Source organism: Bos mutus, unplaced genomic scaffold (assembly GCF_027580195.1).
Source record: "Bos mutus isolate GX-2022 unplaced genomic scaffold, NWIPB_WYAK_1.1 CTG230, whole genome shotgun sequence".
Classification (NCBI taxonomy): Eukaryota; Metazoa; Chordata; class Mammalia; order Artiodactyla; family Bovidae; genus Bos; species Bos mutus.
In genome coordinates, this window is record NW_027219740.1 from 131,190 (window position 1) to 203,278 (window position 72,089).

At 43.8% G+C, this 72,089-nt stretch overlaps 2 protein-coding genes across 2 annotated transcripts; both read right to left on the minus strand.

Moving 5' to 3' along the window:
- Positions 1-215: 215 nt before the first annotated feature.
- Positions 216-19,107, minus strand: SERPINB7 (serpin family B member 7). Its single transcript, XM_005904087.2, is given in 8 exon segments — positions 216-614; positions 1,763-1,909; positions 4,710-4,852; positions 8,033-8,150; positions 12,865-12,981; positions 13,561-13,611; positions 18,941-19,080; positions 19,083-19,107. Coding segments are annotated over 8 exon segments (1,140 nt in total).
- Positions 19,108-41,556: 22,449 nt separating this feature from the next.
- SERPINB11 (serpin family B member 11) lies at positions 41,557-53,534 on the minus strand. Its single transcript, XM_014480919.2, is given in 7 exon segments — positions 41,557-42,062; positions 46,278-46,433; positions 47,074-47,216; positions 48,511-48,628; positions 50,313-50,441; positions 52,014-52,034; positions 53,367-53,534. Coding segments are annotated over 7 exon segments (1,137 nt in total). The 3' UTR covers positions 41,557-41,660.
- Positions 53,535-72,089: the final 18,555 nt, after the last annotated feature.

Sequence of the window (72,089 nt, forward strand, 5' to 3'; positions counted from 1 at the left end):
TAGAAAGAGGCGGGCCTGATGGTGGTAGAAATGCTAAGAGCAAGATCAGGACAATCAACCAGGTCAAGTCAAATCACCCAAATCTTCTGCTGATCAATGTTAGAAGGAAGTAAACTGAAAGGAGTCATCACATGCTTCCAATTAAACTTAAATCTATTTCCTTGCGGTGGTTCCTTGGTGTGTTGTTTCTATTCTAATAAAAACCAGTTGTAGTTTCAAGGGCAAGAGACTTTGCCACTGAACAAGATGCTGTCACCCTTCTTGATTATAAACAGGAATGGATGATCAGCTCGGAACACACTGGGCTCGGGCAGCTGCTTTTCCACAATGTTGCTTCCTGTGGCGGCGGTGGCCTCTGTGCCCTCCTCGGTGACCTCTATGTAAGACTTGTGCATCAGCTTTGATACATACAGACGGCCTCCTGCAGCTATACCAGAGAGATCAGCTCTGGATTCATCAAAGATATCTGTCAGCCCTAGGGCTTCTAAATAGTGCTTGATTTCATAATTCTTCTCTATCTTGAACTGAGGTAGAAACACTTCGACATACTGAGCCTTCATTTTTCTTGGATTGGTCCAGTCCATTAGATTCTGAAAAGTCAGTTTGTTTTCAATCTGTAGAAATAGTTAAAAGGCAATTTAGAACCATATGGTTAAGAAACAGATGAAACAATAGCCTCAGAGGTATATGGTTTTCCATAACAATTCTCTCCTGGATATTTGCTTGTAAGTATGTGGAAGGGTGCCAGGGGAGTCTGGAAATGGGAAATGATTAAAACAAATGGTTCAAGTACTCTTGAATGAATCATATGTTTAATTTGCTCTGCTATGACAAGGTGTGGTTTATTTATATTGACATTTCAGGGCACTTCTGTTCTCTGCCCACATATTAACATATATAGACAAAGTGGAACAGTGAGCAAGTGAAGGAATTTGGGAATCAGAGATCATCAGAGGGAGAAAGGAACTCAGCAGTCATTTGAATCAGTGTTTCCTGACCATTTCTGCCTCATGAAAGACATGGAAAATAACATTTGCGCAACTTGTAGAAGTAAACCAATGGGACCCCAGGTAGCCAACAGCAAGGAGACCAGAGCTGTAGCCTCGGGGCTGGTGTGATCAGCATCCCCCAGTGCGGCACCCACACTGGAAGATTTGGATACAAATGACCCTGCTACTGCACACGTGTGACAACTGCAACTCAAGACAATGTAGGGAGATGTGCCCAAGATGCACAGCCTGGACCCTCAGTGACATAGTGCACGCGTGTGTGTGTGCCCTGTCGTGTCCGACTTTGCAAACCCATGGACTGTACCCCACCAGGCTCCTCTGTCCATGAAATTCTCCAGGCAAGAACACTGGAGTGGGTAGCCATTTCCTTCTCCAGGGGACCTTCCGGACCCAGAGATCGAACCCATGTCTCCTGCTTGACAGGTGGATTCTTTACCACTGAGCCAGCTGGGAAGCCCCTAGTGACAGAGTGAGGGACCACATATATCTTTCCAACACGCTGCCCCAAAGTGACTCACAAATTGAACTCACCAACTCCTTAACACTGAGAATTGATCATAGATTATTCCAGATTTATAATGGGAAAAGTTTTCTTATGAGCATTATTTACAAATCTTGGACTAGTAAATGAACAAATGGGTGAGTGACTAATTCTGACAACCTGAAATCTTGAAGCTGATGGATGAGAACACAATCAAGGGTCCTAGACATCTTCCTATTCCCCAGCAATGAGATCAACAGTGGTAACTTACCTGGGACAGGTCATTATCCGGCAGCATTATGTACATGCTTATACCACCATGATATCTGAGCTCAAGAACCTGCATGGATGGATCTTTAATGACAGACAAATTGAACTTCCGTTCTTGATGCATCATGGCCACTGCTTTCCCAGGACACTGAAAGTCAAGTCATTAAAAAAAACAGTTAAAGCCCTCCTTATTTCATGTATGGACCAAATGCAGTGGAACAGTGCTTCAGGCTTTTCTTTCCAGTGGGTTTTCCCCAGCTTGCTGCCAGTGGCGGTCCTACCGGCCCACATCTCGAGTGAAACCAGACTCTGAGAGTAACTACCTGAGTTTTAAACTCACCAACTGTGTGACCTTGGGAAAGTTACTTCACTGCTCTATGTCTCTACACCTCATCTCTGTAATGGAGGTAAACACAGCCTCTATTGCATAGGATTGTTGTCGAGATTGTGTGCCTTACTGTAGCTAACACTTGGAGCATTGCCTTGCATTTAGTGTTTTATCTGAAAATGTCTATATCATGTCATGAATAATTATTCAATAGCATTATAATTTCAAGTGATTGCTATAGATTTTTTTCTTATCTGAAGTATTATCCAGGCAAGTGTTATAAAAATTACAGTTTAATAATAGGGTGTTGTAAAGCTTTTTTTTTTAATTCCTGTGAAATATTTGACAAATTAACTTGAGGGAAACACAGTATCTCTTATCTTTAGGATATCACTTCTAGATTTAGAAACATAATAGAGATATAATAAACTCTTTTCCTAAAAGATATTGTGATCCTGCAAGTTTTTCAGTATTTCTATAAAATCTCCCTTTATGAAAGAATATCCTACAGAGGAGGACAGATAAATTTTACGCTTCAATTATGGGCTCTTCTTCCTCCAGAAAGGTTGTCCTTTTTGACAAAGAATCCAAACCCCAGAAAGAGCACCCACGATGCAGTAAAGGAAGAAGGCGCCTTCCTAGTGAGACAGGCTGGTGCCTTCTCACTGAGTCTGGAGCCGTGGGGGCTGAGCGGCCAAGTCTCATTTCCAAGCTAGGGCAGGGAAGATTCCCACAGCGGAGTTATGCTGGAGAAAGATGGAAACCAGACTTCTTAACAAAAGGGTGATTTCACCAATTTTGGATGGAACCAAAGCTGTCAAGTGATATAGATTCTACAGCGTATTATATTATAAGCTATATATTAGAGCTCTATTATAAGGGATATAGTCACGAAGATTATTTTAAACGATGTTATTATACTTTATGTTAATACTTACAGATATTTTATTTGCACATACTCATATTTATTTAAATAAGCCATTATTTAGGAGCAAAATACAAACAAACAAAACCCCACAGACATTGCAGGAAAGAGTCATGCTTCATTTTCATTCATGGAAATGAGTTAACAAATGCAGTCTACCAGAGGAGTTGAAGGAAAGAATGGGGAATAAAAGCTCATTTCCAAATACCATTAACACTGTCAGCCCCAGTGATTAAAATTCTGTGTGTGTGCACTCGGTCACATCCAACTCTTTGCAACCCCATCCACCAGGCTCCTCTGTCCATGGAATTTTCCAGGCAAGAATACTGGTGTGGATTGCCATGCTCTCCTCCAGGGGATCTTCCCTACCCAGGTATCAAACCTGAGTCTCCTGCATCTCCTGCATTGGCAGGTGGATTCTTTACCACTAGCCCCACCTGGGAAGCCCCATTACAATTCTGGGACTGTCTAATATGCTTCATTTTGCAATTACACAGCTAACATCTCTATCAGACAGAGTTATGGTTTATTAGGAGTTAATAGGTTTCAGTTTTTTCACTTAGGATTTTCAAAATACTTCTATGCCCCTCTCTGTGTTCTCATAGAGGCACCTACATTATAGACTTGCTCCCGAGTTGGGCTCTCCTTAGGACCCTGCAGTTAGGGACACACAGCAGGGCTGGCCGCCCTCCATGCGGGTGCTAAAGGCCACCAAACTCCAAGTCCTTCTGGAGTCTGATCTACTCTGTGCTCAAGTTTCTTCTCCTTCCACCCAAAGCGCTCCTCTCCCCACAGACACGGCCTGCTAGACAACCTCTTACTGCGCATCTCCTCACTTATCAGTCATCTTTGATTTCCAGGAGCTCTCAGCACTCCTGTGTCTAAAACTTCTGATGTGGAAAGATGCAGAAAGAACGTTTCAATAGCATTTTCCACTTAAAAATAAAACTATGTTTAAACGTTAAATCTGAATTTCTATGCTTCAACATGAAAAACTGAGGATTGAAAGGAATTTGTTGTTGTTGTTCAGTCACAAAGTCGTGTCTGACTCTTTGTACATCATGAAATGCCACACTCCAGGCTTCCCTGTCCCTCTTTATCTCCAGAGTTTGCTCAGATTTATGTCCATTGAGTTGGTGATGATATCTAACCATCTCATCCTCTGTAATCCTCTTCTCCTGCCCTCAATCTTTCCCAGCATCAGGGTCTTTTCCAATGAGTCAGCTCTTCGCATCAGGTGACCAAAGTATTGAAAGCAATGTTCTAGGTGAACTAATGGAATCACTTGGTTTTACTTGTGAGAAAGACTATGGTTTTAAGGTTCATGTGCTAAGACAAGGCAATTCCTATGAAGCAAGGTAAGAACCCTAACGTGGCATGTCTGACTACAAAGTCTTTGATGTTTCTACTATACTAAGATTACTGTGTGAAAGTGAAAGTATTAGTCTCTCAGTCATGTCTGACTCTTTGTGACTCCATGGACTGTAGCCCGCCAGGCTCCTCTGTCTGTGGGATTGTCCAGGCAAGAATACTGGAGTGGGTTGCTGTGCCCTTCTCCAGGGGATCTTCCCAACCCAGGGATTGAACCTAGGTCTCCTACATGCAGGTGGTTTCTTTACTGTCTGAGTCACTAGGGAAGCCCTGTAAAGGCATATTATTGGCAAAAATCTTCCTAAATTAAACAGAATTCCATACCTTGGGAGACCTGAAATGGCAACTTTGGGTCTGGTTCTTGGTGAAGGCTGACTCCCACTTGCCTTTGAAGTACACGGCATTCACCAGCACCATCACAGCAGATGAGCTTATGGTACCTTCATGAAAGACATCCCTGATTTTGCCTTTTGAAAAATTGAGGGAAAAAATGTAAATTTTAAAAAGCTAAAGACAAGATGAATATTTTTCTTATCACATAATTAAAATGATCATGATATTAGTAATAATCTGTGATCAATTACTTTGTCCAGCACTTTCCATGTGCAATGCTTTATGTGCAATATTTGGTTTAATTCTCACAAAATCCCTGTAGGAAAGGCACTATTATTATTTCTGTTGCCTGTTGAGAAATCTAGGGCATAGAAAAGTAATTTGTACAAAGTCACATAAAACAGGATTCTGACCCAAGAAGACAATGCTCAGAGACCTTCCCTACTCGTAGACACCAAACTGCCTTCATTTATTTGAGGCCATAGCATTCCAAGTATAGTTTAAGGCCATTTCATTGAATGGGCTAATTTCTACATTCCATGTTCATGAAATTTTTGCTAAATGCCTTGCACTATTCTAGATACTGAACAGGATCCTATGGGGTCTTCCCTGGGCAGACCTTCCCCCATAACCTCTTCTTTAGCTCCTCTCTGAAGTGCCTGCTGCTACTGCTGCTGCTAAGTCGTTTCAGTCGTGTCTGACTCTGTGCGACCCCATAAATGGCAGCCCACCAGGCTCCCCCATCCCTGGGATTCTCCAGGCAAGAACACTGGAGTGAGTTGCCATTTCCTTCTCCAATGCATGAAAGTGAAAAGTGAAAGTGAAGTCGCTCAGTCGTGTCCGACTCTTAGCGACCCCATGGACTGCAGCCCACCAGGCTCCTCCATCCATGGGATTTTCCAGGCAAGAGTACTGGAGTGGGGTGCCACTGCCTTCTCCTGAAGTGCCTGGATAATAGTATTTGATACACATTTGCTGGTGGCACTAGTGGTAAAGAATTTGCCTGCCAATATAAGAGAAGCAGGAGACTCAGGAATATAATGGGTTTCCCCGGTGGCTCAGATGGTGAAGACTCTGCCAGCAATGCAGGAGAGCCAGGTTCAGTCTCTGGGTTGGGAAGATCCCCTGGAGGAGGAAATGGCAACCCACTCCAGTATTCTTGCCTGGAGAATTCCATGGATAGAGGATCCTGGTGGACTACCATCCATGGGATCATAAAGAGTCAGACACAACTGAAGGGACTTAGCATGCCCACATTTCCTGAGTTGTCTTGCGGATGTAAAAACCTCCCTGGAGGATGTTAAGTGCCTAACACAGGAGCCCATAGCCTCAGGCCTCTTGGAGCCTAAGGCCTGAGAATATGAACCTCTGCGACACCACCCTGGTGCCTCAGCAACAGCCAGAAAATTCTTCATGAGCTGATCACCACTCTGCAACTCCCCGCCTCCCCTGGCTTTTAAAAATGCTTTGCTGAAACTCTTCCAGGAGCTCGGGGCTTTGGGGTCCACCGCATAGACCACTGGCTGATCCTGCAGTGAACCTTCTCTGCTCCAAACTGATGGTTCAGTTTGTTTGGCTTCGCTGTGTGTTGACCCTGTGAACCTATATTAACAAGTCCAGTGCAGTGGGGGCACCACCTTAATGCAGTTGCAGCATCCTGGGGTCACAGCCCTGTGCTCAGCGTGGGGTGGGAACACAGTGTCTATGGCCAGGCCACCTGCTTGAGCTGAGGGCAAGGTGAGGGCCAGGGAGAATTTCCATAAAGTTGGGACTCTTTATTCAAAACTTGAAAGCTTCGAAGAGCTGACTGTATTTGGGGAAATCCTAACTTATTCTGATTCAATAGGAAGAGTAAGATTGGAAAGGCTGGTGGCAGGAGCCAGATAATTGAGCCTGGAAAGTCTGATAAGAATTTTTTATTATCTTGAAGGCGATGGAAAAGCATTGTTCAGGATTCACTAAAACACAAAAAAGGACATGGTCGTGATGGATCAGATTTGCCTTTCTAAAGGATGACTCTGGCAGTGTGCATAGGATTGAAGAGGGGTGGAGGGAGCGGGGAGGAGGAGGAATAAAACCTAATAAGACCAGGGTAGGTTTATTGGAATATTGGCATCATTTTGAAGTGTTCCTCCAAATAAGTATTGAGTCCATGCCCTCATCACAGTGAGAATAATTATACATAGATTTGCATGAGAAAGGAAAAAAGGGAAATAAGTTACTGCTCCAAATAAAGAAAGGTACTAGTAATCTGATACACCAAAATACTTTAACACTAAATGGAAGGCAGGAGGAAAGGGGACGACAGAGGATGAGATGGTGGGATGGCATCACCAACCCAAAGGACATGAATTTGAGCAAACTCCAGGAGATGGTGAAGGACAGGGAGGCCTGGCGTGCTTTAGGGTGGCAAAGAGCCGGACACAACTGAGCGACTGAACAGCATTAGAAAAGTAGTTGCATAGTTTTTGATTTATGAAGAGTATATTTGAAATACATGGTGGCTAATGGTCAAATTAACTCTAGTGAAGTGATGATGATGAGTGAGCAAAAGCAAAACTGAGCCACTGTATTCTTGTTTCCTGGAATAATTATATGCCTTTGAATGTTTGCACTTAAAGGAGCAACTTACACGTCTCATATTTTTGAAACAGAAACAAACAGCAAATATGTATATATTGTTCAGAGTATAAATCAAGGCCATTGCTTAGGTAAAGAAATGACAAGCTTTGAAATCATTGACTAAGGAAACAATAAATAGATTTCTTTATTTGTTTTGTACTAAACCAGACCATTAGCTGGAACTTCATTTTCAGTTAGAAAGAGACTTGTCAATAAAGAAATATGCTTTTTTGTGGAAGGAACCACCATTGCCAGATATACAATTCTGAAAATGAAGAGAATTTAAAATTAAGTTTATTTTTTTGACAGAGAGTCATAAAAACTATGTGTGTGTACGCTCAGTCGTGTCCGACTCTTTGTCACCCATGGACTGTAGCCCACCAGGCTCCACTGTTCATGGGATTTTCCTGGCAAGAATGCTGGAGTGAGTTGCCATCTCCTCCTCCAGGGGATCTTCCCAGCCCAGGGATCTAACCTGTGTCTCCTGCATTGGCAGGTGAATTCTTTACCATTGTGCCAACTAGGAATTCCCTGGACAACAACTAGAGCAATTTTAAATAACAGCAATCATTACTTCTGGTAAGCAGGAGCAGTTTCTCATATGTACAAAAGACTCCCAACTTTAAAATTGGGAGTTCTCGATATTCACATATAACTGACAATCTTGCAGATAAACAGGGCATTGCACTCACCATGGGTCTCATCTTCAATCCATTTGTTGATTTTATATCTGGTATCTTCCACATCATTTGTAAAGTCAGCTCTTTCCACTTTGGCATTATATAATTTCTCAGCACACTCAATGTAGTCCTGTAAACATAAATGATACACAGCTCTATAAGTAATAAACACAGCTTTTGTACTTACAAATCACCACCAACTAAGCACCATAAGAGATATATATTTGAAATTGTCCCCTCATTTCCACTACCTTACTCAAGGACTACGTCCTGCATCAAAGGTGAAGAAATAGGCTGGGAGGGAGGACTGGGGAACTTGAAGTCAAATTGCAGAGCAAGCACACTGAAATGCACTGGGGGAGATCAGCAGGGCTTGTGGCTGATACCACCCCTTAACTTCACCACTCTTTCCACCATGACTATTTCAGGGGCCTCCTACCTCTTGCCCCTTGTTTGTGTCATTCTCTTCCTACTGAAAAACTGTTCAAGAAACCTAGCAGATACCACCTTAATCAAGTGATCAAAGATAACACTGTCAGCAATAGGATTAATCAAAATCCTGCCCGGGGCAATAAGGATAATATGATGAAAATAAAGCAATACCCGTGATGTTTTCTATCAAATCAGATGGAGGAGTGATCTAAAGAAAGGGTGATCACCATTTTGCAACATATGTGTGTTAGCTTCTCAGTCATGTCCAACTCTTTGCAACCCCATGGACTGTAGCCCTTCAGGCTCCTCTATCCATGGGATTCTCCAGGCAAGAATACTGGAGTGGGTTGCCATTCCTTTCTCCAGAGGATCTTCCTGACCCAGGGATCAAATCCCGGTCTTCCACATTGCAGGCAGTTTCTTTACCGTCTGAGCACCAGGGAAGACTTTTACGACATATAAGAGTATCAAATTGACATTTTGTACACCTTAGATTTACACAGTGTTATATGTTAATTATGTCTCAATACAGCTGGAAAAAATATGACTCTAATTATGAAGAAACATCAAACAAATCACACTGAAGGACATTCTAAAATATAACTAGTCTAAAACTGGACATTATGAATAATCATTGAAAGTGTCAAGATCCTTAAAGTCAAAAAAAAGGCTAGGGAACTGTTCCAAATTGAAAGATACTAAAGATACATACCAACAAAACACAATGCACGATTCTGAAGTAAATTATTTTGCTATGGGATGATGTAATGATGATTGATTAGATGTAAAAGGATCTAAAGATTAGCTGGTAATGATCTAACAGTGTGAATTTCCTGGTTATGGTGGTTGCACTGTGGTTATGTAGGAGAATCTCACTGTTTGTAGGATTACACCAAAGACTTCAAATATGATTAGGGATTTCCAGTGGTTCAGGAAAAAAATTTTTTCTTCTCTATAATACTTGCAACTTTTCTGTAAGTTTCAGATTATTTCAATATAGCTTTTCTTTTGAAAAGTAGAAGGAAGACCTAATAAGTCTTCTTCACTAATGGACTGTGAAGCTTAGGGAAAAGGAGAAGACAAATTTGACCCAAATACTTGGTGGAAAATTCACTGAGAGAGAACACAGAAGAAAGAGAAGTCAGAGGACAGGAAGGGTGGTACATGAGAGTCTGGAGGTGCCCGCCTGAGGACTGGCAGGAGGCAGGTACAGCCACAGAGCGTACAGAGGCAGGGAGAACAAGGCTAAAGAACTACACACGTTTTGAACACGTGATCTCTCCTTGGGTAAGAAAGTTAACTGAAAATGGAAGATGGCTGAGGACAGAAAGTTTAAAGAACACTAGTGTTTTAGGGATGCCTGGAGGAACGAATATAAACAAAAGAGACTGAGATGAAACAAAGAGACTGAATAGAAAACCAGGAGAAATCAATACCATAAAAACAATGAGAGGGGAAGGTTTCAGGGAACATCATTCATGTTGAATACTATGAAGAGGCAGATAAGATAAAAACTGCAAAGTGTTCATAGCTTAGGTGTCTACATGGAAGGCAGCAGTCAACTTCATAAAAAAGGATTTCAGGGGAGCATTTAACATAGAAGCCGGATTGCAGTGGATTGAGGAGTAAAAGGGGGGCAAATGGACTCCGAGAATACATATTACTCTTTCATTAAGCTGGATTTTTCAAGCTTACATTTTCAGTCTGAGAAACAATAAGATGGGAAGGAGAATCATTAAGCAGCTTAAAAAAAAAAAAAAACTTTAGAAAAAAGGTACCTTGTACATACATTTATATGCTATGAGAAAGAAGAAAGTAGGTTAGTAAAAGCCCAATAAAGAATATTGTTGGAAAGATAACACCAAGGAAGAAGTAGGAGGCAAGAAAGCAGTGGAGGAATTGACCGTTTAGGAAAACTGTTCCCTCTGAAATTGATGGAAAGAGGGGGAAAGATCAGCAAATGGGTTGGGATATGAATCCCGCCTCTATTTTCTTTGTCAAGACAAGACCTTCAGTTGAAAGTGGTGGTGGTAGTAAGGGGCTGTTGGGAATCTGAGAGAAGTAGGAGAGTTTTCAGAAACTGCCGTCAGGAATGAAACACCAAAGCTGGCTGTTGGACCCACGAAGAACGTCTGACCGGGACGGCAGGGAGACCGCCACGCCGTGGTGGTAACTGCACACCTCCAGGCTTCCCGCAAGCATTCCCCTGTAGCCCAGGCACAACTGTGAGTGAAGTCACGGCGCTGCTCCCGACTCAGGGCTTTGTTGGGGGAAGAGAATGGGGAAGGAATGGCTGAGAGCAGTTCAGTGTAGGAATAAAGCTAGGCAAGGAGAGAGCTGATACGCTGAGAGAAAGTCGAGAGATCAAGAGAATGAATGACTCAGTGCAGCTGAAGAACAGGTGGAGCAGTGATGAAAGAATGAGACGCACGCGGTGCTGTGACCACACTGGAAAACCGGAGCTGTAGACTTCAGGTCGTTGATGAGTTGCAGGGTGTGGCTCAGGTATCTATAGTGGTGTAGAGAGAAGGTCAGGAAACTGTGGAAGCGGAATCTTCCATAGGGACACTGAGTTTATTCAAAACAGTGGCAGAATCAGGTATGGAATAACATATACAGCGGTCCTAACCAAGGCACATTTAGCAAGGATTGGGGGAGGAGGGGGAACATGGGGTCAGAGATAGTGGTTGAGTCTTCTATAATACCATACTTTCATATAATACCATACACCGAGACTATTTACATATTATTATCTTTATCAATTCTAGTAGAATATGTATCCTCTTATTTGAACCCATACTCAAATGTGAGTTAAAAAGTGTTATAAGAAGAAATGTAAGCAGCTTGGAGATTATCTATCTTTGTACTGATCTATCTGATTGAAATTTGATGATAGGTACATTTAAATCAAAAGTAGTTTTTAGAATAACTTATTATACTTATAAATGTTTGGGAGAAAAAAAAAAAAAAAAACAGCTGCCTTGTTTTCGAAGATCTTGATTAGACCTCACCTTTACTGTGCTTCTGGGTGCATTGCAAGGAGAGTCAGAAAAAGGAACACAAAAAACAAGATGCTATAAATAGCACCATGATAGACTCATCAACATCCAGGCTACGGCTGAGGGTCCCTCAGGAAGATAACAGCATCTGTGGAATTGAGACTCAAACCGTGGCTGAACATCATGGTGGCCCCTGTAAAACTTGTGTAGGATACCTTTGGGAGGATTAAAAGCAAAGTGACCTAATGCTTCATAATTGACAGGTTGCCAAACAATTCGGGAGTGGTGCTGGAAAGGGCAAAGAATCTGAGTGGGTGACAGACAGACAAAGCATTAATGACTGGGCGGAACACAGAGAGCTGGAAAAGATGCCAGCGGAGACCAGCCCAGAGACGTCACGGAGTGGAGTTTTATAGTTGTGTGAGACGTGGAGAATTAAAAGGGAGAACAGACTTCCCCCAGAGAATCGCGGCCACTGTGTCTGCTTAAACAATACTACCAGCTTCTGGTTGTCATAGCAATGATGGGTCAGGCATACCAGCATGCAAGAGTGCGTTCTAGGACTTGCTGGTCTTTGAATGAGGAGAATTCCATGATGAGGGAAATCAGTCTACTGGCCTCAAGTTATTCACCTCCTGTGTTGAGTCTTAGCTGCAATTCTACCACTGGCCAGCCTTACTATGTCTCTTACCAAGAACTCTTTTATAAGTGTGTGCCACATGCTCAGTCATGCCCAACTCTTTGCAACACCATGTCTGTAGCCACCAGACTCCACTGTCCATAGGATTAGGTAAGAAAATTGCAGTGGGTAGCCATTCCCTACTCTGGGGATCTTCCTGACCCAGAGATTGAACTCATGTCTCCTGTGTCTCCTGCATTGCAAGTGGATTCCTTCCAAGCTGAGCCATTGGGGAAGCCCCCTTTTATAAGTGATCTTATTGAAAAGATAAGTAACTGCTGGCAGGAGAGATGGAAGGGCATAGCTGAGAAAAAAAAAAAAAAGGGAGGTGAAGGCACTGGGGATGAAGAACTGTCCTAGAAGACAGAAAACTCAAAGGAAAAGTGAATAGGCTTTTTCTCTGCTGCCCATAGACAACCCTAAATGCACTGTCTGCTCCTCCCACCCCAATTCTAACTCCACATCACTGCCAGTGGACAAGCTTTCTCTGTCTTGGAGCATGTCAATCTAGTGACCCTGAATATGTGTTCACTCAGGTGAAGAAAAGCTGTACTTTGGAAATAAAGTGATAATATTGAGAAGGCATCTGGGAACCTAATTAATAGTGACAGGAAAACAATATATCACCTTGGTATGGCCCCATGGAAAGGCGCAAGCCTTTATTCATATGATAAATTGGGCAAGACTCAGGTTCATAACAGAAATAACCATCTAACATAGGAGCCTGCACTTACCTTCCGAATATCAAATACTTTTTCTGCAAAAAGTCCATTGGCAATGCTGAGGTCATAATCCTTGTGGGATGTGTTTATATCAGACAGAACTCTTTTCAGTTGAGATTGGAGTCCTGGCTGCTGTTAAAAAGATTTATAAAAAATTATTCTTGGGCTGCAAAGATATGTCTACTCTTTTTACACATGAAATAAAACACGTATAATATTATCATAAAAGAATTTAAAAGCAATGATGCTTATTAAAGCAGGAAACAATGTCACATACATGTAAAATTTTCACCCTTTTTCTCAAAATAGTGTCTGTGATCAAAGTTAATTAAAGGAGTTAGTGAAATAAATAAATAACCTTAAAATAAAACTATTAACAGAAGATAATGAATTTGTCTAATGCATGTACTAAATAATTCATTTTACCAATGTAAGTTGACTGTGAATATCAAAGCATAAAACGCAAACATTTAGTTCCATGCTATCTTGCCAAATTTTAGCTAACATGTAAGTAAAATATTGGCTTACTTGATAATTTACAAGTAAATTATCAAAAATTGTATCTGGAATACCCACAATACAGAAATCTGAAACAGACATGATCCTTTGCTTTAAAGGGGAGAGAAAATAGAAATATATTAGTGAGATGGGGATTTTTCTAAATTGAGTCTTACAGTCTCTTTCTCTAGAAGAACATATTGTCTTTACCTGAGTATCAGAAGAGTTTCCATGTCTTGAGAAGGTATTAAAGTGAAGCACCTGTAAACAGGCAACAAGGAAAGCAGTCAGCAAGTAGTGGCAAACAGGAAGAGAACTAATAAAAAATAAAGTGGAGATGTCACTGCTGGTGGCTGTGTTTGTGAGTTTGTTTGTTAGCACATAGGGCGGCAATGAACTGTGCAACTGTCCTATTGATGTGTTTAGAACAAGACTATTCATTGGGGAAAGTATCACAAACTGGGAGAATTCATAAATCAATGGCTACAAAGTGAAATATGTCTAATAATTTTGGTTTGCTCATTCTTGGGGATCAATTTAATAATCACTCACTGATTAAACCTGAACCAGAATCAAAAATAGTCTCATAAAAAAAAAGAAAACTTTGTTTAATGAAACAGGAGGCAAGATTGGGGTTAACTACATATACACCAAGACATAAAAGCAAGAGGCTTCCCTGGTGGTCCAGTGGCTAAGACTCTCTACCTCCAGTGCCAGGGGTCCAGGCTTGATTCCTGGTCAAGGAACTAGATCCCGAGTGCCACAACTAAAGCCTGGTGCCACCAATTAATAAATAATTTTAAGACATTATAAAAACATAAAAAGGAAAACTAGTTATTGAGTATCTAGCAAATATTAAATAGGAAGCAAAATTGGGATTTGCTAGATATAATTTTTGATCCTGCAATTATTTGAGAGGCTTCCCTGGTGGCTCAGTGGTAAAGAATCTTCCTGCCATGGGTTTGATCCCTGAGTTGGAAAATCCCTTGGAGAAGGAAATGGCAACCCACTCCAATATTCTTGCTTGGGAAATCCCATGGACAGAAGAGCCTGGCAGGCTACAGTCCATGGAGTGACAAAGAGTTGGACATGACTGAGTGACTAAACAAACAAAAAAAATTACTTGAAATTAAGCAGTTTGGGGTTTCCTTTTTCAGCATGGCTCTCAATAACCCCATTATTCTAATAATTGTTCCTATGCCCATCTTGATTTCTTACTACACTTTATCTGCCTTTTTCCAGGCCCTCTGTCTCTGGGATCTGAAATGCAAAACAACTCCATTAATAGGAAGTAATAAAATGTGCCATGCGTGTGACAATCACTCGTGCAGCTGTCTGGGACAGACTGAGTGCATCCTGCCTCCTCGGCACGGGTGGGCAGTGCGCGGAGCAGCATTTATCTTATATTCCCCCGACCAATCGTCTGAAAGATCTAAATAACTGCCAGGCAATGGTGGATTTGTTCTATTGTCTCAGTTTGTGACTCTCCGAATCTCATTGGTTGAATTTTCTGTAGAAAGATGTAGCTTTGCCTAGAGGGACCTTTCGGGCTTTGTTTGTGTGTGAGGAGTTGGAGTAGGGAGAAGGTTGGAAGGTCTGTTCTGATGCAGGGTAAAGAGACACGTATGGGAATTTAACTAAACCAATGTTGCTATCAGGGCCTCTGTGAGGGATTTCTACTTCAAAGCCTCAGACCCCTAATTATAGCACCATCATATTGGCTTGGGGAGAATGGAACTGCTCAGAAAGGGATATGAAAACTTATAAAGGCTACTAGTATCATTGTTAGTCTTAAAATGCCACAAAGAATTGGAACCTAACCTCAATTTCTACATCCTCAATCTAGGATGATACTATGAGATGGAATGAGAGAGAAGGCAAAGTCTACAAGGCAAATTTGATATACACATTAGTTCTATTCACAAATGGGGTCTTTGCAGACATCAAGGACTATGCCTGGAAGCCTGGGTGTCATTTTTCCCCTAGTTCTAGGCAGTTGTGGGGCAGGAAGAGCATCAACACCCTTTCTCATCCTTCAGGGCCTTCAAGGATATTGTGGTTACCTCTTCCCAGCTGATCCAGTTGACTAGAATATTCCAGGGTTCGTAATTCTGCCTCATAGTTTTGTGGTCAGTTTCACTGTGACTGTGATTCATTGACAGAACACTGAAATTACCAATTTAAGAGACTTCCCTGAATGTCCAATGGTTAAGGCACCCCCTTCCAATGTGGGAGCTGCAGATTCCACCCCTGGTCAGGAAACTACAACCCCACATGCCTCGTGTGTGGCCAAAACACATAAAATAGAAGCAATATTGTAACACACTCAGTAAAGACTTCACAAAAGGTCCACCTCAAACAAAAAAATCTCAAAAGAAATTGCTAATTTGTCACTAAGAAAGGAAGGTTCAACAAGGACCCTCCTTCCCATGGAGTTTATTTTGTAATTACCAGAGGAGGAAACAAAAGAATGAGTTTTATTACTTGGATTATGTTATTATAGGGCTTCCCTGGTGGCTCAGATGGTAACGAATCTGCCTGCAGTGCAGGAGACCTGGGTTCGATCTCTGGGTTGAGAAGATCCCCTGGAGAAGGGAAAGGCGACCACTCCAGTGTTCTTGCCTGGAGAATCCCCAGGTACAGAGGTACTGGTGGGTTGCAGCGCATGGGGTCACCAAGAGTTGTTTTTCCAGTTCTGACTGATTTGTGACATTCGTGGTAAAAGCTTACCTCTCAGCACCCCCAGAACTGTAAAAGGAAAAGTTGCAAAGGAAGTCTGTATAGTCAGTCACCTCAGTACGAGATGGAAAGAAGCTCTAGCCAGCTTTTGTTCACTGAACTTGAACTTGGGCGGCCCCGTTGCATATTTCCTTTCTAAAATAAGCCCTGGAAGTTGGAGGGTCCATTTCTATCATCTTTGAGAAAGATTTAACCAAGAGAAGGCTGAGAAAATTCTGAAAGTCATATTGATTGTTATGTAATGCTATCTTTAGTAAAATATATATGGTTTTGTGGAAAAACATTTTGAATGGTGTCTGCTCCTCTGAGTTCTAAACCTTTGACTCACTACCTCATAAAAACAACCTAGTAATTAACTTAATTAACTGAAGCTTAGCAAAGAGAAAGGAATCTTCTCTTCTTTTTGACCAAAATTTCTGTCAGACTAACTTTTTAAATTTCCTGTAGCTGTCTTTAAAAAAAATTCCCCAAGGTCACCATTGGATAGATCGGCTATTTGAGAATATGTGGATGTACCAGAAACAGACTCACTTGCTTCTGAAACATTATGTTTTTTAAATAATGAATGGAAATCTTTTTTTATTAGTTGTTAGATTGATTTTTCCAAAGCCAATACCTGTATTTATTAAAATATTGACTTCAAGATAAGTGAAGCTTTATGGTAATGTACTTTGAGCTACCTTTCAGTTTGCTGACTTTAGGGCTCCTCCTCTTGGGGATATTTGGTGGTGTCTAGGGACACTTTTTATGGCACCCACTCCAGTACTCTTGTCTGGAAAATCCCATGGGCGGAGGAGCCTGGTGGGCTGCAGTCCATGGGGTCTCTAAGAGGGACTGAGCGACTTCACTTTCACTTTTCACTTTCATGCATTGGAGAAGGAAATGGCAACCCCCTCCAGTGTTCTTGCCTGGAGAATCCCAGGGATGGGGGAGCCTGGTGGGCTGCCGTCTACAGGATCGCACAGAGTCGGACACGACTGAAGCGACTTAGCAGCAGTAGCAGCAGCAAAGCTTATGGGAGAAGGCAATGGCACCCACTCCAGCACTCTTGCCTGGAAAATCCCATGGGCAGAGGAGCCTGGTAGGCTGCAGTCCATGGGATCACTAAGAGTCAGACACGACTGAGCGACTTCACTTTCACTTTTCACTTTCACGCACTGGGGAAGGAAATGGCAACCCCCTCCAGTGTTCTTGCCTGGAGGATCCCAGGGACGGGGGAGCCTGGTGGGCTGCCGTCTATGGGGTCGCACAGAGTCGGACACGACTGAAGCAACTTAGCAGCAGCAGCAGCAGCAGGGACACGTTTTATTTTCACGATGGGGGAGAGGTGTGCGGATGACGTCCAAAAGGAAAGGGCCGGGGGTGCTGCAAAACCTCCTGCAAAGCGCAGAACAGCCCCTCACAACAAAGAATTCTCCGACCCAGAAGGTCAGTAGAGCCAAGGTTGAGAAACTCTGCTTTAGAATAAGACCTTCCTGAGTTTACTAGCACAGAGATGATGTGACAACCCCTGCATAAAACCCGGGAAATGATGCCAACTCCAGGGTTACTGTGAGCATCAAATAAGATACGCGAAGAGCTTATCCCGGAGCCTGACCCTGATGGAGTTCCCAGCTGGCTGTTGTTATCATTGCATTAGCATGAGGTGCTCAGCGCACCAGTTAGGAACCACTCCAGCTCTGGGACAGCAGCATTCTTAGAGTCTGTTGTTATTCCCTAGCATCAGTTACTGGTGGAGCAGTCCAGAGAGCGAAACAAGTCTTTCCAGCTTGCCTGACTGCACAAATAGCCCTCAACACGTACTTAAGTGTGAGAGGTCACAGCAGGGATCCTGTCTCTCTTGCACTTAAGTGTGAGAGGTCACAGCAGGGATCCTTTCCCTCTTGCACTGGTTTATGAACTAAAATAATGGGAGGGGTCGGTGGGCAGAAGGTTGGGCATCGAAGTTTCAACATGCACCTGGGCCCTGGTATCTCACCTGCTGCTGACCCACTGAATTTCAATGGCAAATTCCTGAGAGAAGGGAGAGAAACCATGAGCTTTTTGCCTCCCGGCAGTCTCGCTCAGGGTAGTGGGCAGGAGTGAATTAATAAGCTGTTTCTAAATGTGGTGGGGAAGGTGATGCTGGCGACAATGTGACAAGCATCCTGGTGGGCTGTGATCATCCAGGCTGCACTATTATGTCATTTGGGGCAGGTCACCGTGCCTAAGCTAGGACTTCACTGGCGTTTCTTTCTAGCTCTTCCTTCTCATCCATATTACTCAGGTGTGCGTGCATGCTCAGCCCTGTCTGACTCCTTGTGACCCCATGGACTGTAGCCTACCAGGATCCTCTTTCCATGGGATTTTCCAGGCAAGAACACTGGAGTGGGTTGCCATTCCCTTCTCCAGAGGATCTTCCCGACCCAGGGATTGAACCGGGTCTCTTGCATCTCCTGCATTGGCAGCAGGGTCTTTGCCACTGAGCTGCCATCACTCAGGCTGAGGCTCTCTCCTTTCATGTGCGCCTGGAACGTCCATCAGAGCTCAAGCGAGGCCCCATCCCCTAGTTTCTGGTTCAGTAGGTCTGAATCCGAAGATTCCACATTCCTCCTGAGATCTCCAGGTGAAGCTGGCATGGGAAACACACTTTGAAACCCACACTAAGGCACAGTATCAAAGCTGCAGTTCTGGAAAGGTTCCAGCTTAAAGAGCAGGGGTTGCAAGCTGCATTCTTTCCTCCCCTGGACGGGGTCCACTGAGAGGTCTTCCTTTACATGAGACCATTGCAGTGCAATATTCTCTTGGGAAAAACTGTTTGCCCTGATGATCAATTACAAAAGTCGTGGTTGGTGATGCAATCAAGACTGACCTTATCAATCTGAGAAGCACAGTCACCCCTCGCACCCAAACGAACCAGGGCCAGGGCAGTGAAGAGGCTCAGAGAGGAAAAGAACACGTTTTCACCCCCTTGACTGCTGTCCATCTCTCTGAACAGGTTGAAGCAAAAGTCGCGTCTGCTGCAGCGAGGGAGGCCATGGTGAAACGGAGTACAGCCTAGAGAAGGAGAAAAGAGAGAGCTCCGAGTACGTTTTCTGTGGATATTACGGGGTTTCTTTTTTTAACTAGAGTATAGTTACCTTACAATGATGTGTTAGTTTCTGCTGTACAATAATGTGCATGCTAAGTCGTTTCAGTCATGTCTGACTCTTTGCAACCCCATGGACTGTAGCCCGCCAGGCTCTGTCCATGGGATTCTCCAGGCAAGAATACTGGAGTGGGTTGCCATGCCCTCCTCCAGGGGATCTTCCTGACCCAGGGATCAAACCTGCATCTCTTATGTCTCCTTCATTGGCAGGAGAGTTCTTTACCACTAGCACTACCTGGGAAGCCCTGAATCAGCTGTCGGTATACATATATCCCCTCCCTCCTGAGTCTCCTTCCCACCGACCCTGTTCCACCCCTCCAGGTTATCACCGAACACCAAGCTGAGCTCCCGTGCTGTACAGGAGCTTCCCACTAGCTGTCTGTTTTACACATGGTGGTCTACATATGATTTGTATATTCATTCGTTTTTTTAAGTCCAAGGCTTCATTTCTTCAACCTTGGATGTAACTATCAAATAACTCACAATAAAAAGGAAAAGTTCTTTTGGCCCAGTATTCTTGCTATCAAAGCTCTAAGACTCTCTTCTGGCAACAATACTGTGACACCTTTTTAAAACAACATTCATCTTTTGTAGCACGACGTTTCTATGTTTCTGCCTGTGCCCTCACATTCACAACCAGGCATAGTCTCACTGTTCCTGGAAGTGGAACTTCCAGCTTCAGTGATCTTTGATAATTCTGAGTCCCAAGCAAACACATTTCTAGGGCCTACTATTTCTCAAATCTCCCAGATTTCTAAGCTGAAATATAGCGGGAATGCTGTCGTTGCTGTCGTTGTTTAGTTACTCTGCGACCCCCTGGACAGTAGCCTGCCAGGCTCCTCTATCCGTGGGATTTCCCAGGCAAGAACACTGGAGTGGTCTGCCATTTCCTTCTCGGGGAGACATTCCCAACCCAGGGTGGGAACCCACGTCTCCTGCGTTGGCAGGTGTATTCTTTGCCGCTGAGCCACCATGGAAGCCCCAGAAGTGTTATTACAGTGAAACAAATTTTACATTAGACAGTCTATTCAAGGGACTATATTTCAGGAAGAAAAATTGTGTGTTACATTCTCTCTCTTCAAATAATTTTCAAGACTTCATGTTGATTGCCAAAAAATCATAGTATTTAAATGAAAGTAATCACTCTTAGGAAAGTAACTTCAAAAGCAAAACCATAATAATTCTTTCCAAATATTTACAGAGGAAACTACATTTAATAAAGCATTGTGGGCACATTAACATATTGATACAAATCCTCTTCAGGGACCTACCTGAGTGGTCCAGTGGGGGTCTGAAAGCTATTTGGTAATTTCATAATCCAAAATACAAAAACACACTCTTCAGTATATTTTTCCTCAATCAGGTCCCAACTGTTCTTGTTGTTTTATAAATGCAACTTTTACTATTTTACCCCTAGGTGGGAAAGGGACGTTTCATGTTTTTAAAAATTATTCTTTAAATCAGTTTCTAAAAAAGCACTAACCACAAAATTTTATTTTCTAATTTTTTAGTCATCCTCTTGACTTCACAAAACTGTTGTCGTATTGAAGAGAAGAGAAACTACACAAGAATGTGTTCATTCAAACAATTAAGTACATATTTTTAGGGCTTAGGTAAATTCTGTGGCAGAGAAACCATACTAGATAAATAATCATTACAGAGAAACATCAGCCAAGAGCTTCTTAGATCTAGTCATTCTCAAGCAATAGCTTTTAAAATGATAAACTGCTCTAGGTAATATACAGTTAAATGTACTCGTACAGACATGTTCATACTCTATGCAAATAAATGCCAAGAAGTATGTTCCACTGCACATCATTGCTTTTGTTTTTTTCTTTTTCTCTATGCAAGTGCTTTGTAGTTTCCAGAAATGAAAGTAAGTTTCATTCCCCTCATCTGACACAAAGACTGAATCCCACTGGCAAATAAGTACCAATATATATGGCTGAATTACTTGTTTTTCACCCTAAATTTCCATCAGATGACATATAATTAATATTGGAAAATTAACATGCTACCAAAACTGATTTTCTTTCTCCTATAATTTCTTTTTCCAGTAACTTTTTTAAAAAATTAAACACAAAAAAATATAATTAAATGTAAACAAGTCATCAACAAATGCCCAGTGATTTGGGTCCCAGTTAAATAACTAAACTGAAGAGGAAAATTAATTACATCAAGCTACAGAAGAAGGTATCAGCATGGTGCTCCCCACTATGCCACTATCCAGGTGCAGCAATGAAGGAAAATTCTTTTTAAATCATACAGAAACTTAACTTTAAATTAATCTTTTATTTCACTAAAACTGCAAAAATACTTACAAAACTAATATATAGATATGGAATTAATTTATAATTTTCAAGTTAACATGAATCAAATACTTATGAAGGTCTTTAAATCCTAAAGAGCAAATTTAAGGATGTCAAAGTCCAGGGAAGACTGAAGCCTATTTACTTACTTATGGTACATTTCAACTTGAAAATTTTTTTTATTCCTTGCTTTCTTTGTTAACATACTTTTTGTGTCAGACCAAAAAGAATAGATATGTTCTCAGTAAAGCTTTTTAAAAGTCTAATTAAAAAGTAAGAAAAATAAATTTTAAAGCATGAGAAAAACCAGGGACAAACACTTTCAGTAAAACATGAAATTATATTGAAAATATTTCATGAATCTAAGCTTATTATACCAAATTGATAAATTGTGTGCCTTATTGTTTGATCAAAATATTATTTCTTCTTATTATAATTCTGTCTGCACAAGAAAAAGTAACCATGTTTCATGGTACATTACTGAGGGGAAAAAAGCTTCCTGTTTTTACTGAACTAAAGTACACATAGAGGAAAAAATTGAAACTACAGTTGAACAGACTTAATTTTTACTCTTATCATGTAAGTCAAATGTAATACATTCAAATCTTTCCATTTTTTTCAAAAACATACTTTAAAATTTTGATAAATTCCTAATCAAATAAGTTGAGATACACAATTAAACCAGAATTCAATTCTAATGTCAAGAATGTGTATATGCCAACATATAATGCCTTAAATAAGAACATCAGAAATATAGAATTTTAGACTTGTCCATAATTCCCTTATCCTGTTTCTCTTCTCCAAGATGGGACGTGATGTGTTGGGTGGTCTTGGATGCCCTCTGAGTGGCAGGCGCCCCTATCCTCGGTACCCCAGGGTAAGCGGCTGCAGACGAGCCCCAAGACAGAGAAGCTGGAAGGAGGGCGGACCCAGGGCCACACTGAGGGACGGGTTCTCGGCAGAGTCGCACTCACTGCCCTCTCTCCCCACCCGCACTGCTCTCTGTCTCTGTGTCTCTGTGTGTGTGTGTCTCTCTATCTCTCTCTGTCTCTCTGTGTCTCTCTCTCTGTCTCTCTGTGTGTCTCTCTCTGTCTCTGTCTCTCTCTTGTAAGCTGTCTGGCCAGACTTTAAGTTCTGAGCTTTGGAAATATTTACCTTACTCTCTTCATAGAGGAAGTTAGCCACTGGTTGGATGAGTCTGAAAGAGTCTTGCATTACTCTGAAATATAAAGCCTCTGACTCAGACACTCCCTACTTCCTTTTGTAATGATCATGATAATTTTAAATAATGTAATTAAAATGGAGTTATGTTCAGGCACTTTATAGTGCAAATTCAAAGAAGTGTGCAGAGTATTAGCTACAGACTGGATTCAAAACAGTCAAAACAGATATTTTCTAATGAATCCAAGCCTAGCATGAAATTTATTTAATTTGATGTGAGCCCCGCGCAGTCCTTTCATATGGTATATGGTGGTTCGAATGGTATTTTTGGGCATGGAATGGCATACTTGCCATATGCACTCACTGATTCGTGCTGTGTTTGTTCAGCTCCTCACCTTTGAGGAGCTGTGTTCCAGTGAGTAGAGCTGTCGTGGAGGAGCAGCAGGCAGTCCAGAGAAGAGAAGAAAGCAAGTTACTGGAGGGCAGAGAGAGTGCGACAGAGACGTTGCTCTGGCCGGGACCCGAGGGTTTGCTGTGCTCAGGGGAAGTAGGTGAGTGGACTCTTTCAGAACGAAGAGGGTTTTACTCTACATAGTGGTTTTTGTTGGTTTTTTGTTTGTGTTTTTGTTTTTTGCTATGAACCATTTTTCGTTTTTAAAGTCTTTATTGAATTTGTTACAATATTGCTTCTGGTATATGTTTTGGTTTTTTGGCCACCAGACCTGTGACATCTTACCTCCCCGACCAGGGAATGAAGCCACAGCCCCCGTATTGGAAGGCGAAGTCTTCACCCCTGGAGTTCCAGGGAAGTCCCCACAGTGTCTCAGACCTTGCGTTACACATTATTTATACATTCTTACCCTCCCAGCCTCATCTTCAGTGTATGTTTTCATTCTAAAGTGGAATATCCTGACCATTTGAAGTCTCCTAAGATGAATATCCTCTCAGAGGGACAGATGTGTTTGAACATATTGAACAAGATGGAGAGTATCTACCTCCATCGTAAGAGGAATATGTTACTGATGAAAAGATTAAAACAAAAAATAAGAAAAAGTAAAATGATTAACTCCAGAGAGAACAAGGTTGCACAGGGAAATGCATACCATACTACACTTTATAGCTGGGCTGTGAATAATGTTCTCTTAGTTGTAATGATTTCAATGGACTTCCTTGGTGGCTCAGCGGTAAAGAATCTGCCTGCCAGTGCAGGAGACACAAGTTCAATCCCTGCTTAAGGAAGATCCCCTGGAGAAGGAAAGGGCAACCCGCTCCAATATTCTTACCTGGGAAATCCCATGGACAGAGGAGCCTGGTGGGCCATGGTCCACAGGGTCTCAAGGAGTCAGACATGACTTAGTGACTAAACAACAGCAGTGATTTCAATACTGAGTACTGAGCTGAACGAGATTGCGGGTGTATCGATACCGTAGGGGTATTAGGAGGAGGTGGAAGGGGACGAGATGGGGAACTGGACGTCCAAGGAGTCCATTGTCCTTCCGTGAAAGGAAGGCGACAGACAGTCTCTAAAAGCAAAACAAAAAAGTCACCTTAGCTTGTTATTTGGATGTCTGGAAAGATACAAGAAGCAACACCAAAAGCGATTGAGGTTGGAGATAAGTATCCACCCATGAAACCAACCCAACAATCAATCATGCTTCAGTACAGTGGCTTCTTTTCTTTAAAAAGCAGTGGGGAGAATTGTTCCCGTTGAGTGAGAGTAGAGTGGGAGGGGGAGAGTGGAGGAGCCTGCTGCTTTGCATGACAAGCTGTGTGGTCTGCTTTTGACTCCCTCACCACCTAGATCATAATAAACTCAAAATAAATGAAGGATAAAATAATGGCTCTGGATTAAATCTCAACTTGGCAACTCACTGTGCTGTGTGACTTTGAGCAAGTAACTTAATTTCTCTGAGCCCCCATTTTCTCATCCATAAAATAAGAGTTCATATCAATTATATTATATTCACATTTTTATTTAAAATATGTATGTAATATATTACATGCTTAGGTTTTACATACACATATATGTATGTGTATGTATATATGCCTGCCTACTTGTGCTATGCTTAATCATGTCTGACTCTATACCCCATGGACTGTAGCCCACCGGGTTTCTCTCAATGAGATTCTCCAGGCAAGAATACTGGAGTGGGTTTTCATTTCCTTCTCCAGGGGATCTTCTTGACCCAGGGATCAAATCCGTGTCTCCTGTGTCTCCTATGTATTCATATAATCACCAGCACAATATTCAATGCAGGGTAAGTCCTCACTAATTTTAATTTCAGGGACTTCCCTCTAGCTCAGATGGTAAAGAATTTGCCTGCAATGCAGGAGACCTGGGTTCAATCCCTGGGTCAGGAAGATCCTCTAAAGAAGGAAATGGCAACCCACTCCAACATTCTTGCCTGGAGAAATCCATGGACAGAGGAGACTGGTGGGCTACCTTCCATGGGGTCTCAAGGAGTCGGACGTGACTGAGCGACTAACACACACACACAGTTTTAATTCTCCCCTACCTGCCCTCCACCCGCACTTTGCCTTTGTTACATTTTATTGTATATGTTAATACCATATAATGTAAGAAGTCAGATCACTTCAGCAGTTTTCAAGTAGGATTTTACCCTCCAAAATCAGGAAGTTCATCTCTCTAGTGTGTTATCTCCCTTCCTAAGGCAGATAATACAATGGCTTCTTCACAGGGATTTTTGTCACAGGAGGAGTGTGGAGAGCCTTTAGGAATAATGAGCAGCTGTGAGTAAAAATTCCAGAACTAACACAGTAGACAGAGAACCCAACTGGAGGTGGATCTGTGGAGGCAAGGACCCAGGTTACCCACTGGTCCTCGCTTACCTGGGATTTTCCTGGTTTTAGCACTGAAAGTCCTGCCTCCAAGGATTCCCCTCAGTCCTGGTGTGGCGTCCACTAGAATGCATCCTCTCCTTTCAGACGAAGGGTTTCCCAGAGCTTCTCCCGAGACCAAGGTGTATCTAGTTCACCCAAAGCTCTGCTCACACCAGGTCACGGTCACTCAATCCAAACTATCGTAAGACACCCAGAACATATTCTGAACACCCAAAACTCATCTTCATCTGCTCACTGATGCCCAAAATCACCATGCAGGGGACCTGAAGTCCCACCCCACAGTTAGAAGTAATGCCTAGGGAACCAAATAAGTCAGGAAGAAAAGAATGCACACAACAGGAGTTCCCTGATGAAATGGTCCAACCAAGCAGCCATGTATGGACGTGAGAGTTGGACCAAAAAGAAGGCTGAGCACCAAAGAATTGATGCTTTTGAACTGTGGTGCTGGAGAAGACTCACAAGAGTCCCTTGGACTACAAGAAGACCAAAGCAGTCCATCCTAAAGGAAATCAGTCCTGAATATTCATTGGAAGGGCTGAGGCTGAAGTTGAAACTCCAATACTTTGTCCACCTAATGCAAAGGATTGACTCACTGGAAAAGACTCTGATACTGGGAAAAATTGAAGGCAGGAGGAGAAGGGGGCGACAGAGGATGAGATGGTTGGATGGCATCATTGACTCAATGGACATGAGTTTGAGCAAGCTCTGGGAGATAGTGAAGGACAGGGCAGCCTGGTGTGCTGTATGTAGTCCATGGTGTCACAAAGAGCCAGACGGGACTTAGCGACTGAACAACAGCAAAAGCAAAACTGGGTTCTTAAGGGTGCTGACTTACACTGGTGGGCAGGCTGTCCTGAAGAAATGATTGCCTCCAGTGGGAAGAGAAGAGGGGTTTTTTGTTGTTGTTGTTGTTTTGTTTTTTGCTAAAGGAATAAGGGAGGGAGACTTCAGATATTCTGACCAGGTTCTGTTTGCATATACTGAATGCACTTTTATGGATCCAAGTTATCATTCAAAATTTTTAAAAACAAATCAGAATATAAAGAAGGAAAATGCCTCAGAGATAGGATCACAGCTCATTGTCTATAACTGATAGTTGACCTATTCCTAAGAGCAAGCTTTGGTGGAAGATAGGCTGGGACCCTGAGCCAAGGTTGAATAGTGTGGCCCCGAGGTCAAGAATATGCTAGTAAGACCCGGAGGACTGACGCAATGCACTCGGCAGAGACCAGGGACCCCAGTGCTTCCCAAACCTAACAAGGTTTACCGAAGGTAATACAGGCTGACTCCCCTGAAGGCCAATCTTCCAAAGATGCAACTGGAGAGATTTCAGGCTGCTGCACGTGACCACCGGCTGTTTTCTCCACCTTTCTCCAGACTCAGTCAGGAGTTCACCCCTTGCTTACAACAGCAGAGACAGGAGAGGCCTGTTTGAATATGCAAAACCGTAACACAATTCACACTGCCATCCTGGTACACAAAAGCAGTGATGAGAATCTGGTCTCCTTTCTCACTCACAAAGAAAATATTCCTATATCGTTCAGAGTCTAGACTATTCACTTTTCCCCATGCGCTTAGGAAGGTGCACGGAATCAGATAGAATTTAATACAGTATTTTTTGTCATTCTTTAAACTCAGACGTTCATCTAAGCTGTTTCAGCGGGCTTCTCTTTGTACTGTTCTCAACTCCTTTCCCATCTGCTCTTATTCCCAGTTTTCTCTTCCTGGAATTTTCCAGAAGTGTATCCGTTGGGTTAGTCATCTCACCTGGCTTCTATAGATGCTTACCTGAGTGAAGCAGCTTTAGCTAAGAGCTGAAACTTGGGGCGTTAGTTCATTCTTGGCACCTGCCAGCCTCTGCTCCACCCTTCTGATCTGGTAATGGAAAGTTATGTCTGTAACACCCAGTTCCTCCCTGCTGGAGTACAGGCTAGAGCTCCTTCGAGGGGTTTTCCCTTTGAAAAGTGGCCAGGTATGGGGAAAGGTGGGTTAGGACTGGCTGGTCGCTGACACCTGGGCCGTGAGAATGCGGGCAGCGCCCAGGTCAGCGTCACACTGCAGAGCTGTGTCCCCCACACCGGCGTGCACAGTGCGTGTGCGTGCCATCACGCCAGTCATGCCCAGCTCTGTGTGGCCAACAGACTGCAGCCCGCCAGGCTCCTCTGTCCATGGGATTCTCCAGGCAAGGACACTGAGTGGGTTGCATGCCCCCCTCCAGGGGATCTTCTCAACCTGGAGACTGAACCCATGTCTTTTATGTCTCCTGCATTTGCAGGCGGGCTCTTTACCACAAGTGCCAGTTGCAAACCTGGTTCTTCTGGCTGAATATTTTCCAATGTAAAGCCAGTGGTTACCCAAGTGGCCGAGTCCTCTGTTGTAAAAGCCATTCGAATCATAAGCCACCATCACTGTGTGGTGCTTGTCAACTGTATGAGTTCTGCCTCTGTCCTGCCAGTTTATACATAGCCAGTGCTCATTTCCATGATGATTCATAAGTAACATAATAGCAGAGGAAACTAAAGTCACAAATAATCCCTGAAACATCATTTTGATTTAACATTTGCAATTTTCTGATGCTTGTTGTGAATATGGAAAATACAAGCTTAGAAATGGATTGTGTCTTCTGTATTCTGATGACTGTAATAATTAACTAGAGCAAGCTGAAATATTTTTAATTCCTCATCATTTCTGTTATAAAGAAATATAAAGTAGGAATAAAGTACTTTCAGGAGATAAAATGGCTAGTAGGTAAAAGGCAAAAGATCTGAGTGATATGCAGACAGGATAACCCTCCTAGAATTACTAAGAGTCAGCCACATTTAAAATTTTTCTCGCCATTGTTTTCTTCTTCACTTGAACACAGACAAGCCTCCCACAACTGTGTTGGCAATAGTTTATTCAGAATTAACCAATCCCAAAGTGGCATCAGTCCAGGAAGGAAACTCAGCAGTGGGAGCTGGCAGGTCACATGAACTCTTGTCCCTTGCAATACAATGGTGACCCAAATATGCAGAGGCCTTGCCAGCTCATGCGCACAGATGTACCTAGGACTTAAGCCTGCTGTACTCTTTGAGCGTTGCCAGGGAAACAAGGTTGCCCGTCAGCTGCACCCGTCACATGGCCTTCCATGTTTTCCTCTGCTCTGGTCCCCCATCAGTGGCAGCCTGAGGACCCCTCACCTTTGTCGCTGCTGCTGCTGCTCACTGGGAGAGCACTGCTTCCTCATTAAGAACACCACTTCTGCAGATTTCTAAGCTAGTCCAGTGGCTTCAGCTGCACACTGCTAAGGCAGGGGGCCAGGGTTCCATCCTTGGTCAAAGAACCAGAGCCTACACACCACAACTAAGACCCGGCATAGTCAAATACATAAATAAATATTTTAAAAGAATACCATTTCCTGATCCCTTCATAGATAGCAAGCAGGAAGTCAACACCTGCATTTGGTCCCATGAAGAAATGGGAAGACTGTCCCTTCCCCAACTCTTACTTACTTTATTGATAGACAGCCAACAGAGACACTTACTACACCCGCTGTACCTTCCAGAGCTTGTCATCTAAACAGCCTCTTTGCCTTATGCTCTCCTTGGGGAACAGACGAAAAACAGACTCTTCCATGGATTCCAAGGAAGAGATTCCTTCATCCACCCACTGTACTCAGAGACACCCGTGCATAAATAGCCTCTGGTAGATTCCTTGTCTCAATTAAAATGATTCTAAATAGGCACTTTGAGGGGACTGCCAAATCATCATTTGACCCAAATAGGTCTGCATTTTCTCCACTATTATCATAATAGAAAGTTAGAGAAGGAGGTTAGAGGCGGATGACCCGTAATCTAGGTGAACTGCAACTTTTTGCAACTTCACAGAAAACTAACATTTTCTATGAAGGCTTTGTCTAAAGACTATTCCCCTGTTCTTCTCCCTAAATGAACTGCTAGCTGTTTCCTCTTTTTAAAAGCTGATACAAAGTGAATAAAAATGTCCACCTTACACAACACAAAGATGAGAAATAAAAGAAAGTGGCCTGCCTAACCCAAAGTCATTCTTTACTCCAAAATTTCAACATCTTACATAACTAGGGAGCAATTTTATAAACAGGGGGACCTCTCAGTGTCTGGTGGAGCATACACTGTTTTCACACATGCTTTATCTTCATGCTAAATCTACAAGGAAGTGGGTTTTGTCCCCCGCATAGCTTTGATGTCATGGCTGCCAATCTCAGAAAGTTTTGATTCTCCAGCTACCTAATGTGGACAGAGGAGCCTGGTGGGCTATGGTCCATGGGATTGCAAAGGGTCAGCTGTGACTGATTGCACACAGACAGACAGACAGAGAGACATTGTTATAAGAGTCTGAGTCTAAGAGGTCTCCTCTTGTACAATGATTGTGTTAGATTTTACTCTAGGACCTGCCATCAGGTGAGTCCACACCACACAGATGGCATGCGGAGTTTCTGTTTTCATAACTTGGGAGACACTACACAATTGTAGTTGTCTTGTAATGCAGCTCTGTAAAGTGACCCATTTAGAAACACAGGTCAAACTTGTTCTTTTCTGGGTTCCTTGACCTGGAATACATTCCCAAGTCATGGAATTCTTAAAGTGTGGCATGGTGAGATGTTAGGAATTGCCACCAAATATAGTCTTTAATTTAGAAAAATAACAATGCGTGCATAAGGAACATGATCTTTTACAAAGGGAAGTAGCTACAGTATTCTTGGTCCAATAGCCACTAATTTCTGCCACAAACCAAAGATATCACTGAAAGTTGCCGTTCACCTACATTGTGGGTCGTCCGCCTCTAACCTCCTTCTCTGACTTCCCATTATTTAAAGTGCTCTCCACAAATGCTTTCTATTCCCAGAGCACCTGAACGTGAATTGCTTAGGTCTTGGGCCAGCGATCGCCCTTTCGGCCATGCATCCAATGAATCTGAGTGTTATCAGATTTAGCTTCTGGCTGTCACTCACCAGGGTTATTTTGAACCATAATGGAAGCTAATGTGAGAAGAACATGTAATATACATGTATGTATACATGTACATATAACTGAATCACTTTTCTGTATAGTGGGAATTAATTGTAAATCAACTGTACTTCAATAAAATAAATTTTAAAAAATAAAATAAAACAAACCTATTTTAGACCTGATCATAAATGTAAACGCTTTGTTTATGAATATTTAAATTATCAAAAATTAGACCAACTCAAACATAAAATCATTTTAGGTTGAATTTTTTAATATTTAAGTAATAACAGAAACCCTATAGAACACTTTATTCTAATCAGCAATTTACTTTCTGGATGATGTTTTCATTGTTTCCACTTGTTAGAATATTATTTATGCTTGTTAAAAAAATTAGTAGCAAGGAAATTTGAAACTCAAGTTTGCATGGAGGAGACAGAATCTTCAACAACTCCCTGTAGCAATTCAGAAAAATTGTGTCAGTATTTTGATAATGAAAAGTAAAGTTTCTTGTGATATTAGTTAGGGCTTTCAATCTCTTTCTTGAGTACGATTTTCATCCATTCTTTGATTCTTTCCCACAAGCAACTATAAAGCGAGTCTGTAATCACAATTCACCGAAAGCCCAGAGTGATGGGATGCGTTTAATGTAGACTACAGAAGGTGGGTCCCCCCCTTTCTTGTTTTGTGATGTAATCTAAAAATAGGGATATGGCCTAACCTCATATACATCTCATCAACCTTTTAATTCACAATTCTGCTTTCATTACGGGCATGAGAGTAATTCAGTGTTTAATTTTACATGTTATACTGTTGTATGTATAAAACTCATGCTCAAATACAATCATATTGTAATGATTGATAAAGAAAAATGAATCTAGAATGTGTCACTGAACACAGTGAATTAAGTCATCGTATTAAATGACTCTTCTCCTAAATATTTGTACTCAAATAGGCAAAGATTAAGAAAGCCCTTATTTGAAAAACCAATTTTTAAAAGTAATAGTGTTCATAGAGCTTTAAAGAGAACAAATGCTCAAACCACAGAACAAGTAATAACAAGTCAAATGTATTCAAAAACAAGACCCTCTCACTCTCCATCTAATACGTGCCGGGGCTCCACCCACGTTGTCTTCTTAGATGGATGAGAGTCAAATGGAGCCTGGACCACACCCTCTCAGGCTCCTTCACTGGCTCTTCCTGTTCACTCTGTGCTCTAATTTTGATCCCTTTTCTCTTTCCACTTTTACTTCCAGAGACCCTACCCTTTCTCATCAAGTCCAAGACCACCTACCACTGAGGACTCCCATATTTGCATTTCCAGATCTCTTTTGACTTTATATTCCAGGGCCTACTTGACATCTCAGAGGCATTCCCAACTTCACCTTAAAATCTGCCCTCATCATCTATCTCCCAAACCTGCTTTCCTCTCCAACTTTCTGCATCTCAGCAAGTGGGCCTTCCAATGTCCCAGTTAGAATGAAACCTGAGATTGATCTTTGACACCCCATCTGCCTCATAGTCACGCAATCCATTGCCAGGTGCTACTGATTCCCCTCCAAAGTATAGCTCAGGCCTCTCCACCTTTCATCGTCTCTCCATGGACCCCCTCAGTCCAAATCACCATTGGCTCTCGCCTGAGCCTTGCAGCAGTTGGCTCCTGGCTCTTGCCTCTTTCATCCTTATCTTATGCAACCTGTTTTCTACTATCACCCAGAGTGACTGTCCTTAGACATAAGGTGGATCATATTACCCGCCTGCTGAAACCCCTTCAGAGACTTTGTGTCGGCCTGACATTGCCCAAAAGGCCTTCCCTGGTCCGGCCATGCCACCTGCCCACCTGCTCTTCAGCACTCTCTAGTCGGGGTTGAATTATATCCTCCCAAACGATATATCTAATTCAACCCCCAGTAGCTGTGACCATGACATTATTTGAAAATCAAGTCTTTGTAGACTTAATTAAGGTTTTCAAAATGAAATAATCCTAAATTACCCAGATAGGCTCTAAATTCAATGACTGGTGGTCTTATGAGACGAATGAGAGTGAGACTGCAGACCCAGAGAAGGTAAGTGAAGATGGAGATGGGAATGGAACAATGCACCCACAAGGCGAGGCAGCCCAGAGCCACTAGAGCCTGGAAGAGGCAGCAGGATTCCCCATGGCATTTCCAGAACGACCACTGGCCCACTGACTCTTTGATTTTAGAATTCTGACACTCAGGATTGTCAGAGGACACCTGTGTGCTGCTTTAAGCCGCCGAGCTTGTGGTGACTTGTTGCAGTAGCCCTGCGTGTTAAGTTGCTTCAGTCACGCCTGAGTCTCTGCAACCCTATGGACCATAGCCCACTAGGCTCCTGTCCATGGAGCAAGAATTCTTTAGGCAAGAATATGGAAGTGGGTTGCCATTCCCATCTCCAGGGGACCTTCTTAACCCAGGGGTCGAACCCATGTCTCTTCTGTCTCCTGCATCGGCAGGTGGGTTCTTTACCACGAGTGCCGCCTGGGAAGCCCTAGGAACCTAATACACCCCCTAAACTCCCATATACTGATCTTTCAATTATTTTAGAGCCAGATTTTTCCTGCTGAAAGATTCTTTGCAAATTTCCACCACCAGGAATTAAGGCAGTTTTTCAAAGAGATTTCCTCAAGACCTAATCTAAATCAGGCCCTCCCCCCTGTACTCAGAGGTCTTTCTTTTAGCATTTATAAGAATTTATAACTACATATTTGTGTATTTGTTAAATGTCTTCTCTCTTTTACATTCTAGGCTCCATGAAGGCAATGAGTGTGTCTTTTATGTCACTACAATAATTCCTATCCTGGCAGAATAGCTACTAAAAATGTTTCTCCAATAAATCGCATTACAGAGATAAAAGGGGACTAAATGCTCTCCTTTTGTTGGTGGGTATCTTGAGAAGTGGCTTACCTTGTATTGAGTTAGCTGAAATACACCAACTCAGTTAAATTTTAACTGAGTTATTGATTAAAGGATTTATACTCCATGGATTAATCCATCAAATCCATAGAAAATTAGAAATCACAATGCCATTACAAAAGAAAATACTTTCTGTTGATACATGATCTGCTAGAGAACAGGGCTACTTGTTTGCATGCAGGCACCAACCACCACACGAACTAGTTGAGATGCCAAGATACACAATGAAAACCATGCCAGGGAAGCTATGCAAATCGGCTCCTCAGCACCTACAGTCTTCATGAATGTGCCTGAAGTGCAGATCCTTGTACGTATGATGTCTTCCCATTTCCTTTCATCCCAACAAGCATGTCTCGATGCCTTCATCCCAATAAGCAAGGCCCTCATACCTCCCAACACCTGACACACGCCGATGCACACAGCAATCTGTGAATCAGACTCGGCCACAGGGGGATGACTGTCTTGGGTGGGTGAGCTCTGAATCAGAGTACAAGAACCATATTGCCAGACATAGGAGAAACACATCTCAATCTTATTTCAGAGGAAAATTTCATGGACATTGTGCCAATGAAGCCAAAGCAGAGTATTAAATAAACAAATCTGCCCATTCAAATCCTTCATGTAGGGGCATTTTCCCCCTCCGGTCAGTGGTTTCATTCATCTACTCATTGATCCAACAAGTTTTCCCTGAAGGTTCACTAGACACTGTCCCCTCTCGAGCTGTAGAAATACTATGTAGGAGAACATAGCCCCGCACTCAGTGCCCAGAGTCTGACAAGGGAGACAATTCACGAGCAATTCCCAGGCAGCATGGAAACCGCCACGAGGGGGTGCTGTGTGAACAGCCGGAAGACAGGGTGCCTGAGTGCCAGAGGGAGCGGGAGTTCTTCTCAGAGAGGTTCAGACCCATCAGATAACTTGGACCTGACCACTCATAAGCTGGTGCTCAGGGTCCCCTGGGCGTAAATGGCCAGTCACGGGATGATAGGCAGGAAAAGGTTTTCTCAACCCATTTGCTGAAACATTCCACACACCCACATAGAGTGACGATTCATAACTTGAGTAGAGTTCATAACTTGAAACGGAACCAGGTAGTAAGATATGTGAAAAATCTTCCTGGTCTTTACTTTGCATCCCATAAAGTACATTCTCATTATACAACATCCTTGTGGGTTGGAAAACAGCATCTTTCTACTTTTAAACTTCAAAACTTGGTGTGTAAATCCCTGATCTATTTCTCAATAAATATTGTTACTATTTGTTTCCACTTTTGGCAATAGGTAATATAAAAAGCATCACTATGAACAATGCTAGTGGAGGTGATGGAATTCCAGTTGAGCTATTTCAAATCCTGAAAGATGATGCTGTGAAAGTGCTGCACTCAATATGCCAGCAAATTTGGAAAACTCAGCAGTGGCCACAGGACTGGAAAAGGTCAGTTTTCATTCCAATCCCAAAGAAAGGCGATGCCAAAGAATGCTCAAACTACCGCACAATTGCACTCATCTCACACACTAGTAAAGTAATGCTCAAAATTCTCCAAACCAGGCTTCAGCAATATGTGAACCATGAACTTCCTGATGTTCAAGCTGGTTTTAGAAAAGGCAGAGGAACCAGAGATCAAATTGCCAACATCCACTGGATCATCGAAAAAGCAAGAGAGTTCCAGAAAAACATCTATTTCTGCTTTATTGACTATGCCAAAGCCTTTGACTGAATGGATCACAATAAACTGTGGAAAATTCTGAAAGAAATGGGAATACCAGACTACCTGATCTGCCTCTTGAGAGGTATGTATGCAGGTCAGGAAGCAACAGTTAGAACTGGACATGGAACAACAGACTGGTTCCAAATAGGAAAAGGAGTTCGTCTAGGCTGTATATTGTCACCCTGCTTATTTAACTTCTATGCAGAGTACATCATGAGACAGCAGAAGTGAGCCAGGATGGAGCCAGCCACACCGGGACCAAGGCCGTCCCATCACCCAGGCTCCACAGGGGACAGCATGTGGAGAAGGAGACAGAGTCCTCAAACACGGGACTCGGATGGGGGATTTCTCCAGTAAGAAGACTTTGTTTCTGCCATTCCATTCAGCTCTTGAAATTTCCTGAGAAAAAAGTGACAAGTCAAAGGTAAAGAGGAAAAACTGGATTTATCGTAAATACACAAACAAATCTCTCACTCACCACTGACCCAAATACTGTTTTGTTTTGTTTTGTTTCTCTCTCACTTTGCCTTTTAAATTTGCAGCAATTTAACCTGGAGGAGACACCCTGAGCAGAGATGCCTGTACAAGTTGACCACTGATGCACCGTGACTCAGAACCTAGTGTGATGCTATCTACAGCGCGTGGTGGGTACCAGGCTTCCCAGGGCTGAGAGGTGTGGATGTGAATGCATTAGGCAAGCAGCTGTTTTGTCTGAGTCATGTGTCCCAAACACCAGTCTGGAGGCTCAGTGTTCTTGCAACAAGAGGGGGAACAAAAGACCATTGATAAACTCAGAAGAACTTCCAAGTATCAGAAGGAATAAAGTCAAGAGAAAAGAAAACAAAATACCATCAGAGAACACTTGATGAAAATGTAGAGACTTTCTGGGTTTTTTGAAAGCCAGGTAAAGGGTATATCCCTTCCTACTTTGTTCCCCACTTCCTTTATTTTTAAACTCATAGTCTTTAGATTTTGATTAATAGTAGTGTTTTGGAATCATTTCAGATTTTCGGAAAAATTGAGCAGAGAGGACACAGAGCTTTCACATGCTCTTCTCCCTCCCCCTAGTGTCCTCAGCTGCTAACCCACCATTAGCAACACACGGGTTACAAATCGTAAGCCTGCATTATTTTAGTTAACGTTAGTAATTTCTTTGATTACTTAACTACATTATCATTAACTAAATTCCATAGCTTACCTCGTGTTCTCTCTGTATTTCACATCCTCTACACTTGGCCAAGAGTATAATGACGGTGTCCTCCAGTTCGGTATCACGCAGAATGGTTTCATAGCTTGAAGTGGTGGACACAGGTTGCTTCCGTGTCTTGGCTGTTGTAATAGATGCTGCAATGAACACAGGAGTGCAGATATCAATTTCATTTCCTTTGGATGTATAACCAGAAGTGGGATTGCTGGATCATATGGTAGTTCTACTTTCAATGTTTTTGAGGAACTTCTCTACTATTGTCAATAATGGGTGAATCAACTTCCCGCCCATGGTGACCAAGAGCTCCCTTTTATTTAAACTTTTGCCTCTTGAACTTTGTCTTTTTGATGACGGCCATGCTAACAGGTGTGAGGCGATGCTGTGATTTCGATTCATGTCCCTGATGATCAGCAAGGCTGCACACCTGTTTGCGTACCTGTTGGCCATGTGCATGCCTTTTTTGGAGAAATGCATATTTAAGTCCTTTGCCCATTTTTTACTGGGATATATTGACATATAACATTAACTCTTTGAAAACAAATATGTATCAATGCATATATGTGGAATCTAGAAAAATGGTATAGATAAATTTATTTGCAAAGCAGAAACAGAGACACAATCAGAGAGAACAAACGTGTGGACACCAAAGGAGGGAAGAGGGGTGGGGTGAAGAGGAGATTGGGGTTGACACAAATACATTATTGATACAAGGCAGGAATAAGTAACTAATGAGAACCTACCGAATAGCTCAGAGAACTCTACTCACTGCTCTGTAGCAACCTAAATGGGAAAGAAACCCAAGGAAGAGGGGATATATGTATATGTAGCTTGATGCTGGGAAAGATTGAAGGCAGGAGGAGAAGGGGATGACAGAGGATGAGATGGTTGGATGGCATCACCGACTCAATAGACATGAGTTTGAACAAGCTCTGGGAGTTGGTGATGGACAGGGAGGCCTGGCGTGCTGCAGTCCATGGGGTCACAAGGAGGTGGACACGAGTTGGTGACTGAAAAACAACGATGGCTGATTCACTTTGCTGTGCAGCAGAAACGAACACATTATAAAGCAACTATACTCAAGTTTAAGAAAAATAGCTCTGTGAGAGAGTGAAAACAGCTATGCTCTCCATACCCAGCACTGGGTGCTCGAGGAGCTCCTGGCTTCACACAGCAAAGCCTCAGGAGCGTGACCCCCTCCTCCACGCCCAGCAGCTGGTTTAGTCACTGTCTCTCCAAGTTCTGTGTCTCTGCCCAGGGCCCATTGGTGCTCTTGCAGCCCTCTCTGTAATGGTGACCATCAGCTCAATTCCCATCCCTTCGGGGGACTCTGAGGTTCTGGAATGGAGGCTGTGACTGGACACTCACTCTGAGCCTCTGTCAGGGAGGGAGGTCCTACGGCTTGTCAGCCACGGTCACCCCCCCAGCCCCATGCCTGGTCCCACGGCTCTGCTGAGCTCCTGTACAGCACACACCGGGGGCCATGGAGAAGGACCCAGCATCCACCAGACAGACTGCCTCCGTGGTCTTTCCTAGATGTTTAAGGTGAAAAGTAGATGCCAAGAAACAACTCATTTTTTCACACCCATCATAGTTGCACTGTGGTTCTCATAGTTCTGCAGTTGAACTTGCTGGGTTATCCGTGAGTTAGGCCAAGGTGGCTTCCTGGCTTTATGCCATGTGACAGATGCTGGGTTATCCATGAGCTAGGCCAAGGTGGTTTCCTGGCTTTGTGCCGTGTGACAGATGCACTCGGTAAAGGATCGTTAGAAGAGCACGTGCAGCCACTCAGTGCCATGGGGCAATGTCACATGGTATTTTAGGAGGTGTTCTTCAGTTTTATACTCTCTGGAAATCATTGCTTGCTTGCTACTTTATATTTTATTATTAAAGAATAAGGGCTTCCCTGGTGGCTCAGTCACTAAAGAATCCCCCTATAATTCAGGAGATTGCCCGCAGCACAGGAAACCAGGTTCAATCCCTGGGTCTGGAAGTTACCTGGAGAAGGAACTGTCAATCCACTCCAGTATTCTTGTCTAAAAATCCCATGGACAGAGGAGCATGGTGGCTACTGTATAGGGTGTCAGAAAGAGTCAGACATGACTGAGCATGCATGCATCTTTCAGGGTCCCAATTCAGTTCAGTTCAGTTCAGTGGCTCAGTCGTGTCCGACTCCTTGCGACCCCATGAATTGCAGCACGCCAGGCCTCCCCGTCCATCACCAACTCCTGGAGTTCACTCAGACTCACATCCATCGAGTTGGTGATGCCATCCAGCCATCTCATCCTCTGTCATCCCCTTTTCCTCCTGCCCCCAATCCCTCCCAGCATCAGAGTCTTTTCCAGTGAGTCAACTCTTCACATCAGGTGGCCAAAGTACTGGAGTTTCAGCTTTAGCATCATTCAGATCAGATCAGATCAGATCAGTCGCTCAGTCATGTCCGACTCTTTCCGACCCCATGAATCGCAGCACGCCAGGCCTCCCTGTCCATCACCAACTCCCGGAGTTCATGCAGACTCACGTCCATTGAGTCAGTGATGCCATCCAGCCATCTCATCCTCTGTTGTCCCCTTCTCCTCTTGCCCCCAATCCCTCCCAGCATCAGAGTCTTTTCAAATGAGTCAACTCTTCGCATCAGGTGGCCAAAGTAGTGGAGTTTCAGCTTTAGCATCATTTCTTCCAAAGAAATCCCAGGGCTGATCTCCTTCAGAATGGACTGGTTGGATCTCCTTGCAGTCCAAGGGACTCTCAAGAGTCTTCTCCAACACCACAGTTCAAAAGCATCAATTCTTCGGTGCTCAGCCTTCTTCACAGTCCAACTCTCACATCCATACATGACCACAGGAAAAACCATAGCCTTGACTAGATGGACCTTTGTTGGCAAAGTAATGTCTCTGCTTTTGAATATGCTATCTAGGTTGGTCATAACTTTCCTTCCAAGGAGTAGGCGTCTTTTAATTTCATGGCTGCAGTCACCATCTGCAGCGATTTTGGAGCCCCCAAAAATAAAGTCTGACACTGTTTCCACTGTTTTCCCATCTATTTCCCATGAAGTGATGGGACCAGATGCCATGATCTTCGTTTTCTGAATGTTGAGCTTTAAGCCAATTTTTTCACTCTCCACTTTCACCTTCATCAAGAGGCTTTTCAGTTCCTTTTCAATTTCTGCCATAAGGGTGGTGTCATCTGTATGCCTGAGGTTATTGATATTTCTCCCGGTAATCTTGATTCCAGCTTGTGTGGATCATGGAAAAAGCAAGGGAGTTCCAGAAAAACATCTATTTCTGCTTTATTGACTATGCCAAAGCCTTTGACTGTATGGATCACAATAAACTGTGGAAAATTCTGAAAGAGATGGGAATACCAGACCACCTGATCTGCCTCTTGAGAAATTTGTATGCAGATCAGGAAGCAACAGTTAGAACTGGACATGGAACAACAGACTGGTTCCAAATAGGAAAAGGAGTATGTCAAGGCTGTATATTGTCACCCTGTGTATTTAACTTAGCATCATTAGGGAAGTTGAAAATCCATCCTTGTCCGCCACCACTGGCAATAGTAAGATGGTGGCCCATCACTGCAGGAGGGAATCAATGGTGGTCTTGGAACTGACTGTTCTAAGACAGTATAAGAGAAGGGGGATTTGAGGGACTCTTGTGTTCAGCCCTCTGAGAGAGTTCTGGAAGGAAGCATTTGTCAAGATGACACTGAGAAGGCAGTGAATGTATTATGAACACTATTATCTGATCATCACTTCATGTTATCACAAATAGAAATTAAGGAGGATTTCTTTTTTAAAAAAGGATGTGAGAGTTGGACTGTGAAGAAAGCTGAGCGCCGAAGAATTGATGCCTTTGAGCTATGGTGTTGGAGAAGACTCTTGAGAGTCCCTTGGACTGCAAGGAGATCCAACCAGTCCATTCTAAAGGAGATCAGCCCTGGGATTTCTTTGGAAGGAATGATGCTGAAGCTGACACTCCAGTACTTTGGCCACCTCATGCGAAGAGTTGACTCATTGGAAAAGACTGATGCTGGGAGGGATTGGGGGCAGGAGGAGAAGGGGACAACAGAGGATAAGATGGCTGGATGGCATCACTGACTCCATGGATGTGAGTCTGCATGAACTCCGGGAGTTGGTGATGGACGGGGAGGCCTGGCGTGCTGCGATTCATGGGGTTGCAAAGAGGCGGACACGACTGAGCGACTGAACTGACTGAACTGAACTGAATAGCATGTAGTGTCTTAGTTTCCTGACCAGGGATCAAACCCCATGCCCCTTGAGTGGAAGCTCTGAACCATAACCACTGGACTACTAGGGGAGTCCTTCAGAAATTTTTCTAATAAAATATTCTGATTGATGTCTGGTTTTTTCTGTTGTGAATTTTTCTCATTGCATTATTGTGAATATTGAGGGCTTCCTGGTGGCTTAGCAGTAAAGAATCCACCTGCCAATGCATAAGATACCGGTTCTATCCCTGGGTTGAGAAGAACCCCTAGAGAAGAAAATGGCAATACCTTTCCTGGAGAAGGAAATACCCACTCCAGTATTCTTGCCTGGAAAATCCCATGGGCAGAGGAGCCTGGAGGGCTACAGTCCATGAGTAGCAAAAGAGTTGGACACAACTTAGTGACTAAACAACTAAACACTATTGAGAAAGAGAGAGAAGGATGGATGGATGGAGGGAGGGAGGGAAGGAAAGAAAAATCTGATTCAATTTAGAGCCTAAAAAGATTTAGCCAAAGATTCTACTAAAATGTGCACTGAATCGGACTTCCACTTATCCGGTCTTTTCTCATACGTATTGAGTTGCTGCAGAGTACTACAAATCCTCCAAGAATTTAAGGCATTTCATGTATTTATTATAGTCAATACAGAATTCATGATGTTATATTTACATATACAAGGAAAATAACAGATTTTAAGATCCAGCCAAAGTTGAAGCCTTTACATTGTTCTTCCAAAGGTAAAGCGGCCACTTAACCAAGAGCTCACTGATGCAAACAAGTCAAGAAAATCTAATCTTCTAAACTGTTTCCCACTGACTGGATCATATCACCCAGACAGCACTTAAACGAGGCCTCAAAGATGAGAGACAGAGGCTTGTTTGTAGCTATAGCTTCTTCCATGATGACCATCATCTGAGGCTTCACCAACTCATGAGATAAGCTAGGAGATGTCCCAGACCCATTTCTCAGAGGCGCAAACTGAGGCACGGAGCAGGGTGAGGTGGGACCCACTTTTAGTCGCAGTTGGTCACTGCCCTCCCCTGTGACCCTGAGCCTTGCTCCACCCACTCTGCTCAGGGAGAGGCCAGCTTGCCACAGAGAATTGTGTTGTTGTGAAAGTGTTTGATGAAGAACAGGAAGGGGTGGTTCACCACGAACTGAGCTCGGATGGGAAGTCTTTTTACTACCAGGATGTCGCTAGTGGCCGCAGCTGCCTCCGTGCCCTCCTCGTTGACCTCCACGTAGGACTTGTGGATGATCTTTGATACAAAGAGGCCCTTGACTGGTGATATTCCAGAAAGATCTGCTTTGACCTGGCTGAAGATGTCTGTCATCCCGAGGGACTCTAACAGGGAATTGAGCTCGTACTTGATCTCCAGTTTGAATCTCGGGAGATGCACTTCCACGTCCCTCTCCACCATGTTGGGCGGGCTGGTCCATTCCTGAAAGGTCTTTGAGTTCAGCTGCTTTTCTACCTAAGAGACAAAACACGGGTGGAGACCACAGGAGCTGAACACATGCCCTGAATGTTCAATGCTATTTGCTTTCTGATTCTTGGCGTCAACAATTCAACATCAATTTCTTCTCTACCTTTAAAATGTACTCAAGTCCTGTCTGAAAAAACAAAAACCTCATGTGCAGCCACACCTCCCCTCTTCTCCTGTCTACTTCTCACTGATGCTTCATGATTAAACTTGTCGATGTGTATTCTACACTCTTTTGCCTCATTTCCTCAGCAGGGAGGCATCTCTTAAACTCCCTGTATTGCCGTGAAGTCCTTGTGCCCCATTTCCTGGATGAATTCAACCATCTCTTCTGGGCGCGCACATCTGAAACATGAGTCACGTCTCCTTTATGAGCTGGTTTTGCCGCTCTAATCACATGTCCTGCCCTCATTGTGCCAGAAGCTTCTGAACCCTGGATGTCCTCTGCCTTCACCCAGCAATTCAGTTCCTGGGTCTATGCTCCGATTTCCCCCCAAGCAGTCTCAAAACTCAGACCTCTCACCCTACATCCAGTTTCAAGAGTTTCTGAAGCCCTTCAAATTCTACCCTTGGTCATTTGAAACTCTCTGTTCAGACCTCCCTGCAGCTCCAAACCAGTATGTCAAACCCCATCAATCTATTACAAGAGTTGAAAACATTTTTGTCACATTTTTCCCCATCCTGACAGTATAAACTCAGGCATAAAATGAAGGTGGTTTGATTCCTAAGCCTCCTTGCCCTCTGTGCTTCTCTGCCCTGATCCACGTCACCACGACTTCATGTCAGACCCCCCTCGCTGCCTCATACTTCCAAGGCATTGGCACGTGTCCCTTTCTCTGGCTGGAGCAACAGGCACTGCCTTTGTTCCTCTTCATCTCCTACTTATCCAGTGAGGCTGGCATCGAGATTGCTCTACTAGGATGCCTTCCTGATTTCCTCACTCAAATTTGGACTCTGTTCTTCCTTTTCTGCAGGGTCTGTCACAGCGCTCCTTACACATTCAACTCTGTGTTGTAACCACAGATTCGTCTGTGTTTCCAGAACACAGCAGAGTTTTCAGCATGCTGTGGACACTCAATGTTTGGTGTATGAATGAATGAATAATTAAATACATGAATCACAATTTAATAAAAACCACTTCTGGGATGTCCCTGGCAGTCCAGTGTTTAAAACTCCACCCTTCCAATTCAGGGGGCACGGGTCTGATCCTAGTTGGAGAATAAAAACCCACATACTTCACGGCACAGCCCAAAGGTAAAAAAGACCACTTCTAAACTGCTTCCAAGTGCTCAATGCCTCCAGGTATCTTTCACTGAAGCCCACAGACCTCCAGAGAACTGAGCTCCCCCTGCAGTGGCCACACCTCTGCCACACGTGTTCTTACAGCCCGAACTGTGATGCTCTTCCTAGAGCTCCAGAGCACACATCCCAGCCCAGAGATGTCCAGAAGACTTCCCTACTTTCCCAACCTAGGGATCAAACCCAGGTCTCCCACACTGCAGGCAGATTCTTTACTGTCTGAGCCACAAGGGAAGCCCGCTATAGAAAGGGGTTTCCCAAACGTCCAATGACCAGTGTGTGAGTGTGTGTGTGTGTGTGCATCTGCATGTGTGTGTGAACTGGTACCACAGGCACTTCTGCCTCCAGATGCCCCTTTTTTAAAGGAAGAATAGATTGTTCTCCCTAAATACATCATCCTGAAGTCAGGGACTTCAGGATATCCGTCCTTTGCTCTCACAGCACCTGGCAGAACTGTTGAACCTGAAAGAATCAGTGACGGGCAACACTATGGTCACAAAACACACATCGTGTGCGTGTGCACACACACCGTGTCTTCACCACACATTAGCATTAAACACACATCGTGTGCGTGTGCACACACACCCACATCTTCACCGCACATTAGCATTAAACACACATCGTGTGCGTGTGCACACACACCACGTCTTCACCGCACATTAGCATTAAACACACATCGTGTGCGTGTGCACACACACCGCGTCTTCATAAACACACATCGTGTGCGTGCGCACACACACCGCGTCTTCATAAACACACATCGTGTGCGTGCGCACACACACCGCGTCTTCATAAACACACATCATGTGCGTGTGCACACACACCCGCGTCTTCACTGCACATTAGCATTAAACACACATCGTGGGCGTGCACACACACGCGCGTCTTCATAAACACACATCGTGTGCGTGCACACACACCCGCATCTTCATAAACACACATCGTGTGCGTGCGCACACACATCGCGTCTTCATAAACACACATCGTGTGCGTGCGCACACACATCGCGTCTTCATAAACACACATCATGTGCGTGTGCACACACACACCCGGGTCTTCACTGCACATTAGCATTAAACACACATCGTGTGCGTGCACACACACCCGCGTCTTCATAAACACACATCGTGTGCGTGTGCACACACATCGCGTCTTCACCGCACATTAGCATTAAACACACCTCGTGTGCGTGTGCACACACATCGCGTCTTCACCGCACATTAGCATTAACAGCGTCTTCACACATTAGCATTAAACACACATCGTGGCGTGTGCACACACACGCGTCTTCACCGCACATTAGCATTAAACACACATCGTGCGCGTGCACACACACACACATTAGCGTCTTCACCACACCCACATCTTCACCGCATTAATTAAACACACATCGTGTGCGTGCACACACACACCACGTCTTCACCGCACATTAGCATTAAACACACATCGTGCGGTGCACCACAGCGTCTTCATAAACACACCGCGTCTTCATAAACACACATCGCACACACCGCGTCTTCATAAACACACATCATGTGTGCACACACACCGCGTCTTCACCGCACATTAGCATTAAACACACATCGTGTGCGTGCACACACGCCGCGTCTTCACCGCGTCTTCACCGCACATTAGCATTAAACACACATCATCTTCATAAACACACACACACGCCCACGTCTTCATAAACACACATCGTGTGCGTGCACACACACACCCGGGTCTTCACCGCACATTAGCATTAAAACACATCGCACACACACGCGTTCATAAACACACCGCGCACTTCTTCACCGCACATTAGCATTAAACACACATCGTGTGCGTGCACACACACCCGCGTCTTCATAAACACACATCGTGTGCGTGTGCACACACATCGCGTCTTCACCGCACATTAGCATTAAACACACATCGTGTGCGTGCACACACACCGCGTCTTCACCGCACATTAGCATTAAACACACATCGTGTGCGTGCACACACACCGCGTCTTCACCGCACATTAGCATTAAACACACATCGTGTGCGTGCACACACACCGCGTCTTCATAAACACACATCGTGTGCGTGTGCACACACACCGCGTCTTCACCGCACATTAGCATTAAACACACATCGTGTGCGTGCACACACACCGCGTCTTCACCGCACATTAGCATTAAACACATCATCGTACACACACCGCGCACACACCGCGTCTTCACCGCCTTCATTAAACACACATTAGCATTAAACACGTCTTCACCGCGTAGCATTAAACACACATCGTACACACACACGCGTCTTCATAAACACATCGCGTCTTGTGCATTAAACACACATCGCGTCTTCACGCGCACATTAGCATTAAACACACATCGTGTGCATGCACACACACCGCGTCTTCATTAAACATTAGCATTATAAACACACATCGTGTGCGTGCACACATCGCCTTCACCGTCTTCATTAAACACACATCGCACACACACCGCGTCTTGCGTGCACACACATCGCGTCTTCACCGCATTAGCATTGGCGTTAAACACACATCGTCTTCATAAACACACATCGCACACACACATCGCGTCTTCACCGCGTCTTCACTCACATTAGCATTAAACACACTTTCATGTGCGTGCACACACACCGCGTCTTCACCGCACATTAGCATTAAACACACACATCGTGCGCACACACACCGCGTCTTCACCGCACATTAGCATTAAACACATCGTGTGCGTACACACACGTCTTCACCGCACATTAGCATTTCATAAACACACATCGTCTTCACCGTGCATGCACACACACACACCGCGTCTTCATAAACACACATCGTGTGCATGCACACACACACCGCGTCTTCATAAACACACATCGTGTGCGTGCACACACGCCCGCGTCTTCACCGCACATTCTCACCTGGTCTACGTCAGCCGTGCCCACTGGAAGCAGAATGATCACACCGAGTGTGCTGTTGACACAGGGCAGCTCCAAAACCTGCATCTGTGGTTCCTCGATGAGGGCCAGTTTAAACTTCCCAGTCTGGTGCATCATCTCCACAGTCACACTTTTACCCTATGTTTAAAATAAAAAGTTGTAATTAGATGGTACAGTTACATGCGTGTGTGTACAGGTACACATACTGATTTTCCTTTCAGAATAACAAGGGTAACCGCATTAGCACCAGAAAGGCATGGGTAAAACAGAAATGACAGAATACACCCTGTATGACACTACTTTGCAAAGGTTATAAGTTTTTTTAATTTTAAAATGTTTGTGTTCAGATAATATACATACTAATAAAAATGATAACATATATGTTTCCCCAAAACAAAGGCAAGGTCTCTAGATAAAGTGATTTATGTGGGAAAATGAGATTATAGGGTCATCTCCTTTTTTTGGATCTGATTAGAGACTTTCTGGGAGAAAAATAGTACAACTAACTTTGCTGTATTTCTAGAGAAACTATTTACTAGAGAAAGCATGTCTGGGAAGAATGTAGACCCCCAGAAGAACAGTAAGAAAAGGACGAACTTTCTTCTGTTCCTGATCACCCCATTGAGAAAGGTTACCATCACTTCACGGGAGCAACAGAAACAAAATCCATGGAAACACAGAGCCTAGAACCAGTATTTTCACTGAAACTTTCTAAATTGTCTTTAATGGATATGGCATTCTCCGAAATTGATCATCCACCTGAAAATAAAATACTCACCTTACTTAACTGAAAAGGGGTTTTAAATGTTTCTCGTTCCTGAAATTTATTCTGCCATTGTCCTTTGAATTATATGGCATTCACCAAGACCATGACACAGGAGGGCTCAATCGTGCCTTTTCCAAAGAGGTTAGTGACTTTTCCTTGTAACAACAACAACAAAAAAAAGAATAAATAATATATTTGGATTTGAACTTATTGATAGTAGAGAGTTGAAGAGTTACAAGAAATTTGGAGCCTTTGTTAAGGCTAATTATAGATTTGAGATCCCAGAAGAATTCCCTCATCTGTGGCCATAAAGCATGTTCTTGTCAAATGAAGTTTATTTCAAAGAATATTGAAAGCTTTGTTATATCTAATCAGAAGCTGGCATTCAAGGAATACCAAGTATGTTAGGTATGAATCAACCTGTCTTGTAACTAGTCATATCCTATGCTTTCTTATACATATAACTGCTTTTTAAAAAATTCTATAATCATCTCCCATAGTGTGTCAGTCGCTCAGTCGCACCCCAATCTTTGTGACCCCCTGCACTGTAGCCCGCCAGGCTCCTCTGTCCACGGGATTTTTCAGGCAAGAATACGGAGTGGGTTGCCATTTCCTTCTCCAGGGGATCTTTCTGACCCAGGGATCAAACTTGAGTCCCCTGCATTGCAGGCAGATTCTTTACCATCTGAGCCACCAGGGAATCATCTCCTGTGGCTTACTTTTCATATCTATCAGGCTTTATAGTCACCAGTACCTTACTAATTGCAAATATGTTACATATTCCAAAGACACACTGGTCCTTTCAGTATGCTAACCTTCGTGTATCACAAGCATATATGCCAACATTTGAAATAAAAATGTATCTGAAAAATCAGGATTTATAAAACTATACCAAGAATTTCTTGCTGTAAATATATTGATCAAGATGCAACACCAAGCCTTTTTGGAGCATTTTGGAGTGTTGCAATTTATAGCATTTTTTGGAATATAATCTATCATACAATATGAAACAGGGGTATATGAAATATCAGACTCTAAGCTTGATGAGAGCTTTCATTTTTATTGAACTTTTGGGCCAAACATAATACCTAGCACGTAATAACAATGATGAACATCATTTGATTATATATATACATATGTGTATATATATATATATATACACACAAATGAATGGATAAATAAATACACAAATTAATGACAAAATAACGATAACAGTCTAAACAAATACACAGCATGTGGATCTGTAATGACAGACAACACTAATCAATCTACGCTCAAAATTTTTACAAAACTTTCATGTGCCAGGCATTATTCTAGGCACAGAGCCCCAAACTGAGGCCAGACACTAATCTAAACAAGTACATCTAGCTTCCTTCTTAACGTTAACTCAGCAAGTTTATCAACACAGCTCGAATAAAGTTTGGAGACACGTGGTTGACTTATCCTCACCAGCAGTTTTACTTTCAACCCAAGCATTGATAGTTTTCCTTGTTTCTTCTGCAGACCGTTCAAAATCAACAGTTTGCAGCCTGGCTTGATACAATTTCTCAGAACAGTGTAAGTATTGCTGTAAAAGAAAGGATAGTTGCATAACACCAAAAAAATAGTGTAAGGAAAGTTACTGCTTAACTGGATTCTTTTGTGCCTGAATCCAGGGAAAGCTTAACTGAGAGTAAAATCTGGCCCTAGACCCAGTTCTTGCCCTGAGCTGCGTCCAGCAGTGGCTGGAACATGCTTACGTGACTGCTCACAGCCCATGCGGTGGGAGTTTCTCCAGACAGAATCCTGGGATATCGGTATCTTCTGACAGAGACCGAGACAACCTAATGAAACTAATGGGGAGTTTCTCAAGTCAGCTTCTCATGTCAGATGTAATCATCATTGTCTCAAGTCAACATCTATTTACAATTACACCCAGATCATGACAGCTTTGAGGGAGACAAAAGAATGAGAGAGGGGCCCATAGTTGTTAATCCCCTTACTTCAGGTCCTGTCCATAAACATTCTTTACGCTTCTAGGGCTATAGAAGGAAATACCTCTGAAATATCTATGATACCAAGATGGGCCACACTAAGTTGCAAAAACTCTGACAATCCAAATCTTGTTGAGTATAAGACATAGCCTGCACCACCAGGCTAGGGAAGAACATTAGAAATTCAAGGCTGCATTTCGCTTCACCCAGCTGACATTTAAGTTGTCATTGCCCAGTTGCTCAGTCATGTCCAGCTCTTTGTGACCCCCATGGACTGCAGCAGCAGGCCTCCCTGTCCTTCACCATCTCCCAGAATTTACCCAAACTCATGTCCATTGAGTCAGTGACGCCATCCAACAATCTCATCCTCTGTCTTCCCCTCCTGCCTTCAATCTTTCCCAGCATCAGGGTCTTTTCCAATGAGTCGGCTCTTCTCATCAGGTGGCCAAAGTATTGGAGTTTCAGCTTCAGTCCTTCCAGTGAATATTCAGGGTTGATTGACATCTAAGTCACACTGGTCAAACCAAAGCTGTGTCACTGAATCTAGGATTTTACCTCAATCATTGCAGAATAATGTAGTATTTAATATACAAGAAGATGAGTTTAGATAGAGGTCAAATCTAGGCTTTGTCACTTTATGTCTGTGGCCTTTATAGAATCTGCTTCATGATTGTAGAACTGATAACAATTTTATAGCTACATCTTACAGGACTATGTAAGGAATACATGAGATTGAGTAGAATGACTGGCACATAATAAACACTCAGTAAAACTGTATATGTTAATGCCATTGGAAAATGGCATCATTCGTGTTAGAATTTGGGAACTAGAAAGAACGTAGGCTAATCCTCTCATTTTACAGGTGAAAGATATTTGTCCAAAGTCATGCCTCAATGGGAACAGCTCTCTTGGCTCCCAGCCCAGTGTACTTTCCATTAACTCTCAATATTCTGCCATTAAGGACCTTTAAAAGAGAGATGAGAAATATGTTTTGTTTTCTTTCTGGCTCATAAGGGATAATTATTACCAAATTTGTTTTGTGTTTCATCCATGACCTTACTCTTGGGCAACACCGGCGATTTGCAGGAAGTTATGTGACATTTCACAACCTTAAATAGGAGTTTGGTAAAAACCATTTCACTGAGACTCTATTTCGGCTCAAATGTAATCTCTTGAAGATGAATATCATGTGACACTTCTTATCCTTCGTTTTGTTTTATAATGTGAAATTCAGAGGATGCCAAGAAAGCTGTTGACAACTGTTCCAGAGGGACTTACCTCGTGGGGTGCCATCGCATTTGTCCCGTAGAGTCTGTTGGCGATGCTGAGGGTGTAGTTAGAGTCTGGCCTATTGATCTGGGAGAAAAAGACTCCTAAGTCTGAGTGAATCCTTCCAGCTTGGTTGCACTGAAGCACCAGTAAATAAAGAAGGGAGTATTAAATTGCTTGATTTCTTGCCATTAGAGAGTATAAATAATGTGAAAGCAATAACCAGAGAGCAGGACGTTTGCCTCTGAATAGAAGGGCAGTGAGTATGAACAAAGCAAGAGTTGGCAATGGAAAGCCTTCTCCTTCTCCAGGTTTCCTCTCCCACAATAATCTCGGCACTCTGGGACTTTGGCTACAGACCGTGTGCAGAATTGTAAACTACCGCAAACACACAAGGACTTGTCAGCTCTCGTGGTTTAACCCAAAACCAGACATTTTAATGAAGAGATCCTAGTGGGGATTTTCAGAGCGATGATCCGAGTGTGATTGTTGCCTTTGCGCCTAAAGAATCACTTTCCTTCTCTATCTCTCATGCTCCTTTCAATGTCTCCATTTTCTATGTGATCATTTAATCAAATACTGAGCTCTTTATTGAACTGACCTGACACACCCATCTGTCCATCACAGAAGCAATTCACTTAAGCATGTTTTTTTTTTTTTAATTGAAGGATAGTTGCTTTGCTGACTTTTGCTGTTTTCTGTCAGACCTCAGCATGAATCCGCCACAGGTACACATATATCCCCTCCCTCCTGAACCTCCCTCTGCTTCCCTCCCCATCCCACCCTCGAGGTTGGTGCAGAGTCCCTGTTTGAGTTCCCTGGGACATACAGCAAATTCCCGTTGGCTATCTATTTTGCATACGGTCATGTAAGTTTCCATGTTACTCTCTCCATACATCTCACCCCCTCCTCCCCTCTCCCGTCTCCTCCTCTTCAACTTGATGCATCTGAGTTCATGGGAACTGTAGGGATGGGGAGCCTGGTGGGCTGCCATCTATGGGGTCTCACAGAGTCGGACACGACTGAAGCGACTTAGCAGCAGCAGCAGCAGGGTTTATGCCTCTATTGCCCAAACTGAATGTTCCCGAACTATGGGCTCCAATCTCCTAACAATAAGGGTTCCATGAAGCAAGTACTCTGTGGCTCTAGGCATGTGTGTCTTTCCTCAATCACAATCAAGCATACATATGTTTCCATGTGGCAGTTCTATCTAGTTTTGATGTCAAAAGGCATCCTTTTATTAGAAAGAACAGAGACCGCAGTCCTGGAGCACGTGGGTTGGGTGGCATCAGGCCCTGTTTTCCTGCTATAGATTTAAAAGGTAAAGCATCAGGTTCTTTCTCAGTCCCCTCATTGGACTGAAGACCTGACCCTACATAGAAGAGCCTGGCAGACTCACCGTGGGGCACAGTTCATAAGAGAACAGAAAGCTGAATGAGGATGACAAAAATCAGATGATAAAATCTGGGGGCTTTACTGTGGTTGTCACTACCATTGCATTAATCCTATTGGCCAGTCACCCTCAGGAGGATTAAAGGAGGAAACCGAGGATTCATCACTCACATGCTTATTAATCAATAAAGTGCTCTGCCACTCAATGCCTGGACTATATTATTTCTTGGTGCTCTTTATCAAAGAGCATTTGACAGCTCAGCAGAGATATTATCATATCTTAGCCAAGGCCTTGAACGCTGGTCCTGATGGTTCTACAATATGATTAAAGTGAAGCACCTAGAAAACAAATGAGATAGACTGGCATCAAAAGGAACACACAGTCTACAGAGGCTGACAGCTACAAGGTTTTCCACTTGAGATAAAGACCTAGTAAGAACTAATGTTTAATGATGTTATATCCAAATCCTGAACTAAGCCTTTGCATATCTTACTTAATCCTCCTGACAACTTTTAAAGTAGATACTATTATCCTCATTTTCTGTTAGGGAAATTGAGTTCATGAGGTTAATCCACTTGGCCCCGACCCGCATTGCCTGTCTGGCGCCAGGCCCTGAGCTCCGGCTCACAGACTCTTCAGCCCCTCTGCCACTGTCTCCAGGCAGGCACTGACAGCTCCTCCGGGGCTGTGCAAATGCTACATGGTTTCCCACTAAATTATTTATTTAAATGCAAGAAAATCCTAAAAGTGCATCAAAATATGGAATAAAGGACAAACAATAATAAGATGTGCAAATACCCTGGGAGTTATTAAGTGATATCCTTCTAGACTTTTCACAGCAAAAAAAAAAAAAAAAAAAAAGCTCCTCTGTCCATGGAATTTTCCAGGCAAGAATACTGGAGTGGGGTACCATTTCCTCCTCCAGGGGATCTTCTCTCCCAGAGATTGAATCTGCATCTCTTGCATCTCCTGCCTTGGCAGGCGATCTTTACCGTTAGTGCCACCTGGGAAGCCATATATACATACATATGTATACACATGTGTGAATGTATGTGTACATATGTATGGTGGGAAACCACTGCATATCAGTCTATGTCACCCGTTCTTCCCTCGTCTCAGGTTAGTCTCCGTTTCCCCATCTGTAAAATGGGGATAACAATTCCTACCCCTAACACACAGGGCTGGTATGAACTTCAAATGCATAAATGAGCACTGTAAAAAACTGGATAACTTTTAAACAGTCTTTTTTTTTTTACTGAATTTGGTCATTTTTTTTAACTCCTTTATTTTTTCATTTGGAATATAATTATTCTACAACACTATGTTAGTTTCTGATAGAGACTCATTTTATTGTAAATTGAAACTGTAGAGGGCAAGAATCATACCATATATGTGTTCTCTGGCATGTTTAAACCACTGTAAAGATAAACTATGAAAGTAAATTTCAGTCATTTATGTGTGAAAGCGCTGATGGCAAGAAAGAGATTGAGCATGGCATGCGTTGTGTTATTTGCATTATAATGTATAGCATTATCTAAGCTATTAGTCATAAGAAATGTGCTTTGCCCACGTGTGGTTCTTTCACAGGATGGCAGCGTTTTCTGGGTATAGAGTGTAAGTCATTCTGAGGAAGACCCCAGGCCACCTGGGACTCCTGCTGTGCCCAGTACCTTCTCCATCGGCTCTGCGCTGGTCCCTCTGGCTCCCAGGAGGATCATACTAAGAGCATAAAGAAGACTCAGCAGGGAGAAGAAGACATTGTCTCCTGCGTGGTTATAGTTCAGCTCCTTGAACACATCCAGACAAAATTCAACGTTTCCTGTGCTGAGGGAATCCATTTTCAGCAAAGCCCTACCTGAGAATGGAAGGGAAAAAAAATATCTCAGACTTACCTGGAGGCAAAGATAATATCGAGCATTCAGTTATGACCTTCCGTAAACGGAAGTGTCTGAGCCCACTGCTTCATGAGGAGTTACAGCCTGCTGTCACACTGTCTAAGGAGCTAATAAACGCTAGGTGGGGGAGGGCCTTCACAGTGTCCTTTAGTCTCATGAAGAGAAGATTTACTGTTCTCTCCAACCAGTACTTCAGAGCTCTCTGGCTATCGCTTGTGTACATTTAAAAGTGACAGCTAATTTTTCTGGAGCAAAAGCACAGAAGAAACTAGATCCCTTGGCTCTTATTTTCCACACTTTAGGGACTCTCCTCATCCTGGAATGTGTACAAAGTCCTTGAGCTACACAGCCCAGCCAAAAGAGATCCTTAGGTCCTTCCCAGCCAGCTCCCGTCTTCACAGTCTCCATCCTGTCACCCTGCACAAGCAAGGTGAGAGACAGTGGGGCAAACTCGGATGGTGTTCTCTGCACATTTCATCTCCTTGGTGAACCTTATTTCTTGTCTCCTCCACAAAAGTAAGGGGATCCTAGCAAATAGGTCATGCCATCTGAAGGTGGCCAAAGCCCTCAGCCCCGCATGACATCAGGAAAAATGGAGGAAAGGAGGAGGAAAAATTGAGAGGAAGGAAAAGATGCTGGAAACGAGTGTTCTCTAAGGACAGCGGCACATCAGGAAGGAAGAATGTATTTACTGGACCCCACAAACATCTACTGAGCACGGCCAAGTGCAGAAACAATCGAGCATCATTCCTGCCCTCAGGAACGTCTCACTTTCTAGGGCCCTCCACTGCCAGCAAACACTTCCTTCCTTTAACTTCCTGGCCATCCTTCTCTCTTGCCGCATCACCAGCTCCTCGAGCCACGCCCTTGAGGCCACCTCAGTCTCTTTTTAAGGATTTTTCTCACATTCTCAACCTCTGGACACAGTAACACATGGGGATACAAATCTTTGCCTTCCATATTGCTCTAGTTTAGTTGCTCAGTCACATCTGACTCTTTGCAACTCCATGAACTGCAGCCCGCCAGGCTCTTCTGTCCATGGGGTTCTCCAGGCAGCCATACTGTAGTGGGTTGCCATTTTCTTCTCCAGGGGATCTTCCCAAACCAAGGATCTAACCAGCATGTCCTGCATTGCAGGCAGATTCTTTACCACTGAGTCACCAGAGAAGCACTCCCGTCTCAGCCTTGTACTGCATGTTTTAATATATTTACCACATATATTATAAATGTGTGTGTTTTATGCATTATATATACATGACTTTATGTAAATATAAGCAATGTTTATGTTTGTTTATATAAATAAAACACATATATGTACTATATATATACGTATCTATTGCCTGACCTTCTCGCTAGAGTACAATCTCCATTAAAGCAAGGAGTTTGCTTTTTATGCTTTATTCCAGCACCAGTCCTGACAAATTCACTAAATATCTATGATACACAGATGTACACAGAATACTGAGGAAGCTCAGGGGGGACAGAACTAACCCAAGAGTCACAGGAAGACTTCCTGGAGGAGGTGATGTCCTACTCCCCCTTGAAGAATGAAACAAGTCACCCAGGTACACATATAAAGGAAGATCATTACTGACAGAAGGCAAAACACAAGCAGGGACTCAAAATCCTGAAAGAGAAATTTGCAACAAAGGAAGCCAAAGGTGGTGGCTGGTAGGGCCGGAGAATGGCAGAAATGGCCCGGAGGCCTTGCACACCCCACTGAGGAGAGATCAGAGGGAACCCGAGGGCTCACGGAGTCAGGGCTCCAGGCTGCCTGCTCGGAGCTCATGTCGGCTTTGGGAGCTCTCACTCTCGGTCTCCTGACTTCGATTCTCTTCTCAGGGGTCTCCTGCCCTCCCTTTCCCAAGCCGCTCTAACAGCCACCAATGAAACTCTCACCCACAATCACTCCAGCAAGCATGTCTCCCCTCTTTCGGACACCTTCAAATTCTCCCCACATAGCACATTTTAAAAAAATGTTAATTGCCTGCTGTTCGGTCCTTCCCTTTCGTTCCCCTATTCTGTGCTGAGAGATGGATTTCAAGGTGCAGTTTTCATGTAGAATGTCCTTCAGAAAAGGCTTCCCACTCGTCAAGAATAAGCCGTGATTGGTTTAAGCCAACTGAGGCTTCTGTATCCCACATCAGTGAAAAAAAAACCTGGAGGTGTAAGTCGCTCAGTCGTGTCCGACTCTTTGCGACCCCAAGAACTAGCTCCTCCATCCATGGGATTCTCCAGGCAACAGTACTGGAGTGAGTTGCCATTTCCTTCTCCAGGGCATCTTCCCTATCCAGGGATCAAACCCACATCTCCTGTATTGCAGGCAGATTCTTTACCATCTGAGCCACCAGGGAATCCCTAACTGGTAAAAACTTTTGCTTATAAGCATAAGATCTAATGTACAGCATGGTGACAATGGTGAATAACATTATACTGTGTGCTCAAAAGTTACTGAGAATAGATCTTAAGCTTGTTCATCATACACCAAAGAAAGGTTTAACTCTATGAGGTGCAAGCGTGCATGCGTGTGTGCTAAGTCACTTCAGTCCTGCCTGACTCTTTGCAACGCTATGGACTGTAGCCCACCAGGCTCCTCTGTCCATGGATTCTCCAGGCAAGAATACTGAGTAGGTTGCCATTCCCTTCTCCAGGGCATCTTCCTGACCCAGGGATTGAACTCACATCTCTTGCCTCTCCTGCACTGGCAGGCAGGCTCTTCACCGCTGGCACCACCAGGGAAGACCCATCACTATATGTTAAATATATACAGTTATTCTTGTCAATCATCCCTCAATAAAGTTGGGGGGGCAGAAATAAATGAATAAAATCTTAAAAATCGGAAGGTGTGGCAAACCTTGCCAGTAAGACAGCAGACTTTGCTGCAAGACTTCTGGAAAATTCCTTCTGATAAAAGAGACTCTCAGAAGGAACCCAATCCTCTTCTTTGTTTTAGGGCTGTTTTGCCTTCATGTGGCCGCTGATGCTGCAGCTATTTTGTAACCAGGCCAGGGTGTAGAGACCATAATGGAAAGAATCCGAGTCTCTGATGACTCACCTTTGAGCAGATGCACTAACCCACCTGGATCTGCCCTACCTTGGGACTTTTTTTGTCCTGTAAGACAATAACTTTGTTCAAGCCATCTTAGTTGAGTCTTCTGTTTCTTGCAGCTAGAGGCATCTCAACTCTCTTTAGGAATTGCTTTACACACCCTTGTCCACCTGGACCAGTTAGACCACTGGCCTCACGTGCATGCTTTTCTGCAGCTTTTCTCATTAGCCCCCAGGGAGCTGGAGCGATATCATTCTCCTTTGTCTCATCTTCTAGATCAGTGGTTCCCAACCTTTTTGGCAGCTGGCATTCTGGCTAATGCCAGGGACTGGTTTCATGGAGGACAATTTTTCCACAGACCAGGGTGGGGGGCGGTTTGATTCAAGCACATTTATTGTGCACTTTATTTTGATTATTATTATATCAGCTCCACCTCAGATCACCAGGCATTAGGTCTGGAGGTTGGGGACCCCTATTCTAGATTATAGCTGTCCCCTCTTTTAGAATCCTAGTCTAGGTTTATATTCTCTAGGCTATTGAGACAGGTGGCTGAGCTGCATCTGCACCTGTGTGTATTTATTTTAGTTACTAACTTACCTTGTTTCCCACCCATGCCCACCTGAGCTGAGCTCTCTGGAAGCGCATTCTCTGGTTGCTGATTTAGGCATTGTATAGCGCTTCTCACTAACACAGCACTTCACACACTGGGAGCCAAACAGAGCCAAGGGCCAAAGCCTCAGAAGTGGGACGGGGAGGAGAGCGCACGGCTTAGCATTAATCAGGCAGAGAGAAGCTGAAGGCAAGTGTGTCACTCATGGACTTTCAAAATAATGGCCCATGACATTTATGTGGTTAAAAAGATGGCCACACATCCCGGTCATCGAAACTCTTTGTCCTAAAATAATCACTAAGGAATAGAAGCTGCGTGTTCCAATCATCAGACCACCCAGCTTGGTTTCATGGAGTCTGGCGGTTATGTTACACCAAGCCTGGACCACACCCTTCTCTGCTCTTCCCAGTTTTTTAAAGCTGTAACTCAAAGGTTTGGCTGATCTTACCTAATGAAAATACTGGTATGTGCCTTTAACAAGATGCTGTTCCACAAGTTAATTTCAGTACAGCTCTCTGTAACATGCCTGATAATAACAGTATCTCTGGAAGCTCTTTGCTTAGTTATTTTAATAGCATTTCAATAACGAAAGCACATTCCATAATGAAGCATGTCCAAGCCAGACACGCTTCATAAGGCATTCTGGCTAACGCCAGGTTCTGGGATGCAATTTCTGATTTATAAGCAAATATGAGTTTATGCTTCTTAAATCTTTGTCTTATTTTCATTATTAAACAACCTGCCTACATAGCATAGTTGCTGTAGCCCAACAGTTACTGGAACAGCTAGGAAGAGTTTGGAATACACTATCAGTACTTACTGTGCTGCTTTTGCTGTTGTTCAGTTGCTAAGTTGTGTCCGACCATTTGTAACTCCATGGACTGCAGCCCCCCAGGCTCCTCCCTCCATGGGGTTTCCCAGGCAAGAATACTGGAGTGGGTTACCATTTTCTGCTCCAGGGAACTTTCCTGGACCAGGGGTTGGACCTGCACCTCATACATTGGTAGGCCATTTCTTTACCACTGAGCCCCCAGGGAAGCCCTTATCGTGTACAGGCACCTTCCTTTCGTTAAACGTTTCGTGTGTTTATGTCTGCTTTTTTATTCATAAGCATAAAAAATTGAGGTAATCACATCTCTCCGCTCTTAGTATGAGCCATCATTGGACTACAGAAGTCATACTCTCCTTGGCTTATTACCTTCAACCCAACAGATCCCCTTTCTCCTCCATTCCTATAGAAGACAAAATTTGTTTAAAAGCATGTTCTTCTATTTATGCATTCATGTATAATATTGATTTCTTTATATATGCATTTTTTTATTTTCATAAATGAGCTTATGTTGATTTTTTACTCAGTGTTATTTTTTTTTAGATTCATCTGTGGGGATTTCCTTGGTATTCCAGTGGCTAAGACTCCAAGCTCCCAGTGCAGTCAGCAGGCAAGTTTGAAATATGGTCAGGGAACTAGACCCCTTATGCCTCAACTAAGAGCTTGCCTGTAGCAAATGAAAGATCCCATGTGCTGGAACTAAGACCGGTGCAGCCAGATAAATGAATATTTTTTAAAAAGATTCATCCATGTTACTCTGAAAATATAACCTGTTACTTCTGGGTAATTGTGCTTTTATGTTTTCACCGCATTTGGTGTATCCACTCCTCAGGGACAGGCACCCAATGGCCTCCTAGTCTACACCATCGCAAACACTGCTGGGGGCATCGCCTCCTGCACACTCCCTTACCACCTGGGCGGGAACTTCTTTGTAAAGGAAACGGCTGGATCACAGGGCTCAGGCATGCGTCAGTCACCACAGACACGTTACTCAGACTGTCTTGCAGAATGGGTCATGTTACCCTGGGGTTGCAGATGAGACAGCAAGAACTTGGGAATTCACACACTACCACCATGTAAATATGGGTCCACCTCTTCTGAAGCCTACGCTTTGTCCACATGCTGTCATATACTATTCATGTTTCTGTGTGTGTGTGTGTTTGTGCACATGCATGCTAGGTCGCTTCAGTTGTGTCTGACTCTTTGCGACCCCATGGACTGTAGTCTGCCAGGTTCCTCTGTCCATGAGGATTCTCCAGGCAAGAATACTGGAGTGGGTTGCCATGCCCTCTTCCAGGGGATCTTCCTGACCCAGGAATCGAACCTGCGTCTCTTACGTATCCTGCATTGGCAGGCGGGTTCCTTACCACTACAGCCATCTGGGAGGCCCCCATGCGAACTTTTACTTGAGATGAGATGATCTTATTTTTATTGCACTATGATTATTATAAAATAGGATGATTATTATCCCTATTTTATAATGATAGCATTCTACCAGAAAAATTATGAAATTTGTCCAAGATGTAAAGCATTAATAGGCTTAATCGGATAGTTAATGAAACAGTATTATTTACCTTACTTCCCAGTTAGATTTTATCATTTTTCAAACATTTAGAGCACAGAACCAAGAAGGAAAACTTCAGGCTCGAGTTTTGCTTCTCGGTTCTGTGCTCTAAAAATTATTAGGAATATTTAATTAAAATTAATTAATGAGCCATGGTATTTGTTTATTTACAAGACTGAGTTTTAACTATTGTTAACCCAGCACTTGAGAATTCTACTTCCTCCATTTATTTTCCAAAATTCCACCTTTCTAGCTGTTCGAAGAGTTCTTTCACAACAGAGTCTCTGTGTTAATCTTACATTCAACTGGTTTTATGCAGTCACCTTAACTGAACAATTTCCTCTTCACCTGGTGACCGTGTGTACACAGGTACTCATAGATGAGCTTGCAGATTCTTGTTCATTGCATAGGCTAGTCTTCATCACTAGACTTAACATTTATTGAGAGCAGGGAAAATTTACCTGGAAATTATCAGTGTCTTGCACAGTCACCCAGGAATCAATATGTATTAACAATAGGGACACTCCATACATTTTACAATTTCTGGTCTCATTAATATTATCCAGTCAGTTTCAGGATAGAGGAACCCATGGAACACAGAAGCTTCAGGGCACACGGATCCCACCAAAGGTATAAGCTACAGTCCATGGAGTCACAAAGAGTCATACACGACTGAGACACACACACACACACAGGGAAGACGCCACCCAGGCAGCGAGGGCAAGTTGGAAGTGTCCTTAGTGGTAGAAGGACTTCAAATTAAACCTCAAAGACAAAGAATTGCAGACATTTTCTTTTAGTACACCTCTCTATCTGCTTTTAGGATAAAAAAAAAATCCTCCCAAGCAGTAGAGATGTGTCATCTGGAAGCTGTCATGGAGAAAAAGAAAAGACAGAAAAATAAAAGGGTGTGCAAGGCTGCAGCCCTTCTAAGTTGAGAAAGGGTGACTTTTGTTCCGGAAACAGGAGGAGAGAACGTGCCTTAAAAGGGGAGCATTATTGCTGTTGACTCGCCAACTCAGGTCCGACTCTGTGACCTCATGACTGTGGCCCACCAGGCTCCTCTGTCCACAGGATTCTCCCAAACAAGAACACTGGAGTGGGCTGCCGTTTCCTCCTCCAGGGGATCTTCCAGACCCAGGGATGGAACCTGAGTTTCCTGCATTGGCAGACGGATTCTTTACCACTGAGCCACCAGGGAAGCCCCTTAGAAGGGGATATTGACAACTAAGAGACTGTGAGAAGACTCGGGGTTGGGGTTTGTCCCTCTGGGGGACGCACATCTCCCAGGGTGGCTAAGACAGCAAGTGCTTCAAACCTGGCGCAGAGCCCGGCTAAACTCTTAACCGTTTCACGCAACAGCTTTTCTAGTGCCTCTCTCCTTCCCTAAATCAGGGCTAATCTTTGCCTCTCAGGCTCTGTCCTTCAAACTTTGTAAATTTCACAATGTGCTTGTTGATCCTAGAAGTAGTAGGAACTTTAGAATGGCCACCCCATCAAACATAAACCATGAGATTTTACACTTGTTTACAGAATGCACTGTTACCTTAAGAGACTAATGTTAAAGCCCTAAGAAGAAATTTAGACCCAGAAAACTAAAAGAATTCTTCCCCACACAGAAAGTTTTTACTAAGGCATTTCCAGTGAAGCTAAGATCCTCTGAGGAACTAAGAAGTGCTTCATCACATGGAGCTGACAGCCACGTGTGACCAGCTGTGCTCTGAATAAAAGTTATTAGGGAGTTTATAAAAAATATCCACAGAGTTCTGTTTCGCTAAACAAATCGGAAATCTGAAATCAGTTTTGCCTGCCTCAGAGACTTAAAAATGCACACTATCAGTGACATTCAGACCGGTTAAGGTACGTATGAACAAAAAACCACCCTCATTAAAGAGTAAGTTTCCCCCTCATTTTGGTTCATGGCAACTCTGTTCAAATGCCATCGTTTATTGCCTTTATCTGTTCCCCTTTGACAAGAAGCACAGCTGAAATGATAAAGCACAAAGCTACTTCTCTTTACTTTTGTTGTTTTTTGGTGGTGAAGTGGACAGTAGGGCCGGAATACGCAAGCTGCGTCTCTGAAGAGGAAATATAAGCCTTTACGTTCTGCCCCTCCCTTTCCCTGTGTTCTCTTAGCGATTCAACTCCACCTGCAGGGCGGAAGGGACGGCTCTGAGGAGGAAATCCTTCTGAGAAGCTCCAGGGCTGCGCTGGAGGCTCTCAGGACGGCTCTAAGGGGGAAATCCTTCTGAAAGACCCCAGAGCCCTCAGGATGGCCACCAGCCCGAGGTGTGGCTCCCAATGCTGGAGAAGCACGCCCGTCAACCTCCCTCCGCTTTGCTAATGGGGAAGCATTGTCGAGCCTAACTTCTGTTCAAGAAGATAAGCTGTCTTTCTCAAAAGAATAACTTGAACCCATTCAAGCCCATGGTGCCATATTCAGCATGGGAAGGGTAGCTGGAGTCACGAGCATGCACAGAGCTACTCCAGGGAAGGCTCTCCAGCCGTGAACAAAGCTGCCTGACCTGAGGCACGTTCATCCTGAGATCTCCTGAGCTCTCTTGCAGAAGCAATCTGCTGGCAGGTAATTCCTGTCCCATAAAAAGAATACAAGAATGAGCTCGAGCAAGAGTTATTCTGTGGTTTTCATTTAAAAGCTTGCTAGGAGCTGCAAGCCACCCCACCTAAGGTGAGTTAGGAGGTGTGATCCAGTGCTGTGTAAGAGAGACTGGAGATGACGGATGAAAACTGGAGACAAAAAAACAATGTTTGGGACGCACAGTCACCAGGATCAGCACCTTGAGTGAAGGCCACTTCCCCCAGGCTCCCGGGCCGGTGACTTCCAGGTTGACACTGACGCCACTGCCCGGAGTGGAACAGGAGAGCTGAGCTGCACCGCATACAACGCGGGAACGCTCTTCATGGAGCTTTTCTCTTCATCTTCGGTGCGCAACACGCCCTCTCTCAGTCAAAATTACACCCTCTACTGACATAGAACAAGAAAAGTTAGGCTTGAAATTATGCCCCTACTCTCCACTGTCCCCATGAGATCCTCTGAAAAATATTTGTACACAACCATCTGCACAGAATTAAAGAGTCCCAAACCTGCCCCATCTTTCTCTGCTCAGAGAAAGTGCTTTCTGATGGGAGCCCCTTCCAGTGCGGAGTTTCTGTCATTTGGAATCGTCATATCCAACGTTAAGGCTGATTCTCCACCTTTTCATCTTGCTCTGATCTATTTTTCTTGTTGTTGAAATTTAGTTGATTTACTATGTTGTGGTAGTTTGAGGGCTACAGTGAAGTGACTCAGGTTTTATACATGTACATATATATATATATATATATATATATTCTTTCTTCAGGTTACTTTTTCATTATAGGTTATTATGAGAAGGAAATGGCAACTCACTCCAGTATTCTTGCCTGAAAAATTCCACCGAGAGAGGAGCCTGGCGGGTTACAGCCCACGGGGTCGCAAAGAGTCAGACATGACTGAATACACACAATGATAGGTTTTTATAAAATACTGAATAAAGCTCCCTGTGCCTACCAGCTGAACTTTTTACATAGCTCAAGGAAGAACCTGGAGGCAACCAGGGAGGCCCAAGTGATCTTAGCAAAGTTGCTTGAACAGTGTTCTAAGTGCGGAGTCTAGGATGCAACACGTGGCAGAGAACATTAGAGAAGAGCCCTCGCTTCGGGCGGAGTTGTGATGTAAGACGATGCTGGAGGAAGCAGAGCTGACGAGGTCTTATGTCTGCAACTGCAGCCTATTCAGATGGGGAAAGACAGGGAGTGGTGTGTGTCAGAACCTTCCTCCCTGCCTCCCTTCCCAGAGGAAGGAGGTCAGGAGAGCAGCTACATGGGCCAGGACCCCTCCTGTGGCTTCGGCGGGACAATCGGGGAAGGGTGAGTGTGGGCACAGGACCGAGAAGCCGAAGAGCTGCTGTGGAGCTGAGAGCCTCTGGAGGGATGAAACCACACCAGGAAGGGAAATGGGCAAGCGGGAGCCGGTTTAGACTGAGTTAGCTGCTCTTAGGCCTCAGCAGGCGCCTCGGGGAGCACGGCCCAGCCACCTCCACAGGGCCCTGTTTGCCTCCCTGAGCCACAATCACAGATGAATAAAATGGTTCTTTTAAGGCACTCAATTCTGTCATCATCTGCTGTGTGTGTTAGTCGCTCAGTCGTGTCTGACTCGTTGCAGCCCCATGGACTGTGCCCGCCTGGCTCTTCTGTCCATGGAATTCTCCAAGCAAGAATGGGGTTGCCAAGAGTGGGTTGCCATTTCCTCCTCCAGGGGATCTTCCTGATCCAGGGATAGAACCTACATCTTCTGCGTCTCTTGCATCAGCAAGCAGGTTCTTTACCACTGAGCCACATGGGAAGCCCTGCATCATTTGCTACTTGGCAACAGAGAAGTAAAAGGACCAAACAAATCAAAAGCTACCAGAGGAAAGCAGATGCTCTCTCCTGCTTCTCTTCCCCATCGCGCTGGATCTGTGCAGCCGGCAGGCATTATATAATCGATTCATGAAACACCAGACCCTGTGAGGGCACGGTGCTCTCAGGTTCTGGCCATTCTGCCAGGATCTTGGCTGCCGTCCTTAGGGGAGATGCACCCAGTTCGATTATTGCCATAAAATTCTTTCACCTGTAGCTTTACGAGCAGAGTCAAGGATTAGCTGGTTTCCTTCTGTGAAATGAACATGTTCAACTGGCAAACATATACAACAAAGGAGGAGGAGAGATGTGGTTCCCAGCCTTCCTTTCTAACTCTTCTTCCTTAGAAATTTGTCAAAAACCTTACTTGACTATTCAACTAATATTTATGGGATCCTATGGACAGAGGAGCCTGGTGGGCTGCAGTCCAAGGGGTCACACAAGAGTTGGACACAACTTAGTGATGAGACAGCAACGAGTGGGCACCAGCACTGTTCTGGGAGGCTGCAGGGAGGAGCCCCTCTCCCCCCCAGATCCCCTGCATTTTCAGGGATCTTTTCTGGACCACATTGATCTTCTTGAGACTTCCAGGTTTTGCTCCTGTCCCTCTGCCCTTGCTCCAGGTAGGTCCTGACGTTCTTGTTACAAACATAAGTGAACAGTAACAGAGGCACCCTTACTGCTTCTTAACTATCAGAAATGCTGAGTTTGCAACTGCACTTCAAATTTTCAATGCACCCTCTTCTTCAACTGTAGAGATAAAGGGTTTCCCCCCACCTGCCTAATCTCTGCTATGAGTTATCCTTTGTCCTAAAGAACAACTCTCTTTCCACCTACAGGCCCCACAGCTTCTGTTTGCATCTGTGTCTTTCAATCAGTTGTCTCTCACTGGAGTAGAACACTGCGTCTGAAATGAGATGGAACATCTGCGTGTGTAGTCAGTCAGTCGTGTCCGACTCTTTGGGGCCCCATGGACTGTAGCCCACCAGGCTCTTCTGTCCATAAGATTCTCCAGGCAAGAATACTGAAGGAGGTTGCCATTTCCTCCCCCAGGGGATCTTCCCGACCCAGGGATGGAACCCGTGTCTCCTGTGTTTCCTGCATCTCCTGCATTGGTAGCCGGATTCTTTACCTCTTGAGCCACCTGGGATGGAGCACTGATGGTGTGCTGAAACTGCAGATATCTACGCCTCTGTGGAACCACAGCATACCCTCCTCTGACAGCCCGGGGCCCTGAATTTTTGCCAGTTTGACTTACCCGGGTTGATCTGCTTCCTGTGTTTCTCAACCTTTCAGCAAATCACCTCCACGCCAGCCTGGCACCAACCTCTGGGTTTCCATGGTCCTTAGAGACTGCAGTCCACAGGGTTTGTGTTACTGCATGGGGAGACAGAGTTCAGCTCAGCTTCTCAAAGAGGGGCTTACCCAGGAAATATATAGCCAGACAGGTGGGAGCTACCGCACAGCAGCCACGCTGCTGGTTTGGGGTTTCCAACCTGTGCACTGAGTGTCACTGACAGCAGGAAATAGTGATGTTACCTGTGCTTATTATCTGAGGCTTGTGTTTACAGTAGAGTCTTATTTGGAGAGTTTAAAAGAAAAGAAACTTTTCCGGGGCTAAGATCCAAAAGGAGCATCTGGGACAGGAAGAGAAGTCGTTTTCAGGGGTTGTGAGGGGTGGAAGTTGGTGTACAAATCACAGGATAAATGCAGAGTCACTATGCAGTTTAATTAATGGACTCTTTTGGGGGGCTTCCCAGGTGGCTTTATTGGTAAAGAATCCGCCAATCAATGCAGGAGACGCAGGAGATGTGGGTTCAATCCCTGGGTCAGGAAGATCCCCTGGAGCAGGAAATGGCAACCCACTCCATTATTCTTGCCTGGAGGGTCCCAAAGAGTTAGACACAACTGAAGCAAGTTGGCACATGCACACACTCTTTTTTAAGAGAGATAAATATAGAATATTTAACACACCCACTTGTAAAATTAAAAAAGATTCAAAACAGAACACTAGATTTAGTAAGCATAAGTATGGGTTTTAGAAAAGGAAGAGGAACCAGAGATCAAATTGCCAACATCCAAAAAAGCAAGAGAGTTCCAGAAAAACGTCTATTTCTGCTTTGTTGACTACACCAAAGCCTTTGACTGTGTGGATCACAATAAACTGTGGAAAATTCTGAAAGAGATGGGAAGAACAGACCACCTGACCTGCCTCTTGAGAAACCTATATGCAGGTCAGGAAGCAACAGTTAGAACTGGACGTGGAACAACAGACTGGTTCCAAATAGGAAAAGGAGTACGTCAAGGCTGTTTATTGTCACCCTGCTTATTTAACTTCTATGCAGAATACATCATGAGAAGCGCTGGGCTGGAAGAAACACAAGCTGGAATCAAGATTGCCGGGAGAAATATTCAATAACCTCAGATATGCAGATGACACCACCCTTATGGCAGAAAGTGAAGAAGAACTAAAGAGCCTCTTGATGAAAGTGAAAAGGAGAGTGAAAAAGTTGGCTTAAAGCTCAAACATTCAGAAAACGAAGATCATGGCATCCAGCCCCATCACTTCATGCCAAATAGATGGGGAAACAGTGGAAACAGTGTCAGACTTTATTTTTTGGGGCTCCAAAATCACTGCAGATGGTGATTGCAGCCATGAAATTAAAAGACGCCTACTCCTTGGAAGGAAAGTTATGACCAACCTAGATAGCATATTCAAAAGCAGAGACATTACTTTGCCAACAAAGGTCTGTCTAGTCAAGGCTATGGTTTTTCCACTGGTCATGTATGGATGTGAGAGTTGGACTGTGAAGAAGGCTGAGCACCAAAGAATTGATGCTTTTGAACTGTAGCGTTGGAGAAGACTCTTGAGAGTCCCTTGGACTACAAAGAGATCCAACCAGTCCATCCTAAAGGAGATCAATTCTGGGTGTTCACTGGAAGGACTGTTGCTGAAGCTGAAACTCCAGTACTGTGGCCACCTCATGCAAAGAGTTGACTCATTTGAAAAGACTCTGATGCTCGGAGGGATTGGGGGCAGAAGGAGAAGGGGATGACAGAGGATGAGATGGCTGGATGGTATCACCGACTCAAAGGACATGAGTTTGGGTAAACTCCGGGAGTTGGTGATGGACAGGGAGGCCTGGCATGCTGCCCATTCATGCCCTGGCATGCAGACCCCATTCATGGGGTCACAAAGAGTCGGACATGACTGAGCGACTGAACTGAACTGACTGATACTAAAAATTTCGATAGTTGTTGTTCAGTCGCTCAGCCATGTCCAGCTCTTTAAGATCCCATGGAGGACAGCATGCCAAGCTTCCCTGTCCTTCACAATGTCCCAGAGTTTGCTCAAACTCATGTCCATTGAGTCAGTGATGCCATCCAACCATCTCATCCTCTGTTTCCCCTTTTCCTGCTGCCCTCAGTCTTTCCCAGCATCAGGGTCTTTTCCAGTGAGTCAGCTCTTTGCAAGAGGTGGCCAAAGTATTGGAGCTTTATACTAGGCAATAAAAGAAGAGGGGAAGGAGCTGGAAGTCAAGGTAGGGGGATAGAAGCAGAGAGATAAGGGATGGGGAAAGATGTGGGTGTGTGTGCTCAGTCCTGTCCTCCTCTTTGCGACCCCATGGACTGTAGTCCACCAGGCTCCTCTGTCTTTGGGATTTCCAAGGCAAGAATACTGGAGCAGGTTGCATTTCCTCCTCCAGGGGATCTTCCCAACCCAGGTATCGAACCCATGTCTCCTAGGTCTCCTGCATTGCAGGCGGATGCTTTACCTCTGAGCCATCAGGGAAGCCCAGAGATGGGAAGGGAGCCAGAGGAACAGAGGAAAGAAACAGAGACACTGCAGGCTGGCGGGGAGGGCGTGGGTGGGGTTGCGGAAGAAGAGACCGTGGCCCTCGTGGCCCGCTGACTGAGGTCACGCAACTAGTCCCATTTCCTGGGCCACCTTAGAAAATGTTCTTGGCCTCATCTTCCCGGGTCTTAAGTCAGGCGGGTGGAGCAGTTTTCTGGAGTTCCTTCTCTGTGCTGACCTCACCCGTCTCAGGCCTGAAGCTGACTCCGTGCGGAGGCTCTAACACAGCAGCCCTACTGAAAACTTGGACGGCTGCCATTTTGCTGAATGTTTAATCTGCTTGTAGATTTTTAGCCCTTTATGCATAGTCTGTAATTTATTGTATGCTTCTATGATTATTTGCTTCGCTGAGATTTTGGTACCAGCTATTATTAATGCTGTGAACCAGGCAAGAAGGTCTACGTAGCGTTGAGCCCCGAGATTCCGTAACCATCCTAGGCAGCAACGTTGGAAGACTGCTCTGTTGCCTACCTGGTTGCTCCTCAGAGAAGAGGAAAACTAGGGTTTCTTCTTCCAGTTACACAGCACAATGAACAGTGACAAGGCGACCACGCTTGTTCGTGTTTGCGCAACTTATTCGAGAACAAAAGCTCGCAGAATCGCTGGAGCTTGTTCATGGGAACCAAACAGTGCAGAGGGCTGAGGTTCCGAGACTTACTGTGCTTAAACAACGCTCCCAGACTCCCTAGATGGCCTCACAGAAAATCAGTGTCACCCTCTGGAACGTTAAGTCTAACCACAGGCTATGTCTTCGTCCGAAAGTTACTTATTCACATCATTGAATGTGTGCTTATTGGAAGAAATTTCCAAATAAGTGGTTGAGTAACATGGGTGGGAGAATCTGTCTCTCCTTTTTACATTTTATCTTGTACGGGACTTCAGACAAAACTGGTACTGAGGGAGCATACAGAACATACTTGTTTAATTAGTGATGCTGAATCAAAAGAACCAATAAATAATTAATATACAAATGATTGAGGTTTGCTTGTAATGCCAGCAGAGATACTAGAACGGCTTTCTATGTCCAGTCATCCCTGAATCCAACTGCCTCAACAGTTGGGAGAAATTTATGGAGGAAACTTGGCTCATCATTCTAATTTAATGAAGTGTGAACAGGATGGATTTCAGCTTGTACATATGAGCGCTGGACGACACCTCAAAGTTCACTGAGGACAAACTGCTCCTCTTACACAAGACAAACCAGGGAAGCTTAGATCTTGTGTGTTTGGTTAAGGTCTCACTAGTCCAGCTTGTGGTCAGTCTCCACCTGGACCATTAGAACTCTTTACCTTATTGATATCTGAATCGTCCTTTCTTTTAGCTGTTGCCTGTGCCAACCAAGTAAGTCCTGTATGAAATCCTGGGGGATGTTCTTCTGCCTTTCTCAATGAAATATATCAACATATTCCAAAACTTACAGCCTCTCCTTCTGGGGAAGAAGCACCAAAGGCACACTCTAAAAGCCTCCCAGACGACTTCCCTGGGGGTGCAGTGGCTAAGGCTCCGCTCTCCCAGTGCAGGGGCCGGGTTCAATATGTGGTCAGGGAACTGGATCCCGCATGCCACAGCTAACAGTTCATATTCCACAACTAAGACCCGGTGCAGCCAAATAAAAAAATAATTTTAAAAGAGATACTGCCTAACCAGGCAGCATCAGCAAGGAGGGTCCACCGTAACATGGGACCAGTCCTGTGAAGTAACCTCCATCCGCATTGGTTAGAGACGCTTCAGAAATTCAGAAATTTCTGAATTTCTTTCTTCCATCTAGTGGAACCAAGAGACCCTGCCTCAGAAAACTCCCTTCACCCTCTGCAGCGACACCAGTCATGACTAGTCACTACCGGCAGGATCCACAGCTTTATCAAGCATCACACAGACAAAACAGCACAGCAAATGCTCTGACAATAAAATTTTCATTGGAACCACAACCCACAAAAATTTGATGCTATTATAAATGGATATGTTTTCTTAATCTCCTTTTCAGATTTTTCTCCTTTACAGCATGCAAATACAAACCATTTTTGTGTGTTGATTTCATATTGCAGAAACTTCCTGCAATTATTAAATTATTTGTTAGAGCTAGAAGATTTTTTGTGGCCTCTACATGGAACAACAGACTGGTTCCAAATTGGAAAAGGGGTACGTCAAGGCTGTTTATTGTCACCCTGCTTATTTAACTTCTATGCAGAGTACATCATGAGAAATGCTGGGCTGGAAGAAACACAAGCTGGAATCAAGATTGCCGGGAGAAATATCAATAACCTCAGATATGCAGATGACACCACCCTTATGGCAGAAAGTGAAGAGGAACTAAAAAGCCTCTTGATGAAAGTGAAAGAGGAGAGTGAAAAAGTTGGCTTAAAGCTCAAACATTCAGAAAACGAAGATCATGGCATCTCGTCCCATCACTTCATGGGAAATAGGTGGGAAACAGTAGAAACAGTGTCAGACTTTATTTTTTTGGGCTCCAAAATCAGTGCAGATGGTGACTGCAGCCATGAAATTAAAAGACACTTACTCCTTGGAAGGAAAGTTATGACCAACCTAGATAGCATATTCAAAAGCAGAGACATTACTTTGCCAACAAAGGTCTGTCTAGTCAAGGCTATGGTTTTTCCACTGGTCATGTATGGATGTGAGAGTTGGACTGTGAAGAAGGCTGAGTGCCAAAGAATTGATGCTTTTGAACTGTAGTGTTGGAGAAGACTCTTGAGAGTCCCTTGGACTGCAAGGAGATCCAACCAGTCCATTCTGAAGGAGATCAGCCCTGGGATTTCTTTGGAAGGAATGATGCTAAAGCTGAAACTCCAGTACTTTGGCCACCTGATGCGAAGAGTTGACTCATTGGAAAAGGCTCTGATGCTGTGAGGGATTGGGGGCAGGAGGAGAAGGCGATGACAGAGGATGAGATGGCTGGATGGCATCACTGACTCGATGGACGTGAGTCTGGGTGAACTCCGGGAGTTGATGATGGACAGGGAGGCCTGGCGTGCTGCGATTCATGGGGTCGCAAAGAGTCGGACATGACTGAGCGACTGAACTGAACTGAACTTAGGGTGTTCTACATATAAGATCATGCCATTTGTGTATAGAGAGCATTTTATTAATAATACTTCTTTCTTTCCAGAATGCCTTTTATTTCTTTTTCTTCCCTGACTACCCTAGCTAGAAATTCCAAAACTATGTGAGTAGAAGAGGGAAAAGAAAGTGCCTGTTCTTAAGGTAGCCACTTTAAGTTTTCACTCTGCAGTGTGAAGCAAGCTGTGGGTGTTTCATAAATATCTTTTATCATGTTGAGGAAATATCCTTCCATTTCTAATGTGCTAAATGCTTTTATCAAGAAAATGTATTGAATTTGTCTGATGATTTTCTACATAAATTGAGATGATCTCATAGTGGTTTTTCCTCTTCATTCTTTGCTTCTGTGCTGTTGGTGGTGGTAGTTGAGTTGCTAAGTCGTGTCTGACTCTTTGTGACCCCATGGGCTGAAGCCCACCAGGCTCCTCTGTCCATGGGATTTCCCAGGCAAGAATCCTGAAGTGGGTTGCCATTTTCTCCTCCAGGGATTTTCCTGACCCAGGGATCAAACCTGGGTCTCCTGATTGACAGGCTGATTTTTCACTACTGAGCCACCGGGGAAGCCTAATGTGCTGTAGACACTGATTATTTCAGTGTTGATGTTTCCTTGCATTCTAGAAATGAATCATGCTTGGTTACGATACACAGTTCTTCTAATATGCTGCTGAATTCAGTTTGCTATTATTTTATAAGGACTTTTGTATTAGTATTTATGGGAGATACTGGTATGCAGCTTTCTTTTTTAGTGTCTATTTAGCTTTAGTATCAGGGTAATGCTGCCTCTCTGGGATGAGTTAGGAAGTACTGTCTCCTCTTTGATTTGTTTGAAGTGTTTGAGAAGGATTGGTGCTGTTTTCGAATATCTGGTAGAATTCAGTGAAAGCCATTTCGCACAGGACTTTTCTTTTGGGGGAGAAACAATGAATTTTAGTGAACACAGAAGAAGACCACATCCTTTACATGATCAGATGAAGTATAATCCATCCACCATCCTGTCAGTTAAAACATCATTCTCTCTCCCTGGATTCTCCCTCTCCTAATAACTTTAAGTAGCCCAGGGTGATCCCAAGTT